Source organism: Dryas octopetala, chromosome 7 (genome assembly GCF_963921425.1).
Source record: "Dryas octopetala chromosome 7, drDryOcto1.1, whole genome shotgun sequence".
In the NCBI taxonomy this organism is placed as follows: Eukaryota; Viridiplantae; Streptophyta; class Magnoliopsida; order Rosales; family Rosaceae; genus Dryas; species Dryas octopetala.
The window spans coordinates 16664421-16736509 of record NC_141372.1 but is presented as its reverse complement, the minus strand read 5'-3'; the positions used below and the strand labels follow the sequence as shown (position 1 = coordinate 16736509).

General features: G+C 34.5%; 4 protein-coding genes, 1 long non-coding RNA gene and 1 pseudogene across 8 annotated transcripts; 5 read left to right on the top strand and 1 right to left on the bottom strand.

Moving 5' to 3' along the window:
- The first annotated feature begins 8767 nt into the window (after window positions 1-8767).
- On the top strand, window positions 8768-11573 carry WRKY9 (WRKY DNA-binding protein 9). Its single transcript, XM_086252136.1, is given in 6 exon segments — window positions 8768-9010; window positions 9136-9273; window positions 9392-9775; window positions 9913-10026; window positions 10798-11547; window positions 11550-11573. Coding segments are annotated over 6 exon segments (1653 nt in total).
- Window positions 11574-24138: 12565 nt separating this feature from the next.
- On the top strand, window positions 24139-26890 carry LOC147280138 (uncharacterized; annotated as a pseudogene).
- Window positions 26891-29121: 2231 nt separating this feature from the next.
- Window positions 29122-34430, top strand: LOC147280137 (protein-protein interaction regulator family protein). The gene is made up of 10 exons (XM_086249987.1): window positions 29122-29261; window positions 29354-29464; window positions 29642-29707; window positions 30049-30210; window positions 30297-30410; window positions 31186-31257; window positions 32620-32703; window positions 32822-32922; window positions 33268-33352; window positions 33730-34430. Exons 1-10 carry the CDS (start codon window positions 29184-29186, stop codon window positions 34114-34116), a joined length of 1260 nt encoding a protein of 419 aa, XP_086106113.1. The 5' UTR covers window positions 29122-29183; the 3' UTR covers window positions 34117-34430.
- Window positions 34431-44624: 10194 nt separating this feature from the next.
- Window positions 44625-46764, top strand: LOC147280136 (F-box protein CPR1-like). The gene has a single exon (XM_086252579.1). The coding sequence runs from the start codon at window positions 44759-44761 to the stop codon at window positions 46313-46315; it is 1557 nt and encodes a 518-aa protein (XP_086108705.1). The 5' UTR covers window positions 44625-44758; the 3' UTR covers window positions 46316-46764.
- A 572-nt stretch (window positions 46765-47336) lies between these two features.
- LOC147280135 (uncharacterized) lies at window positions 47337-53445 on the top strand. 3 transcript variants are annotated; one of them, XR_015123609.1, is made up of 10 exons: window positions 47337-47422; window positions 47572-47691; window positions 47789-47970; window positions 48058-48178; window positions 48519-48616; window positions 49935-49987; window positions 50116-50161; window positions 51164-51196; window positions 52215-52254; window positions 52838-53445. It is a non-coding gene; the product is annotated as an uncharacterized LOC147280135 (long non-coding RNA). The 3 variants fall into 3 exon arrangements; XR_015123610.1 differs by having other exon boundaries at window positions 47345-47970; window positions 48519-49709; XR_015123611.1 differs by lacking the exon at window positions 48519-48616 and having other exon boundaries at window positions 47345-47970.
- Window positions 53446-59842: 6397 nt separating this feature from the next.
- Window positions 59843-61874, bottom strand: LOC147280134 (DNA-directed RNA polymerase II subunit RPB1-like). 2 transcript variants are annotated; one of them, XM_086252295.1, is made up of 5 exons: window positions 61442-61874; window positions 61059-61171; window positions 60499-60941; window positions 60363-60422; window positions 59843-60150 (listed from the first exon to the last, which is right to left on the bottom strand). In XM_086252295.1, exons 1-2 carry the CDS (start codon window positions 61770-61772, stop codon window positions 61116-61118), a joined length of 387 nt encoding a protein of 128 aa, XP_086108421.1. In that variant the 5' UTR covers window positions 61773-61874; the 3' UTR covers window positions 59843-60150; window positions 60363-60422; window positions 60499-60941; window positions 61059-61115. The 2 variants fall into 2 exon arrangements, with proteins under 2 accessions (XP_086108421.1, XP_086108422.1); XM_086252296.1 differs by having other exon boundaries at window positions 60499-60551.
- Window positions 61875-72089: the final 10215 nt, after the last annotated feature.

The window sequence follows — 72089 nt, the reverse complement described above, 5'->3', positions numbered from 1 at the left end:
ACATAAAAAAAGTCTCTAAATATAGTAAATATATTATTAAATCTTTAAAAAAAAATTTAAAATAAATATAGATGATATGGACCATATGGTAATTAAAAAAATTTAAAAATCTAATTTATTTCTTGCACTTATCAAGTTTTTCATATTCGAAAAATTATTTTGTATAATCATAACATTGTCATATAGTGTAGCCAATCCATATGTTATATACGAGTGGACATATATTACTAATACAAAATCATTTTTCCCCTTTTCACATGCATCACATGTAAGTAACTTTATAGACTCAGTGAGTTTTGATTTTGAGTTTTAAAACCCTTAACTTGAAATTATTAAAATATCTCTCAAAAATAAAAAGTCCGTAACTTTTAAATCATGGCTCCGATTCACGAACGGTTCGCGTGTATGCGTTCGTGAGATCGAGACCTTTCCAACTGCACCAAAATTACGATTAATAACTCACTAAGTAAAATAGTCAACTTTTGGGTCAAACCAAATTATAAACATTAATTAAAAAAAAAAAACTATAACTCTCCAACAATTCCATGTAAAACAAGGTAAATTATAAAGGAAAATTTGAATTTTTTGGGATATTACAACAAACCCAGATTCAACCCCACCACCCAAGACCCACCCCAACCCAGAACCCTCCCCTCCGTAGCTCTCAGCCACCCACCTCGCCGCCGACCCCACCACCGACGACCCAACATCAAAATCACCATCCTCTGCAGCTTCATTACCATCAAAGGATCCTCGCCGAGATATGATTTGGCAGCGACCCCAACAACTCAACGACCCCAAAAATTATTGTCTATGATGATAACATCGATCATGTTGTATGTCAACGTAATATTACAAATTCATTCAAATTATAACACGCGTATAAATTATTAAGGGTAAAAGTTTTAGGGTTTAGGTTTTATGATTAAGATATTTATCTACATGTTATAATTTAAGCAAATTTAACACTACATCAGCATGATAACTTGACACTACTGTCACATGAAATAAATTCTCAGGATGCACTTGCCTGTTATGTAGAAAGGTGTAACCTTTACTCATCCAATAAAAAAAAATAAAAAAAATAAAAAAATAAAAAAGAAGAAGAACAAAGGTTACACTTCAAGTCTAAAAGGACAGATCTCCATCTTCGCCTTTGACAAACAAATTGACTTTAGTTACGGTAGGCACGTAAGGGTGGTCTATCAATCGAAACTCTCCCAAGCACTCTCTATTATCTAAAGGCCATTCCATCACAGCAACTCTTGAACTTGGATAAGCGAAATTGAAAGCAAGAGGAGGAACTCTTAACACCATTTCTTCTATTATGTACATATGAATGAATTTGGATCGATTTTATTGCTATATTCAGTTTTGCTTGTTAATTTCAATCCTAACCACATATACTAAAAAGGTATTATGACTTTGTGCCTTCGTTTGTTCATACTGATCTTTTAGATTTTATAATATGTGACTACAATTACTAATCAAGTAAAAAAGGGTTTAGCAGATGATCGAGGACTCGCCCGGATCTTATACGCATCTACACACATGTTAAAGTGTATATGCATGTGAATTTTTAAGATGCTTTCATGTTAATGCAACCTTAATTAGATAATTAATTACTTTAAGAAGAAAAACAAAAAACAAAAACAGTGCCAGTTGATACAGTTTTGTGCTTAGAAAAAAGGGAAAGAAAATAACACAAACCGTGAATTGTGGTATATTTAAGTGTTCATAGTTAACGTGGGAGGTGGTGGATAATATAATTAAAAGAAACCTATTTATAAACATACGAGTCTATCGGGACAAGTGTAGAGGTCTTCCAGTTGACATATTCAAGATCTGATCCCAAGGTTTCTCTTGTTATTGGATTTCGTACAGGGCTCATATTCCACAGGGGAAGATGATGTCAGGACATTTTTATTACATTATTTTTACAATAAAAAAATATCATATTGGATCTGGTTTTAATTAGATGGGTTAAATACAAAAATAGTTTTAGCCTTCCATTTGTCTTTCCAATATGAATTCTTTATACTAAATTCAAAATCTAAAACGCGCAGTTAATCTGTCAACCCTAAACCCTTATATGGCGATGTAGTTTTGGTGAGTATATAAGACCATTACAAACAATTAGTCGAGAATCTTATTTTTATTTAAATATGTAGGCACTTCATTCTACGTACCAGGGACGGATTCAGGAATTGAAATTGGGGGGTGCTAGTTAGGTAAAGCTTGGCACCGTGAAGCAGCAGAGAAATTTTTTAGGAACCGGGCAGGTGACCGGCTAAGGCAAGTCGCCAAGACTGGGTTTCGATTGCAGAGGCAAAACCAAGTTTAATACGCAACTCTAATGAGCTTTTTGATCTCAACAGCTGCATTCTCTACAAGTGGATTGATCTTGTCTTTAAATTTCTCATAGAAAACAGGAACAATGTGGAGCAAAACAAACATTGTTTTCTAAAATGAGGAAGTTATTTAATTATTGGCTTGATATAAAATAATAAAATTGAACACAAACCTATTTTGGTCAATTAATATATTAGGACTAGGCTAGCATGTAAAGCATTGGGGGGTTAATAGGATATTTAATTTAAGCAAAAAAAAAAAAAATAAATAAGGGGGTGCTTTAGCCCTCCTAGCCCACAACGTGGGTCCGTGCCTGCTACGTACATTAACATACTATGATTTCTTGCGAGCGCGCGCACACACACACATACATATATATATATGGAGCTTTAAGTGTGGGATCCCACATTTAGTGTTAAATGTGAGATGGGGCGGATGGATCCACTCCATATAATTTTTCAACAATCCAAACCGTCTATTTTTTAGGTCTTTATTTATGGATCATCCTTGCAAAAAATTAGCCAAATCGGAAATCATTTGCCTATCTAAGTTTGATTAAACAAATAAACTGTTTTATCGAAAATATTTGGTTCGTCTAATTGTTTGATCAAAGTTAGTTAGGCAAATGATTTTCGATTTGGCTAATTTTTTGTAAGAATGATCTATGAATAGAGGCCTAAAAAATATACGGTTCGGATTGTTGAAAAACTACATAGAGTGGGCTCATCCGCCCTATCACACATTTAATACTAAATGTAGGATCTCACACCTGATCGAAGGGGCCTGTGTGTGTGTATATATATATATATATCTCTCTCTCTATCTCTCTCGTAAGTCAGAATGAGGGTTTTGATGTTACAATCTTCACTAAAAATAAAATTTCCTAAATAGGTACCCTTTCATAATACAATTTTTTAATAAAAATAATATTCTAAGGATAAAACTATATATAAAATAAAATATGGAGACTTGCATTTAGGTCCTTTAAAATCTCATAATTAAAACCTAACATGTAGCCTCCACAAATCTTATTCTATATAAAAGCATGAAGTGAACTCGTACTCTATACTCTAAAAAAATAAAAAAAATAATTACATATTTATTTGACAAGGCAATGGTCAAAGGGTTTTATTTAGAAAAAATAAGCGCTTTATTTGAAAAAAAAAAAAAAAAAAAAAAAAGCCATAAGATTTAATTTTTTTCAAATAAGAAATATTAGAAGGAATAAACTCTAATTTTTGCAATTTTTTTCAATAAAATAATGGGATAAAAAAAATAATAATAACCAGTTATCATGGAACCCCCTCTCCTCTATATAGCTACTCTCTATCTCTATCATACACGGTATGAAAACTAATTGACACTCCGCAGAAATACGCCTCTAGGGCTAATATATGAGATATGAGAAGGAAAAAAAAGGTTTGTAAAGCAGAAACAAACTTAGTTTAAGGATTTAAGTAAATCATTTTTCTTACATAATACAGTGGATATAAATGGATGGCTTGTACTTATAAATAATATTATTCTCTGGGTGGAATTTTCACTTCCAATCAATTGTTGGAAGCACCCTTGCTTAGTTTGGTAGCCATTTGGTGTCATTTTTTAATTGTTCGATCTTATTCATAGAGTTTTTTATTTTAAGGAGTAGCATATATCGTTTTTTTGTTAATGCTTATATTTTAAGTGAACTTTAATTGATAAACAGGTGATCATCGATCCGTGGGAGACATAATTTACACAAACTAGTCAATCCTCGTCTGCATTCAAAGACAAAATTAGATATAAATTAACATTCGTTAACTGGGCAGCGATTATGTAGTTTTCTTTTTTCAAAATTTTCTAGAATATTGTAAATATTTTTTAAAATTTTTTCTTTTTTGAGGAAAAGTTTTAAACCTTTTTAGAAAATGCAGAGAGCAACATATATGTTGGTTAGGAGCCATAACCACCTTAAGTCCACAATTGGTAACGCCAAAGTTTATATATTGGGAAAATTTTTCAAAAATAATTTAAACTTTGCCCTTGGTGTCAATTCAAGATATTAATTATGGGTTATACTAATCTGCCCCTCAACTTAATTTACTTTAGATGCTAATATGTCACTTATATAAACTCGGCTGCAAATCTCGTAAAAAATTTATCACGTGCCACGCATGTGATCACCTTTTTAAGGGTAAATTTGTCATTCCACTTGTAATACTATTTGAACCGATATTTTTCCCATTGGCCAAAATATATCCTAGGCTACAATCCAACGGTTGATCGAAATCAGTTTGGACTAGGATCACATGATAGATATCCTTGTGCGGCCTAGATTAACATGTATTTAAGCCGTGATTTCAGGGTCGAGTTCTAGCACTCTGACCGCCACTAAATGTAGGCCATAGCTCGACAACCAAGTAAAGTAAGAGATTGGGCTTTGAGATGGTTTATATCATTATCTTGATTCTAGTTTAGGCCAACATCTATTTCGGCCGGCGCCAAATTAAAAAAGTCAACTAATATTTAGGTTAAATGTTCTTACAGTAATCGACCACATGGACGACCGTATACATACAACAACCTCACCTAATTGATGGTTGTATCCAAGCTTGATTGCGACCAAGTTATTCCAACAAGGAGGTTGGTCTTTAGAGATTATTCAAGAGCATCATGGAAGCCCAATCAATGCCCAAGGACGATGAGCCACGGTCGACGGTGTAATTGTGAACTTCCATGTTCATTTAGTCTTTCACCAAGGCAAGAGTCCACTCAAGTTCAGAATTTGGGGCGAAGAGGTCGTTCTGATTTGAGGGGAATCACATCAATTGGCAAGATCAAGACCGTACTCATAAGAGATTTCCAGATAATTAATGCCAAAGATTTTATCTTCAAACCCAAGTCTACTCCAAGCCTGGCCTCTATGGAAAGAGTTTGGATATTCTTGGAGACCAAGTCGATAGAAGATAAACATCTTATCTTATCAAATCTCTGAGATTGACAAGCTAGGAGTTTTCTTTGAGGCCAAGTAATGGCTGGGCCCATTAGGGTTGCCACTGAACCCTATAAATACAAGCTATATTGGAGAAGCACAAAGGATCCCCAGACTTCGCCCCCAGATTCAAGAATCAATCAACAAAAAAGCCACATATCATTCAAGTTTTTCAAGCTTCCTAATAATCATGATTTAGTTTTTTTCTCTTTTGTAATAGTTTGTTCTTGAGGGATTGGGGTTAATCCCATGATTAATCTCATGAACTTATTAGGGTTTTATTTTTCTTTTGAAGTACGTAGTTTTTAGATCGTTCTTGAGGAAATCTCATGGTCATCCACAAGAACTTAGTGTTTCAGAACATTTGGTTTTTCTTAAGATTTCTTAGTATTAATATGAGTGTGACTTTTAATTTGCATATTGTTAGTTTAAATTTTATTTTCCGCACGTAATTAGGTTTATTGTTTTCGTAGTTCTTAAAATGAATTCCATAAGAGTCAATGACTTTTTAAATACACAGAGACTTTTACGGACTCTTTAAAAGTATTAATTGAATACTACATGACTTTTAGAGACTCCTTAAAATTTTTACTTGAATATATACATAGACTTTTACGAATTTTTTTAAAGCTTTTAAAAGTCTTAATTGAATATCACATGACTTTTAAACTCCACAAAAGTCTTTTAAAATCCAAATACAATACACCCCACTTAGAGTAGTGTTAGATTATGCACTTTACTATTCATACTCGTATTAGTTCTATTAAATTCTAGAGATTAGTTTTGTTTTGATTACACTTTAGTTTTATCGCACTTTTTTGAAATATTTTCCCATATATATATTGGGTAATTTTCTTTTTGTAGATATCTACATCTTATAATATTATCGGACTCCGACACTAAACATGAATTTTTAATCAATTGTCCAAATTTACATTCTAGCAACGCGATATCTCAAGCTGGAGCAATGGTTTCATTTTCCCCCAATAAGGGCATCATATTTTCTTAGGCCATAAATTGATTTCGATCCCTTCCTTGTACTTACGTACCAAACGTGAAAATGTAATTGATTTCTCATTCCAAGATCTCCAAAACTTGAACCAAACATGCCCAGAGCCGTCCCTGAGCAAGGGCACCAGGGGCGACCGCCCAGGGCCCAATTTCAAGGGGGGCCCAAATTTTATTTTATTTTATATATATAGTATATATTATAATATTTAAAATAATAAAATATATATAAAATTGCTGCTGAGTAGCCTGAGTGTGTTGTTATAAAAAAAAACGTTAGTGTGTATATATAATTGCTGGTGGTTAGAAATTATAGTTTTTTTTAAGTGGGGTCTAAAGTTATTGGCCCAAAGGTGCATAATCATTGCACATGCCTTGGGAAAAAAAAAATGAAGTTGAAAGTTGAAATGTTTTTTTTTTTCTTAAACAAATATCTTACTCTCCCTCTCAGTCTCTCTTTCTCTCTCTCTCTCTCTCTCTCTCTCTCTCTCTCTCTCTCTCTCTCAGGCTTTCAGCTCGCCCAGACTAATCCAGTTTCCCAGTCGCTCTCTTCCTCAATTCTCAATTAATTGATTCAATTAAATTGAAGACTTGAAGTTAATCCATTCGATTCTCAAGCCTTTAGCCTTTAGCTCCCCTCTTCAATCTTCTCTCGAGTCTTAATCTCTTTCTTAGCCCTGTCTTCAGGCATTTTCATTAACTGTTTTGGTCTTTATCTTATTGTAATTGTGTTTTTTAGGTGGTGCATTTGATCACATAGTTGCTCAAAGTTTAATTTCTTTTTGTTCAAAGTTTGTATGTTCAAAGGCCCTATAACTTTAATTATTTCTCGTCCAAAGTTTTTTATTCAAAATTTGTATAAAGTGTGATATCATTTTATTATTTTCTTTTGAATTTTCAAGTAAAAATAAATGAAAAACATGTCTATAGAATTATATATATATATTGTACAAAGGGTCCATTTCAGATTTTCGCCCCGGGCCTCTAAAATGTCAGGAACGGCACTGAACATGCCCTAACAAAAAAACTTTTCTCTCTCTCTCTCTCTCTCTCTCTCTCTCTCTCTCTCTCTCTCTCTCTCATCTCTATATATATATATATATATATAAAATGTAAATAATAAACGTACAGCTAATTAAACGCTTGCATGTATGCATAATAATGAGGGTTTGTAAATGTTGTATTATGTACAAATGCGTGCATGGGCACAATGGCCGGCGTAATCCAACTACATATGAGGCGGCTGCTTAAGTAGAAGTGTAAACGCCGCTTTCCCAAGCTATCTTTTTCATTTATCAGTCTCTTGTAGCTTGCTAGCTAGCACTTCACTTTTAAACTTGCGCAGGAGAGTTATAATTTAATTACAAGCCCTAATACATCTACAGTAACAACCACCCATGCTACGCTCGCTTTGTCATCAATGAAGAGGGTAAATGACCTTTTTTTTTTTTTTAATTTATTTTTTTATGAGAGTACATGACCCATTTTATAGAGAAATTTTCAATATGTAATTTAACTAGGAATACGTACTACATTACACTTAAAGGAAATTGTTGGGGTATCCTAATTGGAAGGCCGTAAAACTTTTCTCTCTACATAGAAGTTTGATACCTCTTTCTTCCGAATACAAAAAAAAAAAAAAGAACAAATTACACTTAGGCGCCCTCATATTATTGTTCCATGATCCAAACATTCATTAATTTTAAGGTATTTCTTTAGAAATCATCATATATATACATAAATTACACACTTTAGACATCTATTAGTGATCTAACTAAAATAAATAGAAGAATATAGTGGCTTTGATGAAATTACTAAAATGATCATAAAATCACAATAATAATCAATTTTGATTTTTTTGATCATAAAATTGGAAACCATTCATCAAAATCGGAAACATACACTTAAAATGGCCACCATTTAATTAAATTGTTAAATGATTTTTTATTTATCTAATTTTTTTTTAATAAAGATGATCCTTTAATATTAAAGAAGACCTAAAATACAATATTGTTAAGTGGGTTCCATAAGAAATGCCTTATATAAGATTCCTTGACTTAATAAAAACAAAAGATGGAGTATATAGTTGGAACTTAGATGGGGAACCAGGGGTTGAATCGACTTTGCGCCTTAATCCTTACCTTAATGAGCGCCTATTAAATATATAATTCACATTTTATAATATGGAGTGTCCAAGTCAGTAGTGTTATTAAAGTGCAATGGGCCGGATTCTTGTAGTCTTTAATTAATGGAAGTGAATTAAGGGCCTAATTAAAGTCAAAGCTTAGATGCGTCCTTGTGTGTCTAATAATAATACGTCCTTGAGACGAGAGAATTGACTTCGGTGCCTCAAAAGCAGCATTAAAACAGAGAGACAGAGAGAGAAAAAAAACAAAAGAGAAATTCGGAGAGATTCTGCAACTTTGTCTTACTTCAATGGAGAGAGAAAAGGATCACAAAGACTTGGAAAATATTGATCTTTCACTCAAAATTGAAGCCAAACAAGAAAAACAAGAAGATGAAGATGAACAAGCAGAAGCAGAAGATCAAGAAGAAAAGGAGGAGGAGGAGGACGATGAGCAGGAACCAACAGCACTACAACTGCATGTACAGAATAACAGCCAAAAGGCTTCTGTTGATGAAGCAGTGGATCAAGATGAGGCTTCTGTTGAGGAGGAGGTATAGTATACTGTGTGTGCACCTATATACATTAATTAAAGAAATTCATTTTTAGTTTAGATTTAAATTATAATTGTTTGTGATGATTATATATATATGATCATGATGCTTGCGTTATTATATAGTTATGTGTTTTACAAATGGAGATGAGCCGAATGAAAGAAGAAAACAAGGTTTTGAGGAAGGTCGTAGAGCAAACCATGAAAGATTATTACCATCTTCAAATGAAATATACGGCTGTCCACCAAAATACCCAAAATAAGGTACTTAATTAATAATTAATTAAATTCTACTTTATATATGTTAACCCTTATTTTTGTGTATTAATCCTATGGCTTTTTGTAAATAATTAATTAATTGATTTGATTTGATTTGATTTAGGATCCTCAAACCTTTCTATCGCTTCATGGTAAGGATGATGGCAATATTGTTATTCCCAAGATCTTGGATATTGGCCATAGATCTCCATCCCCAGCACGTGATCATCATGATAGGATTAAAGAGAGTCAACTAGGGTTGTCACTGAGGCTACAAACCAACACCACCAATACTCAGTCAAGGGATCATGAAAGAGAAGAAGAACATAAACAAGAGAAGGAAGAATACTTGACAAGTAGTAGTAGAAGCCTTACATCATCACTACTGCAAAACAAGCTACAACGGACTGAATCGGCCGCCGCCGCCGCCGGAATTACAAGCCACGTCGCCTCCCAACCAAATAGAAAAGCTAGGGTTTCGGTTAGAGCAAGATGTGAAGCAGCCACAGTGAGTTCCATATATATATATATACATGTTGATCAGCTAATTTATATATAAAACGTAATATATGGGCAGAAAATTAAGCTTTATATATATATATATAAGAATTAAGGATAATTAAAATCTTTTAAGTTATATTTCAGATGAATGATGGTTGCCAATGGAGGAAATATGGGCAGAAAATCGCAAAAGGAAACCCTTGCCCACGAGCCTATTACCGCTGCACAGTTGCTCCTGGATGCCCGGTCAGGAAACAGGTATGCATATATATATATATATATTGATAATCTATAATGTAGGGATCCTCAAAATTTGTGTATCAAATTTGAAACTCAAATGAGTGTCAATATACATGTCAACATTTACTTATTGTAGATAAATAAATGAACCCATATATGAATTAAATTTGATACACAAATTTGACGTCTCTAATAGTATTCATATATTTTATGCTATTTTCATCAATTACTAAAACTTTTAAAAGAAATTTAAATATATTTTAGTCATATTTTTAGTGCTTAATTTTGTTAAGAATAATGCTATACTTACTACGTTCTTATACCATATTTTTATACCATCTCACGTGTCATTACTTTATTGGACATAATTTTTCTTTTTATTTTTTAATGTCTAATGTATGAATGCCATGTAAGTTTCTACATAAGATGGTATAAAATTGTAGTATGAAAATGTGGGATATCTAACACTACTGTTTTGTTAAAAACTGTGTCTTATTAAGTTTGAAGGTTAAACATATATTTAAAGTCTAAATAATTTAAATATATGTTTGAGTGTAGAGTTTAGTTTTATGTTGAAAATAATTTATAGTAAAGTCTAAAAATGAGTTTAGACTCAATAAATTGATATATATATATATATAGAGAGAGAGAGAGGATTCAGAACTCCATCTTTTTTAATACATTTTGTTTTTGAAAGCAAGTCTTTGTTAATACTAAAATTAATGCTTTCATTGTACTTTTTAATTAAATGGCATACAAATAAATAGTTTGAATGGTATACTACTGCAGGTCCAAAGATGCCTAGAGGACATGTCCATACTCATAACAACTTATGAAGGAACACATAACCATCCACTTCCTGTGGGTGCAACAGCCATGGCTTCAACAGCTTCTGCAGCAGCTTCCTTCATGTTATTAGATTCAAGTAATCATCATCTAATATCAGATGGCATCCCCTCTAATTTCACCCAAGCATCCCTCCCTGTCCCTAATTACTATAATGCCGCCCCTCATCATATGATGATAAACCACCCCTCATCTCATCAATATTCCTCATCCTCGAACTTTAGAAGCAATATATATCCTCATCATCATGACCCTTCCAAAGGACTTGTTCTTGACCTCACAAACAACTTTAGTAGTGACACTAGTATACAACAAATCCCTATGGCTGCTACCTCCTCACATTCATCTGCACCACCACCAGGTTTTAACAATTGGATGAGTAGTAGTAGCAAATCTGCAAATTATCATAGCAGCAGTGCTAGATCAGGAGTACTGGGAAGAGTGGAAGATCAGAGAGGTTGGAAAGGGGAAGAAAATATGACATCATTGGCTGAAAATGTGACTGCCATTGCTTCGGACCCTAAATTTAGGGTTGCTGTGGCAGCTGCTATCACATCCCTCATTAATAAAGACAATCATACTACCCATCATCCTGTTCCTGTAGGGACTCCTTTTGGTCCAAGGGATGGAGAGAATGGTAGCTCTACTACCAAGCATTGGGCCCTTGAGTCTCTCTCGGCAAATGGTAAGCCCAAATTCACAAAAACACCTTAGAATAATCTCAATAATATACCCTTTAAAAAAAACAATGTATTCTTAATAATACCTTGTGCAAAGAGAAATTTAAGGGTATACAAAGACTAAATATGTACCATTATATATCTTTCTACATTTGGTCCTCTAGCTACTTAATAAAATTAATTAATACTATGTAATTGATTTATTTTATTTTATTTCTCTCTTCGTTTCTTTTTTAATTTAGGTAAGTATTCTCAAGTTTCTTCTTTATGGTAATTCCAAGAATATGTATGAAATTAATGTGATAAATTTTAATTTTATATACGTACATATAGGATAATGTTTTTGTTACCAGAAACTATAGTATGTTACGTTGTCTAACTATTATTTTAAATATTAATCATGTGAGTTGTTATCTTAGTGTGTTGTGGCAGATTAACATGCATGTGACAACATATAACATGTTAGATATCTCTTATTTCTTCAATTTTACTTATTTCAATTCAACCCTAACTGTGTAATAAATAATGTCTAAGATTAAAAGTTAAGCACAAAAGCAAATAAAAAACAAGTAAAAGATTTGGATCTGAAAAACAACATTCCTCTACATATAGGGGCGAAGCCAGAAAAATATACCTGTGGGGGCACTAGCTATATATCGTATGCTGATTAAGGTTCACTTTAAGGCTCACCTGATTACTTCAAAACCTTTAAATCAAAGAAAAAGAGATAAACCATCAATCACTACGCCAAAATTGAGCTTTCACGGCGTGTGTTGCACGCCATAAATTGATATTTACAGCGTGTAGTTGTATGTCGTTGAAGCGCATGCAGTGATAAGATTAATCTTAAGAGAAACTGCAACTCGATTGATAACTAAGAAACAAATATGGCTAATTACAAATAAATCAATAAAACTTTTCACAATTAGATATTAATCAATGCACTTTTTCATAATTTCATTTTAGTCATTATTGACCAAAATGATAAATTACAATAGATTAATAAACATACATTAATATTCAGATTTAGATTTGACTTAAGTTTGTATTTGACTGCTACACAGCAAAACGACTTAAGGTTTAGCTCTCGGGTTTTGGGCTCTCCATAAGCTCCAGAATCTTACTTTTAAACATCATTTATATATATATACCATGCATCTCATTTCGATCTATACCCTAAATCTCATTTCGATCTATACCTTAAATCACATTTCTATACCTTAAACTAAATTAAGGATAACGTTATAATTTTACTTCCATAAGTAATGAAAAAAAGGAATGGGTTAAATTAGTATTTTTCAATGCACCAAAATACATGACATCATCAAGTGGATTAAGCTTAGTGACTAAAATAGAATATAATTTCAAAACTCATTGACCTTTATGGGAAAAGAAAATTTACATTGACCATTATGTAATATTGAAATATTTTATTGATTTAAATGTAATTTTCTAACAAAATATCATGTAAGATCATAACAAATAAACATAACAGGGAGAAAAACATAGCAAAATCATATCTTAGGCACTGTAATTACTAAAATTTTCTTTAAGATGAGTCTTTCAAAATGAGCCTTATAAGATGCATATAATTATACTATGCATTATGGTCACATATGAAGTGAGGCTTTGAAAAATTCAATATCTAAGTAGCACAAAATATTGATAAAATTATGTTCATTATAATTACAATTGTCCCCTACGAGTTCTCATATTTTAAAATTGTTGCATAATAAATTCATTATCAAGACAGAGAAAAATTTCTTTCTCAATATATGCTATCATACAATCATTCATCCATTGATACCCCATTCGATTGCATAATCGATTCTTCACAATCACTACAAGAAAAAACACTTTGGGCGACGAACCTAGTTCCTCTCCCAAAGTTGATTTTCGTCGCCCAAAACTTTGGGCGACGGAATGTGTTCGTCGAGTATTTGGTCGCCCAAACCTTGACGCCCAAGAGTTTGGGCGACGAACTTATCAATTTGGTCGCCCAAAGCTACCTAAGGGAGACGAATTTAGTTCGTCTCCTAAGGCATGTGGTTTGTCGCCCAAAGCATGTTTAGGCGACGAATTATTTCGTCGCCTAAACATACTTTGGGCGACGAATTAGTAGTTCCTCTCCCAAAGTATATTTAAGCGACGGAATTATTCGTCGCCTAAACATTCTTTGGGCGACGAATTAGTAGTTCCTCTCCCAAAGTATATTTAGGCGACGGAATTATTCGTCACCTAAATATGCTTTGGGCGACGAATTAGTAGTTCCTCTCCCAAAGTATATTTAGGCGACGAAATTATTCCGTCGCCTAAACCTATTTTATTTAAAAAAAATTAATTTTTTTTAAATTTAATATTTTATATATCCAAAATATATATAACACAAAATTAATAAATTTATACAAAACCTATTTTATTTAAATTTTTTTTTAATTTAATATTTTTTATATCCAAATTGTATATAACACAAAAATTAATAAATTTATACAAAATGTATTAATAAATTTATTGACCCGCTTCGACTTCAGTCCTCCGAATTGCGTAGATACGAAAGCCACACCGGATGACGCAGGAGCCGAGGTGCCTATAACTTGACTGTAGTGGTGAGCCGAAGAGGGTTGGACGTACTATAGCATCGGGAGCCGAAAAGGGAGTAGCCTAGACTGCTGCATCAGGAACGGGTGAGGGAGTGGCTTGGACTGCGGCATCAAGAGCGGGTGAGGTATCGGGATCGGGAGTGCATGCCAGCTCGGTGGTCCTAGATGCATGCATTCGCCTTCCACCTTATAATCAAAAAAATTAAATATAACAATTTAACAATTAAACTAAATTCAACAATTTAACAAATTAACTAAATTTTATAATTACTCTAAATCACATATTTTACACACGGTGTTGTGCTGCCATCTAAGAGTACATTTTCAAGCTTAAGGTCTCTATGGCAGATTTGCTGCCACAAATGAATTAATTCCTTACTACAATCAACACTACCAAAGATCATAAGGAAAAATAGCAGTATAACAACACATTAACAGAAGAGTTCCAATTTACAGTGGTTCTACAACCAATTAACAGCAAAAGAAAAGGTTGGTTAGTTCTACATTAGTAATCTACATAGAAGAGTAGCATTTATGGATATACACATAATTCATTAGTAACCTCTTTGAATTGAATAATATTTGGATGCTTCAATGACCTGTGGTTCATGATCTCCCTTTGCACATGTTCGACTATCTACAACACCAAAGAAATGAAAAACAAAAAAACCCAATTCCCAGAAAAATTCAAACATCAAAAACAAAGGAAAAACAAAGTGAGAGAATTGACACAAAAAAAAAAAAAAAAAGGAAGATAAGAGGTGAAGGAGATGAAACAGTCCTTCTGGCCTCTCTGGTCCACTTGTCTCCGACCAGCCTTGCAACCCCAAAATTTCCAGACCCTATATCCTTCACAATCTCATAAATAAAACCATAAATAAAAAATAAAAAAAAAACAGAAAAACCCACAATTTAAAAAAACAAATTAGAAAACCCACAATCGGGTGGGTTTGCTGCAGGTGGGTTCCGGTTGGGTTGCTGGCCAGGGTGGGGTGGGGGCTGATGATGGGGATAAGTTGCTGGTGGGGAATCAAGGGAGGCGGAAGGGAAAGGGGAGAGAGAAAGAGGAGGCCGAGGAAGGTTTGATAGGGGTGGGGATTGGTTTCGTGGAGAGAGAAAGAGGAGGGGGTGGGTATGGGTTTCGGGGAGAGAGAAAGAGGAGGGGGTGGGTTGGGTTTCGGTGGGGAGGGCGGCGGTCACGGAGGGAGAGGGGAGAGAGAAAGAGGAGGGGGCGGGGATGTGTTTCTGGGAGAGAGAAATAGGAGGAGCTGGGTTGGGTTTCGGTGGGGAGGGCGGCGATCACGGAGGGAGATAAGTGGTCGGGGAGGGAGAGAATGAGAGGTGGTCTGCGTTGAAGCAGGGGAGAGGAAGAAGACATTAGCAGGGGAGAGAAGGAAAAAAATAAATAAAGAAGAAGAAATACCAGATCTGGGGAGGGTTAATCGAAAAGACTTTAAGCGAGGAAACTAATTTTGTCGCCCAAAGAGAGTTTGGGCGACGGAATGTTCTATTTCGTCGCCTAAAATCTCTTTAGGCGACAAAATTAGTTTCCTCGCCTCAGTTTGTGAAATTTTTTGCGCGAGTTCACCCCGCCAATTTTTTAAGTAAAATTCAGAAAAAATGAATGAACTGGAGTTTGGGCGAGGAATATATATATTCGTCGCCCAAAGTGACTTTAGGCGAGGAATAGATAAATTCGTCGCCCAAAGTATGGCCCTAATGCCATTTTTTACAAATTTATAATTTATATTTAGTATTTAAAATTTATATATAATAAATCATTATAATAAAATTGTATACTTAATTATATACAATAGGATTCTAAAGTTTAACTTAATCAGTAAATTATATTTATAATTTTACATATTACAAATATAAAAAAATTTCATCGTTATTTAACTTCTACATCTCTGATTAAGCTAATTTTTGCATGTATGATCTTTGAGTGTGAAACTAAAAATGAACGTTTCAGGTCATTGAAAACACATCGAGATGTGATCATCTACATATAAATGAACGGTTTCGACAATTGAAGAGTATAATTTTATCAATTCTTTCATTGAAACCTTGTCATTTCAATAATTGTGAAGAACAATCAGAGCTGTTCATTTTCTATGTTCATACTCAAAGATCATCTCTGCAAAAAATCAGCCAAATCGGAATTCAGCTAGTCGTTGAATTATCATTATAAAACTCACGATCGTTCTTTAATTTGACCACTGTTACCTCATTTCTACATCTTCAATTGACCTAAATTTTTGCAGGGATGATCTTTGAGTAGGGTACTAAAAAATGAACGATTCTGATCGTTGTAAACACGATCAAGATATGTCCATCTACATATAAATGAACGGTTTCAACACTTGATTAGTATAATTCTATTAATTATTACGTTGAAACCTTGTCGTTTCAATAATTGTGAAGACCACAATGTGATTTCAATGATCAGAGCTGTTCATTTTCTATGTTCATACTCAAAGATCATCTCTGCAAAAAATCAGCCAAATCGGAATTCAGCTAGTCGTTGAATTATCATTATAAAACCCACGATCGTTCTTTAATTTGACCACTGTTACCTCATTTCTATATCTTCAATTGAGCTAAATTTTTGCAGGAATGATCTTTGAGTAGGGAACTAAAAAATGAACGGTTCTGATCGTTGTAAACACGATCAAGATATGCCCATCTACATATAAATAAACGGTTTCAACACTTGATTAGTATAATTCTATTAATTCTTTCGTTGAAACCTTGTCGTTTCAATAATTTTGAAGACCACAATGTGATTTCAATGATCAGAGCCGTTTCATTTTCTATGTTCATACTCAAAGATCATCCCTGCAAAAAATCAGCCAAATCGGAATTCAGCTAGTTGTTGAATTATTATTATTAAACCCACGATCGTTCATTAATTTGAGCACCGATACCTAACTTCTACATCTTCAATTGAGCTAAATTTTAATAAGGATGATCATTGAGTAGGGAACAAAAAAATGAACGGTTCAGATCGTTGAAAATACGATCACATCGTATTCTTATACCTAAATATAAATGCACATAAAAAATAAATTGGACTTTGGGCGAGGAATCTATAAATTCGTCTCCCAAAGTGACTTTGGGCGAGGAATACATGAATTCGTCTCCCAAAGTGACTTTGGGCGACGAAATATAGATTCGTCTCCCAAAGTCACTTTGGGCGACGAATTCATGTATTCCTCGCCCAAAGTCACTTTGGGGGACGAATATATCTTCGTCGCCCAAAGTATAGGCCTAATTAATACCATTTTTTGCTAATTTATAATTTATATTTTAGTATTTAAATATATATAATAAATTATTATAATAAGATTGTATACTTAACAATATATAATAGGATTCTAAATTTTAACTTAATTACTAAATAATATTTATAATTTTAAATATATACAAATATAAAATAATTTCACCATTACTTAACTTTTACATCTCCGATTAAGCTAAATTTTTGCATGAATGATCTTTGAGTAGTGAACTAAAAAATGAACGGTTCGGATCGTTGAAAACACGATCAAGATATGTTCATCTACATATAAATGAACGGTTTCAATACTTAAAGAATATAATTTTATTAACTCTTTCGTTGAAACTTTGTCGTTTCAATAATTGTGAAAACCACAATGTGATTTCAACAATCAGAGCTGTTCATTTTCTATGTTCATACTCAAAGATCATCTCTGCAAAAAATTAGCTAAATCAGAATTCAGCTAGCCATTGAATTATCATTAGAAAACCCACGATCGTTCATCAATTCGACCACCGTTACCTAACTTCTACATCTTTGATTGAGCTAAATTTTTGCAGGGATGATCTTTGAGTAGGGAACTAAAAAATAAACGGTTCAGATAGTTGAAAACACGTTCGCATTGTATTTTTATACCTAAATATAAATGCACATAAAAAATAAACTGGACTTTGGGCGAGGAATCTATAGATTCGTCTCCCAAAGTGACTTTGGGCGAGGAATTAATATATTCGTCACCCAAAGTCACTTTAGGCGAGGAATATATATTCGTCGCCCAAAGTCACTTTAGGCGAGGAATAATTTCGTCGCCCAAACTCTATTTGGGCGACGAATAACATATCCGTCGCCCAAAGTATGGTCTAAGAGTATTTTGGGGCGTAATTTGAGGCGACGAATACAATATTCGTCTCTCAAAAGTGCTTTAAGCGACGAACACTGTATTCGTCGCCCAAAGTCACTTTGGGCGACGAAATTATTCCTCGCCCAAACCTTTATTGGTTTCGGCGACAAATGTTTGAATTCGTCGCCCAAAACCTCTTTGGGTGACCAATTTGAGTTCGTCGCCCAAAGTTTCGTCGCCCAAATATTTTTTCTTGTAGTGAATTGTCATAGCAAAGTACACTCTTTCTACACTTGCATGCAGTTGCAACTGGTAGGGTAAACTTGATTTTTTTCGTTTTAACCATTTTTTTGTGCACATTCAGTAATCCCTTTTTAATTATGAAAATCCAATGTATGTTAGAAGCACATGTCCATGATATAATTCTGACGCAATGAGAAACTAAAACCAAGGTCTAGATCGACAAGCATATAAACCCAAAACAAAAGCACTGGAATCCACCAGATTGAGAAATAGACTAAAAGATGATGAAATATATAGAAACTATGCCTTTATATAGGCATCAAACCTTACTTCTACTAGGAAAAATAAAAGGGAAAGCCTAGCAAAGGAAACTAATTCAAACCCTCTTCCTATTAGGAAACATAAAAGAGAAACTTCTCCTATTCCTAATAGAAAACAAAAAAAAAAAAAAAAAAAAAAAAAAAAAAAAAAAAAACCTCCTAATTAAAAAAAAAAAACAGAAAAGGAAACCAATACTAATCCTAATTGAAAGGAAACCCAAAAATTAGAAATAACCCAAAACTAATAAAGAGACTAACAAATAAATTTTATTTTCACCTAAGTTGTCCTACATCAGTCCCCTTCACTTGTAAAGAACTCGACCTTGAGTTATCTTTAAGATACAACGGCTTAACATTAGCATGGAACTCATGTATGTCTACTACGTTGAAAGTTCTTGAAATGCCTATTGAGCCTGTAAGGTCGACGACATAAGCATTGTCATTGTTTTTCTAGTGTAGGGTCCACACTTTCACAATTTGAGCTTATTTTAGGTTTAGACAAATTATCATTCTTTCCTCATAAAACCATTCATTGAACACCTTTGCTCTTATATGTGAATCTGCAGCATCTTTGTACTTGGCATCTATGCTTTCCAATTCTTGACCTTCTCTTGCACTTCATTCACTCTTTTTGCTAAGGCTTTTGTTGCCACACTAAATTCTCGACCTTTAGGAAGCTTCACCAAATCCACAACATGTTTGGGGACAGAAACATAAATAATTGTACGGGAATTTCACTTGTGGCAAGGAAAAATCCCACTGTTTTGGCTTAACTCCACAGTTGCTTCGAATCATTCCCAAAGTCCGATTTGTAACTTCAGTTTGGCCATCGGTTTGTGGATGCGTAGTATTGCTCCTGTATTTGATCAAAATGGAATTAAGTTGAGTTTGGCCGATCATAATTCCTATTCTTGATCGGAATTGTAGTACCATAGTGTTGGAACCAAGTCTCCAGCATTTGGCCGGCTTGCAAAGATCAAAACTTGGTTTTAAAAATGAGTTGGCCGGTCTGCTATTACAAGGTGAAATCAACACGTGTTGTGGTTAGGCAATGTAAGTGGTAAATAAGGCTAATTTGTTTGAATATTGGTTAAGATGAAATAAGGCTAATTTGATTAAAAAAGTGTGGTAAATTTGTATTAATTTGGTTGGAGCATTTTTGCAAAGAAGTTAGTCCACCAAACTTCTTTCAAATTTGTTCACCTAAGTTCCTTCTAATTTGTTCACCCAAGTTCGATCTTCTAAAATGGTTTCGCCCTACCTTGTTCATTTTGCATCGACCAAATGTTGCCTATTTAATTAGTTCACCCAACTTTTCATACATATATGGTGTCGCCCAACTAAACTAACCCAGTCAATGTTTGCTTATTTTGATCAATGAATTTAATTTCGATATCGACGGAAATTTCTGTGGTAAAAAAATACGAAAATTTTGAGAGAAATTTTGAGAAAATATTGATATCGGTAAAAATTAGACAAAAACGGTGGAAATTGTGAGAAAAATAAGGAAATTTTGAATGAAACTTTAAGAAATATTTGTTTAATTAATTATCTACTATTTTGACAAAAATATTTGAAAAAACTTAATGACATGGTGGACTTAATGTGATTTAGGATGAACATAATACGTGCAGCTGACAGACACTATTACTTAGAAACTGTTTGTTAATTACTTAAATTTAATTGAACACACCTCAATTATATATATAACAACCTTTTAAACTTTATGCATTGCTTCTTAAACATATATCAAGCATGTCAGGCCCTAAACTGGGGTCCTAGCAGTGGCACCCGCCCCAAAAATCCCAGAATATGATAACATACTTTAGCATCACTATTTCAAGTTAATTAAGACGAGTTAAGCCTTTTATGATGGAAAACGAGTTGAATCAGAGAATAAAGTATACAACGAACATCACATAAACATACTTCGAAATGTATTTAAAATAAGCCAACCCAGTAGAGGATTTAAATTTTTACAAAATAACCCTTAGCACAACATGATATCAGTAAAGATCATGTTTGTGAAACAAAACCCAAAACGAGATACCAACTAACTACTAGAAAGATGTTCTTGAATAATTACAAACTGGAATGAATGATAGGTAATAAAACAGGTAGAAGATCCAATAAAACAACATGCTAAACATGAAGAAGACCTGAGGATGCCCAGCAAGATATATGAGTGCCTCGCCCAACTAATTAGTCAAGATCGTCAACCGGAACATGATCTGCAATCACAAGTAAAAGCAAAACAAACAACGTAGGGGGTAAGCATCACATACGATCATAGCTTCCCCTCGGGAGACCCTAGTTGGGTTTGAAAATAGTAAGTAAAATACTTAATAACTATAGCCAGTGATAAAACAGTTCATAAATATTCACCAACAAGCCAATATCAAAGTTTAATCGTTGAAATCCATGAAATCTTTGATGATGAGCATGCAACTTCTTTAAAACGTTTATGGGATCCCAAAATATCATTACCTGATGATCGATCACTAACGGCCAACTACACTTACCGCATCCACACTCGGTAATATAGCGAGATTACCCTTTACCATGGTAGTACTCCTCGAACCTAGCCTCCCTTCAAGGACAAATCGACTAGCTCGTTCGTACTTACTTCTTCTGGAAGTTTAGGGGTTCGAAACCCAAGCTCATCGTTTTTCGTGACCATTTACTCTCATATCATCATTAAAAATAACAACAAATCCATGCAACAATACATACAAAAAGCGATGCATAGTTTACAAGCAACATATTTATTATCATACATACATGTATAAAAACAGTCCCAATAGTCAGGGTGTGAGAATCCCTCTACCTGGTGTCCAAGTTTAACCTTTATGCACTTTCACAGCACCAATGTCCTTAAATCTTTTTCTGGGAAACTGGAAATCCAAATCCGACAGAATACCGACTTTAGTCAAACGGTAATTTCGACAGAGGTTTGGCATGACCTTTCCTTTCGATCATGTCTTACTAGAAACTAGTCTGCTAAGACTAAGTTTTTGTATTTTCGGGACTTAAGGTTTCTATTTACAGTATGATTTTATTTATAAGTTTGGAAGTTAACCAATTAAAGTCTAACAACATGATTAGGTCAATACGGGGGAGATTGGGGGATCAGTCCCAGTATCCTTAAGCCGACAGAACAACAGCAATCGATATTGACCTTGACATCATGTGTACGGTTACTTTAATAGTGTGACCTCAATCTATTATTAGATTGATTAATTAATGAGTAACCAGTCATGCAAGCAAAGTAATTTAATCTAATTAATGATTAATTAAGAAGAAGCTGCGGGTTAGGGTTAGTTTTAGGGTTTCAAAGGTCTTTGTAATCTCTAAATCTAATTCTATAGTACATTGATTTCTCTCAAAGAGAGGTCACAAGACTCACAACTAGAGTAGGCAAAAGTTTTGTCGAACCAGTATAAATCCTTGGTGTTCTCGTGTGTTTTTACTTTTGCTGTTTTCTTTTTGTTGCTTGTACCTATTGCCAAAATTGCTATAAACCTAAATACATCAAAGAACAAGGTCACAAAGGGGTTTAATTCACTATAAGAAGGTCATGCAGCACAAGTAAGGTCTGCAAACAAGAGTAAGGCAGGACGAATAGTGAGTGTAACTGTAAGTTTTTGGTATTTTTGGTCATATCTACTGATTATCTATAATGTGGTAGAAGTCATTTGCTTCAGTAATCTATAGTTGGCTCTTTTCAGTTACTAGTTTGTAGTTGTGCAAAGTCAATAGAATACATGCACTTGTGGTACGTTTTGGCAGAATGTTTAATATAAGTTAACACCATATGTTTGAAAATATGGCGTAGTAGTTTTTACATTATACTTTATCATTGCATGTTCCTACTAAGTCTCTTTGAACAGGAATCTACGATCTCTTAGAGAACAAATTGAACCCTTATGAGAATGATATGTCTTCCACTTGTGGCATAATAAGATTTACGGAATGCTCTGTTTGCAAAATAGTTATGCATCTTTGTCAAATGTTGCATGTGAACATGTCTGGATTACATATGACGTAGTGTCATAGATATGCAGTCATAGATATAGGAAAATAAATGTATTGCATATACACGTACCATGTTGATTACTTTAAAACCCATATGAAGTAGTGTCAGACCCATAAGAATCATCCACAATAAAGTCCTCTGGCCTTGGTGAATGACTAGCTAGCATTCCTGCTTTGAGCATGATAGTTATGATGATTGTTAAAATCTGCAATTTTTTTACCACTTACGTGATCACAAGCCGCATAATCATCTAATTGCTTGTATTTCTTAGTGCAATTCGGTTTGTTCGCATCATTCTTGTAGTCAGGGCTTAATTGCCAATTGATAGCATTGCATATCTCCACGATATTATTTAGCTCTGAAGCATGGATACGCCATTTTGGTCCCGTATCCCGTGTCGGGTACAGATACGCATCAGATACGGACCGATACGCCTTGGATACGTATCCAAGTCAACGGATACGTATTTGACTTGTTGGATACGTGTATCCTTTGCTCTAGACACGGGTATCAGATTTTTTGGATACGTTTAACAGCAATTGAAGAAAACGAAGAGAATTTAATTTGGATGAAGGATACGAAGAGTCTCTACATTGAAATCATGAAAACGATCGAGGACTCTGCGTGTCTGCCACAGTGCCACTTCATCATCTTCAGCCACTTCTTCAGTTCTTCACTTATTCTTGCAAACCCAAATTGGAAACCCAAATTGGAGCGCAAAAACCCACTCCAAACGATCGACCTGCACCGCACTGCCGACGATCGACCTGCGCCACACCCAGTTCTTCAGTTCTGCAGCCACTTCATCTACTGGTAAGTGCATACTGGACCTACTGGTGTTTGACTATTTGTTTGTGTCTTTGACTCTTTGTGAACTACTGAACTTTGTGCGTGGTATACTGGTAATATACTAGTTGAGAACTAGAATTGACTAATTGAGATTAAGGAAAGTCGTATAGTGTATACTGGTTGTTTGGTTGATATATAATAATATTGATTATTTCATTATTTGATTGTAATATAATATAATATAAATTATATTATTAATAGCTTGTCACTTTGTCGGCTTGTATATTTGTTTCTTACTTTCTGGACCAGTACAATGTGTATAATATATGTTAATAATATAATGTGTAATATTAGTTAATATATATGTTACCCAGTACCATGTCTAATATTAGTTAATAATATATATGTTTTGCTTGTAATATGTTTCCAAATGAGTTATGCAATATATATTTTTTTATGTTGCTTATATTGTATAAATTATTCATGTTCAGGAAAATGAGTCATTGGGATAATAATGCAAATACTAATGCGAATCCTACTGAGAATATTGAAAGTTTGGTAGATGATCATGCTCCACTGTGGAAGTATGTTAAGAGGCTTGGAAAAATGGGAAACGGAGGAGGCAACACTATGTTTGAATGTAATTTTTGCCAGAAAACTTACAGAGGATCCTACTCTAGAGTCAAGTTTCATTTGTTGAAAATGTCGGGAAATGGGATTGCAAGTTGCAGCAAGGTTAATGATGAAGTTTATGCAGAAATGAAAAAACTTGTGAGAGAGTGTGAGTATAGGTTGAAAAGTGCAGCTCCAAAACAAGTTTCTTTGCCCATAACTGGTTCTTTGGGTTATTCTGTGTCTGTCCATGTTCAGCAAAAGAAGAGACAAGCAATGAATGAGCCCCTTGAAAAAGCTTTTCAGAAGGAGGCTAGAGAAGAATGTGATGCAGAAGTTGCAAGGATGTTTTATACAGGTGGGTTGTCCTTTCACCTTGCACGGAATCCACACTATCGAAACTCATATCTTCGTGCTTCTACACTTCCAGGATATCTTCCACCAGATTACAATGCATTGAGAACTACTCTTTTGCAACAAGAGAAGAGCCACATTGAGCGGTGCTTACAACCAATTAAAAGTACATGGAGCACTAAAGGTGTAAGTGTTTGTAGTGATGGGTGGACAGATTCGCAAAGAAGACCACTTATCAATGTTATTGCAATTTGTGAAAGCGAGCCTATGTTCTTGAAGGCAATTAATTGTGAAGGAGAGTATAAGGACAAACAGTGTATTGCCAACTTCCTTATCGAATCCATTAAGGAAATTGGTTATCAAAATGTGGTTCAAGTAATCACTGACAATGCACCCGTTTGTAGAGCTGCTGGATTACTTGTTGAGGCCAAATATCCTAACATCTTTTGGACACCATGTGTGGTTCACACCCTTAATCTTGGTTTGAAGAGCATATGCTCACCAAAACTAAATGATGATTGGCATGATGAATGTAGTTGGATTTCAGAAAAAGCTGATGATGGTTGGTTCATAAATTTTTTTATTATGAACCATAGTATGAGATTGGCTATGTATAAGGACCACTGCAAATTGAAGTTACTCTCCATTGCTAAAACAAGGTTTGTTTCTAACTTTCTAAGCTCATCCGTGTAATAATATAATGATATATGTTAATAATATATATGTTACCCACTTACCCAGTATAATGTATATAATATATGTTAATAATACAATGTGTAATATTAGTTAATAACTTAATATATATGTTACGCAGTACCATGTCTAATATTAGTTAATAATATATATGTTTCACTTGTCTTCCTTTATTCAATTTGCTCATAATTGTCTTCCTTTAATCAAATAAATTCTTTTTTCCTGAATATTTCATATGCCATGATTTCATATGCCCATGATGTCACTGTGGGCATTTATTTTATATGCCCATGATTTCACTGTGGGCAATTATTTTATATGCCCATGATTTTATATGCCAATTATTTTATATGCCATGATTTCACCTCACGTCAGCCCCCTTTATTTTAATACAATGATATTTTGACTATATGTATCTATTTCAGGTTTGCTTCAACACTTGTGATGATTAGAAGATTTAAGGAAGTAAAGGAAGGTCTACAACAAATGGTGATTAGTCCAAATTGGTCTTTATATAAAGAGGATGATCCGGGCAAAGCAAGAGCAGTGAAGCAAAAGATATTGGATGAATACTTTTGGGATGAGATTGATTATATACTTTCCTTTACAGCTCCTATATATGAGATGATTAGGATGGCTGACACAGATAAACCATGTCTTCACTTAGTTTATGAGTGGTGGGATACCATGATAGAGAAGGTGAAGACAGCTATCTATAGGAATGAGCAAAGGCAACTACATGAACATAGCGACTTCTTTGATGTGGTGCATATCATTTTAGTGGAGCGATGGACTAAGAGTAGCACATCACTACATTGTTTGGCTCATTCTTTAAATCCTAGGTAAGTATTATGTGCTTCTTTCTTTTTAAAGTCTTTAAAATTTACTTTTACTTTTTTTATTATAATTTTATAAAATGATATCATTCTTTACTTATAGATATTATAGTCCAGAATGGCTTCAAGAAGATCCTAGCCGTGTTGCTCCACACCAAGATGTCGAGATTACAAGGGAAAGAAAAAAGTGTTTTGAGAAATACTTTTCGGATTAGCAAGTTAGAAGAAATATCAATGTGGAGTATGCCTCTTTTTCAATGTGCTTGGGTGACTTTGGAGCTATTGATGCTATGAATGATAGGTTTCTCATGGAACCAATGGTGTGGTGGATTGTCCATGGAGCTTCCACACCAACTCTCCAATCCATAGCTTTGAAGCTACTTGGACAACCTTGTTCCTCCTCGTGTTGTGAAAGGAATTGGAGTACATATAGTTTCATTCACTCTTTAAGAAGAAACAAATTAACACCACAAAGAGCTGAAGATTTGGTATTTGTGCATAATAACCTTCGTCTTTTATCAAGGAAGAGCCCAAGCTACAAAGAAGGTGTTACTCAAATGTGGGATGTTGGAGGAGATATATTTGATAACTTGGGTGAAGAAGGTATTGGGATGCTTGAAATTGCTAGCCTTTCTCTTGATGAACCATCATTGGAGGCTACTTTATTTACCGGGGAAGACATTATGAATATTGAAGTTGATTGAGACTTATTTTTTTGTAATTTTCTAGAGTTTGGATATTTTAAATTTGGATGATCTTTTTAAGTCTTTAGAGTTTGAGTGAAATGAATTTGAATTTTTATGTTATTTAAAGTATGTTTTAAATTATTCATATGTTTATTATTATATATTAATATATATTTTTATTTGCCGTATCCATGACGTATCGTATCCTAATTTTTAGAAATTTGCCGTATCGCCGTGCCGTGTCGTGTCGTATCGTATCGCCGTATCCGTATCCGTATCGGTGCTTCATAGTTATTCAGATATGGATCTCCTTCATTGTAGTCGGAAATAACCTTATGTGAATGTTGTGAAGGCTCACATCATGGAGTGCTGCAGCTGTTATCATCTTTAATAATAGCAGAGTTAGACTCCAAAAGGGTCAGATTGTTGTTGGCCATTACAGGAGGATTCAGAAGGCTCCATATCCACATTAAGATTGTTGTACCATGGACAAAAAATAAGCATGATCGGGTTTGGCACGGAAATTGGCATATTAGGAATATTAGAGCCAATAGAATATGGGCGAGGAGAGAGGTAAGTTGGTTGAATCCTTGGGATCTAAAGGAGGCACATTCCCTAATGGTAACAAAGAGTCAAAGTAGCAATCATCGGCTTGTGGCATCATGTTGCCAACAAGATAATCATTCAACGAGAGTGGTTCAATGGGAGGAATGAGATGATCATTGATGGGAAGTGGTTCAATGGAGGGATTAAGATGATGATTAATGGGAAGTGGTTCCACTGGTAGATCGATAACAGGTTTAGGTGGAGCAAATGGACCAAAATTGAATTTTGGTTTAGGTAATTGCTGCACATTGAATGATTTTGCAATGTGAAGGTTGTGAAGGTTCCATTGTGTACAATGTAGTTACTAACCTTTGTTTCATTCTGCAGCAATTACCTAAAACAATGTGCACATTGACTTTTGATTTATCTTAGAAGGCTGTGAAGGTTCCATTGTTTACAATGGATAAAGTAACTACAACAATTGGTTGCAACAAGCTTATAAAAAGATAGAGTAAAGTGAAGTGGAAAGATATTGAAAGTGAAAACAACAAGTGTTCTTATAAGTTCTAAACTGAAGTGGAGCAACAAGTGTCTTAAATTTAATTGTAGGAGGGGTGTTGAAGTACAATTTATGACCAATATTCCAAATACAAAGACAACCAAGTATTTTTTGATTTCTACATATCAACTAGTGGTACCGAAGATATTAAATAGAACTGATGGATCTTAAAAAGGGTTAAGAATAAGATATTAGTAATGAGCATTGCCTGTTGAGGGCAGGCATAGGGACCTGCGCGGGTCCCATCAAGCAATTTCCTACCTGACAAATGCCTAATAAATATAATTGTTTACATTTAATAAAAGGAAATTAAATTGTTTATTTCATGTAATATCATAAGAGACAAATGACAATTATACACAACTTATAATAAAATTAAGGCTCAATTACAATTTACCCCTACGAACTATGAGGATGATTTCAGGATGATCCACAAACAAAAAAATCTTTCAAGCTGGGTATTGATGATTTGTTACCAATGGGCCCAAAAGTACTAGATGGTCCAATCAGTTTCATGAACAAAACTATTACCGAATGAGGTGGACTAGTATCCACAAAAACAGTATCAAAACCCAATTTTTCTTATAGTGCACTTTACAGGTGTTAAACATCATATAAGTTGTGCACATCATACGTGGGTTTACATAATTAAATATAAATAAACAAATGCAAACATATGAATAAAATCAAACTCTAATATCAAGAGTATTGGACATCAGCAACTTGGTTGCTCCATATGACTCTTAGATCTAAAAGAGTTAGAGAAGAAAAAAATATAGAGAGACTATCGTGTTGATAACGTGTTATAAAACTAAAGAAAATAATGAGAGAACATAGAAGAGAATTAGGGAGATACCTATTTATAGGCTTACAATGATAGGATTCTTTAACCACCCATAAATTTGTAAGTCACAAATCATTAATTACTATCATTAGTTCATAGATTACAAAACTATCATTATGACATAAGTTACACAATATTCAATTATAGTAATGATGGTGATCCACACGTTTAAACGTTAAACCTTATGATTTACAACAAAGTTTAAGAAAAAGAAGTCATAAAAACAATTTCTACCTAAAAAGGGTGACTGAGGTAATTTACTCTTTTTTTTTTTTTTTTTTTTTTTTTTTTTTTTTTTATCAACATCCAAACAGTACTAGAAGCTCGAAAACATACATCTTTCCAGTAAACAAAGCAAGACACAACTCGAGGGTTTTTGGTGAACACAAACTCTTCTTCTTCTTCGACTCATGGGAAACGCCGCAGTTGAGAAAACAGAGGAGGAGCTCCGCAAGGAGATCGATGAGCTCCAACGCCAACAGCGCGAGGTTTGCTCTTCTCTCTATCTCTATCTTTCTCTACGATTTTTTATATTTGTGTTTCAACTTAGATTGCCATGTGCGTCTTTGAAATTCTTCAGATTACGGAACGGCTTCGAGACCCTAGAGGACTCCGAAAGGGAGGCGTGTCGGGCGCCGGTCCTCGCAATTTTGCCGCCAATGGTGCTCGTCAGCGAGGCTTTACTCGACCCGTAATATATCCAATTCCTTATTCAAAATTTCATTTCATTTTATTCTCTGTTTCTTTTCTTTTTTCCACTGGAACTAGTTACTATGGAATTTCTCGGGTAAATTTTGCATTTTCTGTCAAAATAAAGGTAGGTCTTAACTGGGCTTTGTATTTTTAATTATTTAAATTGAATTAACAGGCAGATAGGACTGATGTGGAGGACCAACCTCCTGCAAAACGCCGGCTTTCGTCAGCTGTTGTCAAGGTAAGAGCCCTTGCATTTTGATCAATCTAATTATGCTCTTGTTTTGTTTTGTTTTGTTTTGTTTTTGTTTTTTTTTTTTTTTTTTTTCTCTTGGTAGCTGTGAATAAGCTGTGTAGTACCTGAAGCCCAGAATAAGCAATCCGTTAATCTTGAGCTAATCTTCTTGAAAGAACAAAACAGTAATAGTTGTATGAAATTAATGATATTTTTCCCCAAATAAGAAAAGAAGCATATCATTTTGTACTGTTTAGGACGGTTTTTATTTGCTCTTTTGCTCTTCTTTCCAACAAAGTTTAAAATCTGTAATTCCTGTTTTTTTTTTATTTTTTTTTATTAATAAGGTGGAGGATGGAGAAATCACTGAAAATGCTGAAGGGGCCAAGGATGAGAAAAAGAAGGATTCAACTGGGGAGGCGACAGATGATCAGAGCGATAGGAAGCTGTCCAATTCCCAACAAAGTGGCTGGTCAAGGAGGGATGGCAATCATGGAGCAACAAGGAAGGTAACTTTCAAGTCTTGTCTTCGCAAGGAGTGCTGCTCTGGGACCATAAATCTTTATTAACTTCTGAATTGTTGTTTTGTGGTTAGGATTTTGAAATTCCAGCAGCGGATCATGTTCCAAGGGTTTTGCCAAAGCAAGAGGACCCCAGTTTGGTTAATAGGAATAAAAGAATGCTAGGGCAACTTTTGGGGACTTTAGAGGTATGTGTAGAGTAGGTTATTGGTTTTAATTAGCAACAAAGGATTGAACTGATTGTTTAGTTTTTTTAGTCAGAATGCAAACTTTTAATATAGATGATTGGTTAGAACATTTTTATTTTGTTTTCTTTGTTCTTAAAAGTTCTTGTTCAGTGGCTGCTTACCAATGCTGTCTGCAGTTCGTGTATATATTTGAGAATCTACATCTACAAAATCAGTGTTGTACTTAGTGCATAAAACAACTATAGTCAATTAATAGTTCTGGAGCATAGTTAACTTTTTGAGTAAGTTAGACCAATTCAGTTAATCTTACATACATTTGGAAATTGGGTTCTACATCATTTTGTTTACTTTTTTTTATTGTTTTTCTCTCTATTTTCCTTTTTATATTGTTTTTGTTATTATAGTCCTTTTGTCATTCTTGAAGTCCCATAGGACTGATCCCTTAGAATCTGATTCATTTTCTCATTAAGAGAAAGGTATAAAATAAATCAATTTTCAAATAAAAGTACTATACGAGATCTTTGGGTTTTTTATAAATTTTTACAATATTTCTTTTAATGAGAAACAATGCTTTTATTGAACCAACACAAGCACCATATATGGAACGGAGGAAATAGCCATTTGGTCTTCTTAAGGTTTAAAAACCATCAGTTTTTCCTGAAATTTGTTTCCGTAACCGGATTATCTGCATTTATTTTTTTGAAAGTTCAGTTTTGTTTGGCTTTTATTGTTAATCCATATGCTTATGTATTCTCCATGGGTGTGAAACTTCCAGAAATTCAGGAAAGAAGACATGAAACTTTCAGGAACTGAAGCATTCATGCGGAGATCAAATTCATTACAAAGAGTGAGTATAGAAATGACTTGTAGAATAATCAGTCTATTTGACTGTGTGTGTGTGTGTAGTATATCCATGATTTGTAAAATAAATTCAAATTACTTCAAATCATGAGTATACAAATGAATTGTAGAATGCTTATTCTGTTTGAGTATATACCCCTGATCTGTAAATTAATTTTCCTATATGAAGAATATGGTAAGATGGACGTTTTAGGATGAAAATCTATTCATCCACCAGTACCTGACACTCATTTTCATACTTTCAAAAGATTTATCCTCTCTTTTCTTTTGGCCAATTAGTAATGGTGGCCTTTATTATTGTGGGTAGCCTTCCCCCTTCTCATGTTGGTTTAGTACAAGGCCTCCCTCTTACTAAAGAGGAAGAGATACAACTAAGGCTATAGCTAGTAGGAAATTCACTTTCTCCTCTCAAAAATATAAGAGAAAGAAAAATCTGGTTAGCCTTCATTTATTTTTCTAAAAGAATTATGAGTTGTTGTGCATTTTAATTATTTTATATTCAGGTTTCTTTTGTTTTCATTGTTGTTATGCTATATGAAAGTCTGAATGAGTGCATACACTCCTGTAGGTTCTCAACACTTAAATCAATGTGTACATTTAATACCACAAATATACGAAGACCATATATCTAGCTTGATTCTCATCTCCTGCATTTTTTGGCAGTTTCCAAGTCAAGAACCCTGTATAGATTAAAAAAAGGTGCTTTTACAATTGTGGAATTTTATAAGCATGAAATAAATGTTATGAAATAGAAAAATAGTTTGTGCTTTCTGGTCCTAGAGCAGTAATAGAGTTAGTGGGGACTGTAGAATTTGCTGGCGCACGATTCCCTTGTGTATATGGTGTTTTGAGAACACGGAGTTCCCAATTGGGGTACTTAAGGATTACTCACCCTGTCTTTTTGGATTACAAGGAGCCTTTCTTTTGATCCTGTTGGAGTTTCTGAGCAGTCTTGGAGTTCAATTGCATAGGACATTCTGCTGTTCTGATCTCTTTGGAACTTAGCCTCTACTTTTGTTATTTGTTTGTTCTTCTTTTGCTTTTGTGAATACAACTGACTTTAAAGTTTGTACTTTCTTTTGTGAGTAAAACTGACTTAAAAAAAAATAAATAAATAAATAAAAAGAAAGTTTGTACTTCTATAGCTTAATTTCATATTGTATGGATTTTACGATGGATGTTGTTCATTTATATAGAAGTACATACATCTCTAAAGCCTAAACACTAATTTGTGCCACATTCTCAAAACAATTTTTTTTAATTTCTTTCTTTCTTTTCCTTTTATCCGTGAAATATTTTGAGTTCAATGGTGAACCTTTGTAATACCTTCTTGTCTTATTATATCTAGGCTGAGCAAAAAGCACGTGAAGAAAGTGAAAGACTTAGGCAACAGGAGCGTGAACAAATTGCGGAAAAGCGGAGGAGAGATCTGGTTTGTTGTTAATTACCCAATAATATTAACACTTTGACCTCTTAGTGAAGCATCAGAATGAACGTTTGAGGAACAGGATGATCCTTATTCAGTAATGCATGTACTTGTTTTTTGTTAGACTCTACGGGCACGTGTTTCTGCCAAGACGGAAGAAAAGAAATTGGAACTGCTTTTTCTTCAGTGGAGTGAACATCATAAAAAACTTTGCAATTTTATAAGGTACAAGGTTTCCAACTATCAATTTACTTTACTGGTATCCTGTAATAGTAAATTTGTTTTCTTGCTACCATTTTCGACAATTGAGAGTTCTCATGTAATTGTCTCACTACTCTTTTTTTTCCTCCTTTTTGCAGGTTATTTTTAATTTTGGTCCAAAAAAGTGTCCATATTCACATTTTATTGGGACGAAGATAAGTTTCTATTCATATGAGTAGTAGTGTTGAAGCAACTTGATGAGTGGATTTTCCTGCATTATTGTGGGGTTTTAGGTAGAATTTGATTAGAATTTTCCTCTGATAATTTTTTACACATTCATGATTGGTTGTGGGATGTGTTCATTTTCAGGACCAAGACAGAGCCCCCAATATATTATCTGCCCAAGAAACCATTGGATGAGGACACTATCTTGGCTGAGCAGCGAAAAGAAAAGGTGAGTTCCTTGTGACTTGCATAATGCAGGGTCGTCTTTTGAACATTGTGAGACTCTGGGCTTAGTTTTTCGGTAGAAGGCAACTTTTCCTGATTTCACACATGGAAACTGAAAATTTGAGAAGCAGAAAATTAAATATACTTGCGAATCTTGTTACAGTCTGGTATGCTATGTTGCTAGATTGTGAATCAGTACCATTGATTAGGTGAAATTACGTCTGAATATGTGGTCTTGTTTACAGTTTGGCTATTAACATGCCAGATATCTTGCACAAGATCATTCCTCTCTCTTATCTCCTTCTCCCTCTCTCTCTCTATCTCTTTGTGTGTGTGTGTATAATTTTCTTAAGATTCATCTCATACAAACTTGTATGTCAGGAGTTTCTGGAATGGAAAGCTGCAAGAAGGGAGGAACTGACTGAGTATCAGAAGCAGATTGGGGAGCAATATGTTGCAAATGTTGAAAAGGATTTGGAGAGATGGCAAAATGCAAGGAAAGCGAGGAAAGCGAACAATGATATGATGAACTTACAGGAAACAATGGACAAAGAATTGGACACACATAGACTTGAGCATGGTCCCAAGAAAAGAAAGATCCCTGACGGGAGCAACAATGAAGATGAGGATGATGTGGAAGATATCAATGTAGCGGAGGACTACATGATGGATGATGTGCTGGATGTTGATGATAACAGTCGGAGGGGTGATGAAACAGCTAAATCAGATGCAGGCAATACCAGTCCAATTGCGGACAATGTTGATTAGTGGTGATTAAAGCCACCTATCACACCCTTTCTTTCAGGTGAGTCTGTTACTAGGAATATTTGTATTTCTGTAGTTGATTACTCGCTTTCTGTCAGGCAGGTTTCCTCTTGGTTTGTTTACCTGTGTCTTTATTTATTGTGCTCTAGTGTGAACTTATTTTTCATTCTGCCTTCCAAGTGGCATGTGTAACACTGAAAGGGGAAGATTCAGTCTTATAGATATAGCGTAGTTGTTTCTGGTGACAAATTATTTGTTATTTCATATTTGACATAAGAATGAAGCCTACACGGCATTTTTGCCTAATTTAAATTTAATTTAGATATGTTCAAATTCTCTTTTCTTTTTGGGAGGTGATTTTCGCACTTTACTTTTTTTCATTTGAACTCTTTTTATTTTTTAAAAATATTTTATTATATTTTGTTACTTATATTTCCAAATTTATCCTTATGGCTTTGACCTGCAAAATAATTTTTTTTTAAATTTTATCATTTCTCTTTTTAACACATTTAAGTCTTCTTTTAACACGTTTAGATTTAGCCATGTACACCTCTCTTTGTTTTTTTCTATGAACTATACGCCCCTCTTTGAATTATACAACTTAGTAATAATACTTACCATGATGAATAGCTATTCAATAGCTACTAACGAGTTAACGTAGGATGACTAAACTAGAAAATTCTGAAATTTTTTTCATATCATCTTTGTATACCATATCTAAAATTTTTTGCAATTCGGGGTCCATGGTGTGTTGCTCATCCATTTTTAATCATTTACCATCAATCATAGAGGATGAAAATATTGTTTGTAATTAGAGAAAAAGAATTGAAGTGTAAAATGGATTAGGTATGAAAGTAGACACTAGGAATATAGAAAGAGGCAGAGAGAAGGTTTGACGACCATAGAAGACTAACATGTTAGAAGAACAAATAATAAAAATGTCTTCAATGAAAATTAAAAAAAAAAAATTGCAAGTTAAAAACTATAAGGGTAGATTTGGAAATATAAATAATAAAATATAATAAAAACATTTTGAAAAAAATAAAAGGAGTGCAAATGGAGAAATGTAGAGTGTGAAAATCGCCTCCCTTCTTTTCTTGTTTAGCTATTTTAAGCTTGAGTGTTTATATTTTTACCCCTCTGTTTATTTTCCCACCCATATTATTTTTACATGTCTCCTATTAAATTTAAAAAAATATTAAATCACTCACTCACCGCATCCCATTAATCCTAGGACATGAGTACAGCCAGCTTAGCTCCAAAAGAAGGTTGCCGTCACGAACCACCAGAAAAGGGAGTGCCGTCGCAAGAAGAGCCACGACAACATTAGTTAACCAATGACCATACCAATAGGAAAAAACATGGAGAAATCCCAAAAAATCAAAATACTCAGTCAATTCCAAGAACCTCCTCCCCATATCCAAGGACCCAAATAAGGTTAGGGAAATTGAACTCAATGGCCCCTTAGATGGAAGAAATTGTTTTTATAACCTTTTTTTTTTCAAACTTACATTCATAATCCTTTTTGCCCATGAAAAGTCCACAATATCCTTCATATATATATATATATATATATATATATATATAAGGAGTGCTCTAAAACTAACTGATTAGCAAGTTAATACGAAGATAACCATACTTTTGGGACTACCACATAACTAATCTCATAATCCGAACCGTCAATTATTTAGGTCATACTTCAAAGATTATCATTGCAAAAAATCAACTAAATCGGAAATCATTTAGTCATCTAATTGAGATCAATAAATAGACGATCAGTGTTTTCGATAAAAGCATATAAATAGTCGTTGTTATAATCAAATGACTAAATGAACATTCGATTTTGGAGATTTTTTACAGGGATGATCTTTGAACTAGGGCTTAAAAAATAAACGGTTTGGATTTTGAAATTACATTGTGCGGTGGACCTAATAAGGTGGTTAGTTTTATATTAACTTATTAACTAGTTAGTTTTAGAGCATTTTTGTATATATATATATATATATATATATATATAGATTCCATTGTAGGATCCTACAAATAAAATTATTTGTAGGATACTTTGTGGGGCCCACTCCTATATATTTTTAACAATGCGAACTGTCTATTTTTTAGATCTCTATTCATAGATCATTTTTGTAAAAAATTAGTCAAATCGGAAATCATTTGCCTATCTAACTTTGATCGAACAAATAAACGAACAAATTTTTTTTGATAAAACCATTCATTTGTTTGATCAAAGTTAGATAGACAATTGATTTCCGATTTGGCTAATTTTTTGCAAAGATAATCTATGAATAGATGTCTAAATAATATACGGTTCGGATTGTTGAAAAACTAAATGAGAGTGGGCCCCATGTATTCTACATTTAGTGTTAAATGTAGAATCCTACAATGGAGCCTTCCTGTATATATATCAAAGGAGTAAAATTTCGGTTTCGAGAAAATTTTCGATGGAAATTTCGACCGAAATTTTCACGGAAATTTCAATTTTGATAAAATTAGACAAAAACGAAAAAAATTGCTATCAAAATACAGAAATTTTGAATGAAACTTGACCATATGTTTATTTAACATATTATCTACTACATTGATAAAAAATATTGCAAAAACCAAATTATATAATAGGGTTCATGTGATATAAGATGAATATAATGTGCGCTGAAAGCAAATATTGTTAAGTAAAATTAGTATAATTAATAAATGAAATTAGTATATTCTATATTTTCTATGCACGAAACTTTATATACTCTATATTATTTAGGATATAGGATATGATATAAGATATTAAGGTTTATGCCCTTTAGAGTATTTTTAATTATTTTTAATATAGGAATATATTAAGGTTTAGGGGTTAAAAACAACTAAACGAAACCTTAAAAGAGCCAAACCAAATCTCAAATGAAACTCCAAATCTTTTTTTTTTTCCATTGCCTAAGGCTCCAAATCCCAATCAACCCTAAAGTCTTTTTTTTTTTTTTGTTCTTTTCCTCCTTTTCTTTTCTTTTTTTTTTTTTCCTTTTCTTTTTTTTTCTTTCCTTCCTTTTCCAGGGAGGACCCGTGACTTTTCTTCCTCTTCCTCTCATTTTTCTCTCCCAACCCTGCGCAGTCTTCTCTCTTCCCTCTCCCTCCACGATCTTTTCCTTCCTCCTTCTCTTCCTCCTCTCTCTCCCCGATCTCCTATCTCCCAACTCTCTTCTCTCTCCTCCCTCCCCAATCACCCTCCGATCTGCCGCCTCCGGCGACAAGACCAGCTCACCTTTCCTCTCCTCTCTCCCTCTGGTCTCTGCTGCTGGGAGTGTTAGACTGTTAGTGAAGAACTGAAGATTGGGCTTTGTGACTTCATGTAAGTCACAGTGAAATTTGGAGAAATTTTACAAAAACACACCTGCTCCATAATCGAAATTTCGGCAAAATTGCTTAATATATCCACATATATACCAATTAAACCAATATGATGGGCCAGATTTACTAGCTTTTGCTGGTGAAGCATCAAAAATGGATCGCTTCAATCCCAAAAAATTATCTTTATAATTATTGCAGTGAGGGTTGATAATAAGGTGTGGGTTCGGTATGGTTACCGAACCGAGAACCCTAAACCGTGTACTGACCGGACCCCCTCCGGTTGGCCACTTTGGTTACCGAGACCGGTACCGGAATGTCGGTAAACCGGCACTCGGTTGGACCGGAATTCTCGGTCGGCTCGGCTCGGCTCGGAATGGGATTTGACCGGAAACAGAGATATCGCAAAGAGAGAGAGAGAGAGAGAGAGAGAGAGAGAGAGAGAGATCGCAGCAAACAGAGGGAGAAGAGAGAGATCACAGCAGAGAGAGAAAGAAGAGGAGCACTTGGGGCAGCAGCTGATCCTTGCAGGTTCTTCTCCAGAAATCAAAGCTGGCCGTGATGCGGAGCTCGGCGATGATGGCAGAGCTTAGAGATGATGGCTTCACAGAGACAGAGAGTGATGAGAAATGGTGTGGACTGTGGAGGCGCACAAATAGGAAATGAAAGTTTGATTCAATTTTTTTTGTTAAGCGAAGGAACCAAACGAGATTGTAAGACTACAAAAACAATTAATGTCAGTAGAATTTTACCTTTATACACCTCACTTAATAATTAATATATAAGAAATAGTAATATTATAATGTGTAAATAAGAAAATAGAAAGGAAGAGCGAAAAGGCTTACTGTGTAGGGTAGGGTGATGATTTGTGGGAATTGAGATTCCATAGGGTAGGGTGTATGGTAAGAATGAAAACAACCAATCAAAGAATGCCACATATTTAAAAAAATAAATAAATAAAAGAAGTCATAAATTCTTAATCATTATATTTTATATTCTTCAAAAAAAAATTAGGGTTGTTTTGTTTAAGTCATGTTTCATTTAATTAATTAATTTAATTTAGACATTAGGGTATTTTGGGGTTTGGAGTTTTTAATTTAATACATTTATATAATACATTTCTATATAATTTATGCAATACATGTCTATATAAAAACTAATTAAAAATACCCTAAACCCTAATAATAATATTATACCATACCCTAAACCCTAATTTATACCATACATTTCTATACATATCTATAATTTATGTAAAACATTTCTATAAACTATAGTTATTAGTTATATACCAACTATGAATTATTCAATTATTATCAATACTAAACATTTCTATAGACTATAGTTATTAGTTATAGACTAAACATTTTTATATACTATAATTATTAGTTATATACCAACTATGAATTATTGAATTATTATCAATTATAGTCTTAGGGTATATGGTATATTGGTATAGAATATAAGCCTTATAAGGTATGAGATTTAAAATTTTTAAAATACACAATAGGGTTTAGGGTATGAGATATAGGAATATAATATAGGGTTTAGAATTTAGTTTATAGTTATATGGCATAAATTGTTTAGGATATGGTATAATATTAGGGTTTAGGGTATTTTTAATTTGTTTTTATATATTAATGTATTATATAAATTAAAAAACATATAAATTATTAATTATAGGGTTTAGGATTTATAAATTTATATATTTTTTTATATAAATTATAGAAATGTATATAAATGTATTATAGAAAGGTATTTTAGGGTATAGAAATGTATAAATATGTAATATATACTCGGTCCGGTTCGGTAAACCGGCGGTTCTAAGATCTGAGAATCGGAACCGGAACCGAACATACCGATTTAGTTGGCAAATCGATATCTCGGTACGGTTCCTTTCCAGTACGGTTATTTTTGGCATCGGTTGGAACAGTTTCGGGTACGGTCTCGGTTTCAGATACGGTCTCGATTTTTCGATCAAACCAACCCAGCCCTAGTTGATATTCAGTGGGGGCTGCAATTTATTTCAATTTATAATCCAAAATCCTCATTTTTATCTATCCAGATCTTTGCTCACCAACTCCTTAATTCAAATTTAAATGAAAGAATTAACCCGGTAGCAAATTAGGTGTAAACCATTAAAAAAAGTACCATGTAATATGTATGCAAACAATCAATCATAGAGGTAATTGTTGCTAACATCAAGGTTCTGCTCACAATTCGTCATCTTTTGGGAAGAAGATAAGAGTGAAAAGATCTTGGAATTGATTTTTGTCGATCATAATATATTGGTCTTTGTTGACCAGCCATAATTTAGTCTTTGTCAACCATAATATATTAGTATTTGTTGACTGGCCATAATTTAGTTTTTGTCAACCATAATATATTGGTATTTGTCGATCATGGATTCATAATATATTGTCGACCGTCCATATAGAGTCGACGTTAGGGCAAATTTAGAGGTATTGGGACCACCATCAGTGAACTAGCAAGAAGCTTTTGTGGAACTTCAGTTAACCATTTGGTTTTGAGTTCAATCATCTAAATTCAAGAGAACCCAAATTCTTATTCATAGTTGAAGCTTTATATATCTACACTTTTATAAATCATATATGAACTCTGCAATGCTTAATAAGTAAGAATCAAAGAGTTAAATTACTTTCCTTTTTTTTTGGCCAAGAAAGAGTTAAATTACTTTCAATTAGTAAGAATCAAAGAGCTTACTGTTGAAGAGGATTTGGAGCTCAAATCAGTAAAAATCAAAGAGCGCTCAATTACTTCTACCGCTTCCATTAATGATGTGGCAGCTGAAGAAATTAAGAACAAAAATGGATATCACCGAACCACCATGCCAATTTGGCTTCAAAGTATTTTTGGGCTAAATTTGATTAATCAACCAATTTGAATCCAAGAAAATCCAGATTGCAATGAGAGAGAGAGAGAGAGAGAGAGAGAAAGAGAGAGAGAGAGAGAGAGAGAGAGAGAGAGAGAGAGAGAGAGAGAAAGAGAGAGAACTAAGGCCAACCATGGTTACTGAGGCCCATCATATTACTTCAGTTCATACACACCATAGAGAGATGTATTTTGGTAATGAACTCAGTCAAAACCACACTGAGTTATAGGATCCCAATTTTTGCTTAAGTGTTGACTCAGAGATTAATCAAACAATCATAAATCTGAACCTCATATTGACTCTCGAAACAAACTCACAAATCTTGCATCCAACTTAAATCAAACACATACAAAAATCAAGTGACAGCCTAAGCATTCAAATGATCCATCTTTGTAGTCATCCCAGTGCTAGCAACAACTAAAGTGATGTGTAATTGTTTTGCAAAGTTCATTCACTTTTCAAGAATTTAAGTTATCATGCTCAAATGTGAAGTGAGTGTTCTTTGTGTTTATATTTCAGATTAAAGAACAACTCAGAGAAGATAGAGACACAACTTTGGTACCCGGAAAAACCACTAAAGGGTTAAAAAATCGGAGGTCTTTTTGGGTTAACCAGGCAATTCACTATTCAAGAGTTTCAATACAAGGGAATCACACAAACAAGCTCATTCACTTAAATTCTAAATCTAAGTGGCAGCTTCTCTAGGGATGGGCACGGTGCGGTTCGGCTCAGTTCACCCCGAGAACCATGCACCGCGCCCAAAGTGTTCTCTCGGTGCGGTTCGATGCTGTGAACCGGACAAAATGGGGAAAAACCAAACCAAACCAGACCATTGCAGGGACGGTTTGGTTTGGTGTAACATGCACGGTTTTGGACCTAAAGTTTTAGGCCTAAGCACAATTATTTTGTTGGTACTCACATTTGGTTTTTGAACTTTTTGACATAATTGGGTTTTTGAACTACAATTCTACCAATTAAACAAACACAAATACAAATACAACTTTAAACTTTGAACTTTGTTTAACCTACTTAGTACTTAAAATTTTAAAATAAATACAACCTGCTTAAGTTATAAGTTATAACTATATATAAGATTGAATAATGCTATACTTACCACATTTTTATACCATCTCACGTGTCATTACTTTATTCGACAGAGTTTTTCTTTTTCTTTTTGGGTTTTTTATTTTATTTTTTAGTATCCAATGTATGAATGCCATGTAAGTTGCCACATAAGATGGTATGAAATTATGGTATAAAAATGTGGTATATCTAGCACTACTGTATAAGATTATATATAACTAATATAGAGTAATGAGTATAGTATATATATAACTATATACTACTATATACTAGTATACTACTATAACTATATATTACTTATATAGTTATATATAACTACTGTAGTATGTATACAACTATATACTAAGTTATTAACTATATAGTTATATACTAAGTTTATATATAACTATATACATAAAACATTATTATATAGACTATAAACTATAGACTATATAGAAATAGAATATACTAATTTTATTATATAAGATATAACTAAAATTATATACTGAAACATTATTATATATATATAGAATATTAAACTCATAGGGTTATATAAAATATATTTTGAGGGTCTAAAATAAAAATGTATAAAATGTATATAAAAATGTATAAAATGTGTACAAAAATGTATAAAATGTGCATAAAAATATATAATTATATTTTTTAAAAATTATACGATGCGGTTCGGGCAAAGTGAGCATGAAACCGGAATCGGAACCATCCATATACGGTTTGGTTCGGTTTTCTTTACGGTGTTGATTTTTTTTTTTTGTCAACTCAGTCTATTTTCGGTTTTTATTCGGTTGGTTTGGTTCGGTGCGCCGGTTATTATGCCCACCCCTATTTTTCTCACTGGTATAACTTGAACCGTCTTTGATCTCAAACCAAAACAATGAAAAATTCAAAAATGAAAGAGTTACAAAAAGAGAGATGACACTCTCAGTTTTGTCCAAAACTCATTCTCACCTAATCAAGACACTTGGAGGATTCTAACTCGTTTGAGCTAAGGACAAATGACAACAAGAAAAGGAATGTCCAAGAAAAGAATCCAAAGTTGGTTTGTTGATGATAATGATGATGTAGATTGAGATAAAAGAGGAAGAGAATATTTCCAGTTAAGGAATATCCACATGGTGTGTGTGTGTGTGTGAGTGAGTTGAGGAAGATAATAAACAGTGCACATGTGTGTGAGTGTGAAATACAAGTTGAGGAAAATGATCTCATGTGCACGACACATTTTTCTTTTATTAATGAAAGCATTTTTAAACATGTAAGGAACTAACTCACTACACATAAAAAAATTATGCATGAGATGCATTTTACCTTAATCCACTTGCTTTGATTCTTCCAATCTTGATCTCTTTGTCCCAAAACAAACTTTAATAAGCTAATTATAAATTTTATCCTAAAACTTGTTGAATGTGGCAAATGTAAAATAATTACAATAGCTTGAAAGGGAAGAGAGGGAGAGAGAGAAAAAAAAAAGTCAGCTAAATGAGATTTAATTTAGTATATATGTGAATATTTATAGGAAGGGTATTGTGGACTTTTCATGTGCAAAAAAGGTTAGGAATGTAGGTTTGAAAAAAAGATGTTATAAAAACAATTTCTTCAATTTAAGGTGTCATTGAGTTCAATTTCCCAATAAGGTACCCAAAGCTAAACCCGTAAACCTGCAAGTAGAACAACACAGAGCCAGGTACAGGTCGTGACAAGAGCACCCATGTCGATCAAGATGGCTTGCCAAATCCAATAATCTAGTGTAAACACAAATATGGTAGAAGTTTGCATATAAAATTTGGGTGACTCATTGAGATCATGGCCGTTTAGAGGCCAATATTATATAGGAAGGAACTAAGGTGAAAGAAAGGAAGATTTGATGGGAAAGAGAGGTGGTTATTGAGTTGTAGAAAATTAGGGTCCGTTTTGATTCTTAATTTGGATTTGGATTTGGATTTCAAATCTATACATTTGAAATCCTTGTATTTGAAATTATGTTGTTTTGATAAAAATTTTAAATGTGAGGATTTTTTTTAGAGTTTAGGAATTTAAACATATGATTAAATATAAAATATGGAATATGATTTTTATTTTCCAATATTTAACAATATATGATAAATATATAAAAATAGACAATTAAACACCAACATAAGTTTGATTTAGTTGGTTGAGTATTTTACTTGTGTGTATAAGGTTGGGGGTAAACTCTACCAACCACACTTTGTCTTTATCTTTTATAAAAATAAATCAAGGAGAATGCACACTGACAATTGTCGAGCACTCAGTGAATAGTATCGAGCGTTTGGTATTGTTCACCTAGCGGTGAGTTTCGTGTCGTGTGCATTTTATTAAAGTGGACCGAACCGGTAGCGCATTGGACCCAAGATTTGATCCGGCTGTGGGCTAGCCTTATTTTTCAATTGGACTTTAAAAAATTTAACCCTTTAATTTTAAACCACTTAATTTTCGGCAATTTGTTTGAAGTCATTAGAATATGTTTGTAATTTATTTTGGCAGAAATTAGAAATTTCCCTCTCTTTTTTTTTTTTTTTTTTTTTCACTTGAGTTAAAGGGAATTACCAGTTTACCACAACTTTTTAAGTCCTGACCACTTGGACCCAAGATCTGCGCCGCCTAAGGAGTCCATGCTGCACTAGGATTACCAATTTCATTAGGAAAAGTCATTGGCAAATTAAGACCGACTTAGTTGCCTATATAAAAGCTAGTTTAAATTTGTAATCATTGGACCTAGTGAGTTCGTGTCTTGTGTTCTAAGAGTTTAGAATAGAATTTATTTATGGCCAATGCTATTCAGACCGCCCTAAATTGTTAAGTTGACCACTATATTTTAAATTTTTAACTTTACCCTTAAAACAAAAAAATTTCAATTTTGTTCATTGGGTTATTCGACAGTTATCTACCGAAATATTTATGGTTATTCGACAGTTATCTGCTGAATATTGATGGATTATTCGGTGGATAACTACCGAATGGAAATGAAAAAGGCATTCGACAGTTATCTGTCGAAATATTTGCATTTATTCGACACTTATCTGCCGAACATTGGTGGATATTTCGGTAGATGACCACCGAATGGATCTGGGTGATTTTATCATATTTTTGCAATAAAGGGTAAAATAGAAAAAAAGTTAAAAAAAATTTATTAAGGTGGTCAACTCAGCACAAAAGGGTGGTTTGCATAGCCTCCCTCTTTATTTATTTTTGGTGGAAATAATAGAATAGAATTTAGGAATTGAACAAACACTTGTCTCTTCAAACGCGAAACACAGGTCCAGAACTATCATATCTCTGTCTCTCATTCCCCGCCGCCTACTCGAAACACGAGATCAGATGGACTCCTCCAGATGGGGATATGATCATCCCAGACCGGCGGACCCAAGTGATCATCGGCGGCATCATGGGTCCCACCGGAAAACGATGAAATCTTCTTACCGGCGACGACATAAACAGAGTCGTTGTCATAAAGGAGAAGGAGGTGAAATCCCCAAATCCTTAAATTCTTGTGTAATAGCGCAGCAGCAAAAATGTTGGGAGTTGGGTTTTCATCGAAGCAGCAAAAAAGCAAGTTTTCCTGAAGAAATCATAGGCGAAATTCTGGTGAGGTTGCCGTCAGTCAAATCTGTAATCAAGTGCAGCGCAGTGTCCAAGTCATGGAGATGTCTGATCAAAAGCTCTACCTTCGTTCACGCCCATCTCAGCCGGAACCAAAACAAAAACAATGATGATGATATGGGTAGTCTCCTTCTACTAAGGCAGCATTTCAGTGGTGTATTCTTGTTGTATTGCGATAAGCCTGCTGCATCTGCATTTGGGTTTCGATTTGGTGGTGAGAATACCATTTTCAATAATATCAATACCCAGTTCATAAGTCCTTTCATTTACGAATCTCCTTACATTAGAGTTGACATATTTGACATAGTTACTTCTTCATGTCCGTGTTTCAATCTAGTCGGAACTTGTAACGGCCTCATATGCCTTGCTAATGACTATTCCCACCTCCCACTCCCCACAATAATTTGGAACCCTTCAGTTAGAAAGTTTGTGACTTTGCCTAGCCCTAGTATTATTGGTGATGCTGTTATTGGTAATGATAGGCTTATACGCAGTTCTGCCTTTGGTTACGATTCGCAGACCGATGACTATAAGGTTTTGAGGATTTTGAGTAATGTTTCTGCTGGTGGTTATGCTGGGGACACCCCATTTGGGGTTGAGGTTTACTCCTTAGCCAGGGGCTGCTGGAGGACTCTTAGTCCAGCTGCTGCTGCTTTTCCTGGTTGCTTTCATATTGCTGAAGAAGCCCCTATTCCTCCTAGACATGTTTTTGTCAATGATGCTCTACATTGGCTTCTACCCCGTCACAGAAACTTCGAGGAATGTCTCATTGTGTCCTTTGATATGGTCACTGAATCATTCGGTGAGATAAAGATGCCTGAAGCTTTGAGAAAGCCACCATTTGGTTTCCCCACTCTTTCAATATATGAGGAGTCCCTTGCCTTGATTGACGTTGAGGTTGTGGTTGACCCAATACTAGCAACAAGAAGTTATGATCTCCACTTATGGATCATGAAACAGTATGGTGTGGTGGAATCATGGACTAAATTATATAGTGTAACCTTGCACGACCAAGAGGACTGTCCCATCCTTTTTTCTTTTAAAAACAGTGGCGAACAAGTGTTCAAAATGCTAACTAATAGTGGTGAGCACCTGCTAATGGTGGACTTTAAAACCAAACAAGTTAAATATTCTGGAGTTAATGATGGATCTGACTACCGGTCAATGAATTCTTTTGTGGAAAGCCTTGTCTTACTTGACCATCCCAATGCTACTTCTTACGAAGTAGCAGCGATCATGAAGCAACAGCGGGGCTTCTGTATTTTTGAATTTTAGCACTTTCTTTTCATTTATATATGTGTATGTTCTATTCCATCAAATGTATGAACTTCAATTTATTAATCAATAGCCACTTGACACATGTGCGTGTCAATTGGATTGACATCTTCTACTGTTTATTTACAGTCTTTTACTCTGTCCATTGGATTTACTCTTCTATTGTATATTTAGAGTCAATGTTGCTATATATATAAAAATCTAGTGTTGGTTAATGACTTGCTGGAGTGTATCTTTTCTTTTTTATCTTCTGCCTTGCCAGGCACCTTCCCAGTGGGTCAAGGTGCTTGGTTACTTTCTATGCCTTGCCTCCTTGCTTCTTTTGCTTTCTTATAGTTATTCACTGTAGTTTTTTCAAAAATTGAAAGCGTACAGGTTTCAATGCCACAAAGAATTTGACAAAAAAGAAGAAGAAAAGAAATGAACAAAACAGTGAACATAAATTCAATCCTAAGTATAGTTTGTGCGCATGTGTTGTGTTAATATAGATTTTTACCTGTATATGATCATTGCTCTTTTGGTATAAATATATTTGTAATCATCTCTATTTACATACTGGTATGTCGAATTCTAACTGCTTTACCTTCTCTTATATGGTTGTGCTTACTGGCAGTCATCCTTCCTCTGTGTGTGTGTTGGGGTGGGGGAGGAGGGGGGAGGGTGGGGGGTGAATTAGATGAATGCCTCTATCTATTTATGTTTTTATTTACAGAACTAACTAGTGCATTGGATTTACTGTATTTGTATTCCTCATAGTACATCATTATTTCTTTTTTGTTGGATCTGTTTTTCTCTTTCAAATATCAGAATAAAATTTATTAGTAATTAATGAATTTAGTGTTTTTTTATTGGTCTGGATATAAGTTTATAAGTTATTAATAAATTTTTTTATTTATGCTTGGTGAACTCTTTGTTCAAGTTATGAAGTATATAATTATATATAACAAAGCTTCTACCGCGCCGTGCGATCATACAACTACTCCACGTGGGCCTTTATCTGCGCATACGAAGAGCTAAGAACATGTTTTCAAAGACCTCATTTTGGCTCAGCTTCAACCTCGTGAGAGGTGATTGCACCAGTAGCAAGAGAGATCTCAGGATAAAGAGGTACCCTATCATATGTGTAATGAGAACGGACATGACACAGGAAGTTTTAATTTTGGTGTTTTGTACTGGTTTTTTGTTCTTTCTGGGAGATGCACTTATGTTGCATATGAGGGTATTTGAGTCGGTCATCCATCTGTTGCTCTGTACAGGTGCAAGGACAGATAAGTCTTTTGCATGATAGGGTCTTAAGCTTTGGACTTCAACATTATGCTTCATCAAAATTTGAGATATTGGCTGAAGAATTGTTAATGAGCAACTGTGTAATCAAGGTAAGTGGCAACTTTTGTGGATTTCCTTGCTTGCAGTTCCTTGTTCTATTAGATACAATTTTTTTGACTATTTTTTCAGTTGCTGTCAACTATTAAGGTGACAGTTCAACTCACGGCTTAATAATATTACTGAGAATATCATATATCTGCTTAATATCAAATGTGCGGAGGCATTTGAATTTTGGTGCTTCTGATTTTGAACTTGAAATGATACTTGGTGGTGGGGAAGAATCTGTTGAAACATCTTTACTTGAGGCTAGTAACTTAATTGTTCTCAAGGTAAATTGCCTACTTTCTATTTGCATTTGGTGAAGTTTATTGCTCATGATACATTCATATATGACAAGTAATCTTTCTTCATAATAGGAATCATCTGTACACTAATGCAAATCTTGGAGTTCATGGACAAGGATTAATGAACTTATCAGGATCAAGAGATTGGATTCAAGCACAGCATCTGGTTCTATCACCATTCTACAGTATTCATGTGAGTGACTTTGCTTGAGATTTTTTGCTATCCTTGATGTCTAAACTTTTGTTTACGTGTACCTTGTTTAACTGCTTATTATTATGTTTTGGAAACTGATCAGTAAGTTTAGAGATTTTAGTTGTGGCATTTGGTTGTTATGCAAATTTTTGCTTTGGTTTGATGGATTATTCTTCTGATTGATTTTTTGCTCGGTAGCGGTAGAATACTTTCCTCTCAATTTTGTTTGTTGTTAACTTAGCACTTAGTTAACAACAAACAAAATTTCTTTTGTTAGGGCATGTAGATTACTTGATTTCTTTTGCTTTTTTTGGTGATAAAAGTTATGTGTATTGCTTAGGGCTTCCTATGGCATATACTTGTCCATACCGGATCATTTCTTTGTTGAAATGGGCTACGTTTCTCATTTATTCAGCAGTAACAAAAGCAAAGTCAAAGGTATTATTCTCTTTTAGAGCAGTTGTTTGAAGAAAATAAAGAAATTAAGAGCCAAATTTCCAAGATAACTAATTCTCTTGCTGTTATTGAAAAAGAAAAATTTCCTTCTCAAACTGTACCAAAATATCAATTGCCTCCGCACAAGGTGAAATCAAGCCCTGTCAATGGCATCGACCTTTGACATTAAGCAGATATATGATATTCTCAGTAATATTATTAAGCTATGAGTTGAACTGTCACGTTAATAGTAGACAGCAACAGAAAAAATTGTCAAAAAAATTGTATCTAATTGAACAAGGAACTGTAAGCAAGGAAATCCACAAAAGTTTCCACTTACCTTGATTACAACGTTGCTCATTAACAATTCTTCAGCCAATAACTCAAATTTTGATGAAGCATAATGTTGAAGTCCAAAGCTTAACACCCCATCACCCGAAAGACTTATGGTGTCCTTGCAACTATACAGAGCATCAGGTGGATGACTGACTCAAATACCCTCATATGCAACATAAGTGCATCTCCCATAAAGAACAAAAAACAAGTACAGAACACCAAAAATTAAGAAATATTACATTATTATATATATAAATATTTAATTATATTCTATCTTCTATCTATATATATAATGGGAGAAGGGGGAGTAAGGTTAAACTTTCAAAATGCCCAAAACTACCCCCATTTTTTAAAAAAGTTACTAAAGAATAATCTTATATAATAAAACATTATTAACAGATTTAAAACAATTAAAAATAAAAACACATTTTGGTTTTTGGAAATTCAAAAAGTAAGCCCTCCCCACTTACAAAAGCTCAGTGTATTTTTGAAGACTTGGAATGAAAAAAAAAAATGAAAAACAAAAGGGAGACTACCCACATTTGAGATATCCAAGCGCACTCCCCTAATCAGCACAACATTAGCAGAAAAACAAAATTGTTATAAGAAAAAAAAGGAAGAACAATGGAGACATGGGGAGGCGGTGCGGCACCAACGTAGGTTTCCCAGAGGATCTTCTCCATTCCCACATTTTAATTGCTATTCAGTTGCTCACATTTCCAAAATCAAACAAGCCCCAGATTGAAGGCAAGCTTGTAAGGTATTCTCTGTTTTCTTCCCTCCCCAAACTTCTTTTCAATTGTGTAATGCCAAGATCTTTTCCCTCACCCAAATACGCCTCAATTTCTCTTATACATGTTGAGTATTCAATAATTTTTCCATTTTCTGTCTCTCCCTCTATACCAATGTAAAGAAAGTGTTGGTCAATGTCTGAGTTGTTTTTGTGATATAAATTTTAAACAGCTTCATACATTGGTTATGGCAGGATTCAAAAAACAAGTTAATATGTATAAATAGTTCCATTGGTCCACTCGGCGGGTGAGTATTATTTTCACAATGCCTTTTTGTTTCTTCTCTCTCTCTCTCTCTCTCTCTCTATATATATATATATATATAACGTAAGCAACTTCCCTTTTTGCTAATTTGGGTTGGTTTTATGATATTAGTTTAGGGTTTGAAAGGAATGGGTCACATGGAGGCTATGGATGTCAGGTGATCACTTAATTTCTTGACGATTTCACAGCTTCTTTCTGACAATTGTAGTCTTTTTCTTTTCCATATTATCTATGTCTGGGTATTTTTTGTTAGCCTATATTTTATTAGGATAACGGTTTTCTAGAATGTTTTCATGCTATCTATGGAATTGTTAATGCTCATTCTATATTCCCAGTGAAGGCAGTTTATAATTGTTGATATTTAATTTACTTTGACCAAATAAAAAGGAAAATTAAATGTTTCTACATCTTCGTTGGTTATGAAGTTGGATTAGTGTACCCATGTTAATTAGTTGGCATCTTTGTATGAAGCTAAGAACATATGATCAAATAGTATGAGAAATGAAAATGACTTTCTTCATTGACACAAACATAGAATCAATTAGATTAAAGTATCCATGTTAATTTTTTTGTATGCATCTTTGTATGAAGCTAAGAACGTATGATCAAATAGTATGAGAAATGAAAATGACTTTCTTGATTGACACAAACATAGAATCAATTAGTATAGATTAACATACTCATGGTAATATCTGCAGTTTCTAGCTTTGTATGAAAATGTTGCAGTCACTCTAATTATGAGTTTTAATACTTTAATTTTTATGCATAGTAAGAATTTATAATATAACTTGATCAATTGCTTTGTTTATGAAAACTAAAATCTTATAATTAATATTCGATGCCATGTCCGTTAAATGAATTTATAGGTTCCATATTGCCTAATTGTTGCTTGGATGATGGGACAAAACATGGATCTTAATGCCTTTGTCTGCAACTTGATTTCTTAAATTTTTCTGATTTTAGTCAAAAACACTATTCATATGGTTTTTTTCTGACATAAATACCAAAAGAACAAGGAAAAAGCTAAGTTTAGTGATTTGCAGTTCCATCCTAATGAATTAGAGTTAGGTCCCTCTTCCTCTTTCTCTCATTCATTTTGTGTTGGTGTTTTTTATTCCTCATATTCATACTAATTTTTTATATGTATATTCTCTTTTAGATAGCGGATGAGCCACTAAAGACAGCATTTCAGGTTTGCAGTTTCTCTTACATTCCTCTCTCCAGTCTGTTATTTTTATTTGGTATTAATTGAGTGTTTTGGAAATTGAACTTTGATGATTTTGACTGATTTTTTGTGTAGTACTTGTTTTGAATATTTTGTTATAAGGTAGTGTGCTCTTAAAGTCTTAAGTTTACAATATAGTCATTGATGAGTATCATTTTTTCCTTTTAAGTTTACAGATTTCATAACATGCTTATAGTAATCTGTATACATTTAGGATATATTCTCTCTATCAAGTTTTGCAATCTACTTTCACCAAATACTTTTGTAGTTGATCATGTTTTTATTTTATGATGAGTTTTGTCTGATTGGCTTCTACCCTTAATATTTATAGCAGAACAGCATTTACAGTATTCTTCATAAATAAAAAAATGCAAAGCTTTATCAACTTTGACATGATCACCTCAACGTTATTTCCTCATTGAAAGAAAAATCTGATAACCTTTACAGTTTTACAGATAGCATTATCTATATATATATATATATATATAAAGGGAGAAGGGACGGGAGAGTAAGGTTAAACATTTGAAAACTCCAAAACTACGCCCTCTTAAAATAAAGTTATGGATAACATTATTTATTAGCAACTAAGGAATTTAATAAACAAAAAAAAAAAAAAAAAAAAACAGAAAAAACACGATCATAACCCACTATCTTATACTGTTCTATATCTTCATTCACCGGCCATCCAACCTCCTCCCAACATCTTTTTTTTTTTTTTTTTTTTTTTCATCTTAAAACTCTTCAAAACTGTTGGCAAGGCGTCTGCCATCTTAAAACTCTTCAAAATTGTTGGCAAGGCGTCTGCTTTCGGAAAGGAGGAATGCAAACTGTTCACTCTTCTTCGCCTATTTCACACAGTGTACACTCAATTCCTTAATTATTTGATTGTGTCTGATAGTTTATATTGAATGCAAACTGTTTAATAAAATGACTATTTTAATTATTTAAATGTTGTTAATGATTCCTTCATTTTCTCACCCAACAGAGTCTTTTGTAGTCCGTTCACAGTTTTCATCCACATCCAGGTTAGTTCCTCTTCATCTTTTGTTATGATCCAAGTTCGTATAATATTAAGGAAATTCATGAATCTATGATTTTGTATCTTTATAATTCTGTTTCTGTGTTGTATGTTTAAACTAATTTCTTTTGCCTATTTCTTGATTGAAGCCCAAATATACCCATCCAGATTTCTATATAAAATTGATGTTGGCAGGTTTACCAACTCATATAAATTGTTTGATGCCAAAATTTCCATGTCAAATTTTGCTGCACTCATAAAATATTTAGTTAATAGATAACATTCGAGAGGTTTTTAGAAAAGTCCATGTGCACAATACAAAAAGCCTCTTGAAGATGTATCTACACAGTTTAAGATTCTCATGCTTGGTGAGTGTGTCAATTTGTTAATGACTGAGAGAAAACAATTTGGTGAAACTGTTCCCTCAAGTTCAGTGATCTGTTCTCCCCCACTAGGCACTTTAACCTATCTCTGCAGCTGCACTTCTCTCTCCCTCCCTCTTTCTCTCTATGTCTTACTTTTTTCTTTTCATGGTTCTCTTTGTAAATTGATTATATTTTGATTTTCCTGTGGATTTGTTTGTTTTCCAGGTTCTTTGTGTGAGTTTGTGATTGGGTTTAGATAGATTGGTAAAGGATTTCAAGTTTCTTGGTTCAGGAATGTATGTGCTGCATTGAGGAAACCGTTTCAACAATGCCTGTCCTTTATTCAGGAAAACATATAGGTGCAGATAAATCATGGAATCTTTAAGCATGAATTTCAGATAAATTATTTGGTTCTCATTCTTTATTTGAAGTCCTTTTCATGGGTTTCCTCTTTATTAGGTTCTTTTAACACCAATCCTTCTTCTTAAAAGTACAGTCAGTATATATGAAGCTTCAAGAAAGGGGCCAGAAAGGCTTTTATTGTGGTATGTATGCTTGGTTAAAAATCAGAGTGCCAAACTGAGTTGTCTATCTGTTTCTATATATTGATGGTTGTAAACAACAAATGAAAAGAATGTTGTTTATTGTTTATCTTTTTTTTTTAATGTTTTTCCTTTCTTTGTTACTGTTTTCTCAATGTTAAAAGCCACATTCAACAAGAAGGAATAAAAAATAAATCATAAATCACAAAACCGAACAGAGAATACGTGGGATTCTATTTGACATAAAAAACTGTGGGCTGCTATTATTAAATAATAAAAAAAGATAAAATAAACGAACCAAACAATCATAGGATGAATGAGGACAAGCAATCAAACTCAGAAAACCAAAGAGAGCAGAATGCGGGATGAAAAAATCCCAACAAAAAAAAAATAAAGATAACCATAGAAGAAAAAGAACTAGAAAAGAAAAATGCCTAGAGTAGGTATGGGTTTTGTTTTGTTTGAACCACTTTGAAGAAATCCGAGTTTCTTTTGTTTTCACTTTTTCTTTGATTGATAGTCTTACAAATTGTAAAATTTTCTGTTGCCTATTTAAGCTGAAAACTGCACATGTGCTATGGATTTATGATCTGTTTCTTACACGTTACTTTGTCTTGATACATTCCAATAATTGAATTGTAAGGGTGAGAAAAATGACTTATACACCTTCACAGTTTGGACATCCTTTATGCACTGATTTTAATGAAATGGAAGGAATCAAATGAAGAAGAGACAAATGTTTGGAATTATAAAGCTGCTAAAAAAATGGAAGCATATAAAGGAGGAAATAGAGGAATAATTAACAAAACTGTTGCTGCAAGAGTGAAATGCTGCAACTCTCTCTCTCTCTCTCTCTCTCTCTCTCTCTCTCTCTCTCTCTCTCTCTCTCTCTCTCAATCTCTGTTGATGCTCAAGTGAATGGTCATTGGCACTTATTTCTCTTATTGGATTGTCTAAAGAGAAGTTTGCAATTCGTATTGGGATTTGAGGACACTTGGAGGCAAAAACTAAAGGATGTTAAGGTTTTTTAATAAACATATATGTTTTTTTTTGTTTAGCGCAACTGCATATTTTTGGTTTGGCTCATAAAAAGTCTGTTATAAAAAGTTGCATATATTTGGGTTGATTTTCTTATGACCTTTTCATTTATTGTTCGGCTCATATAAAGTTTGCATTATATTTGGTGTTGTGTAATGCATATATAATTTTTTGTAATTCTAATCCCAGCATGTCATAAGTTTTGGCAATATTTTTTTGGTTGTGTTGAATAGGCTAAGCCTTAAAATGATGATCAACTTTTTTTTTTATTTTTTATTTTTTATTTTTTATTTTTTTTATGCTTATACGCACCGATGCCCCTGAAAGTATGACTTTTTCTCACTATGACTTCTTAAATTGTAATTTTCTTATTTTGTCCCCTGAACTTTACATATTCTTTCAGTTCACCCTATTATGTCAAGTTCGTCAATAACTCCGTTAAAAAGCTGATGTGACAGCCTAAGTGGCATGAATAGGCCCTTTTAATATTATTTAAGATGTCATGTGGATAAATAATTAATAAAAATATGTAGATTCCCATTTTACCCATGAGTTAAATTATTATTTTTTTTAAAAAATTGTTTTTAAGTATTTTACACTTTTCATTAAAAAAACAAAAATTTAAAAAGAGAAGAAATACTTTCTAAAAAAAAAAAGGAAATACAAAAACCCCACCCCACCCACTAATCTGCTGGTGTTGCACGTCGAACCCCAGACATGCGGTAGAGGCATCTTTCTTGAACTTTTCGAGAAATTAACACCAATAATTTAGTATTAATTTCCCAAAAAACTCAAGTTGGATTAAATCTTTTTAATTTAAATTGGCTGAGTTGGATTAGAGTATTAACCAACCCGCTAGGGTAGAATAGTTTAATCAACACCTCAGAAAGGGAATTACAAAAATATAGTGTAACACAAATAAGTTTACAAATTGAATAAAACATTGTTCGGACTTATCTTAAATGAGAATAATATAGAGAAAGTCAATGAAAGACATAAATAGCTGCAAGACAAAAGACATGAGCAATGAAAAATGAGCAATGAGACCTCAAGACATCGGACAAGACTTCAACGTTGTGCACCCATTCAATCAAGATCGTCTCCAAGAGGCAAGTCTAAGTAAGAGAAAAGAACACAAAACAAAGAAAATAGGGGGTAAGCATCACATACGATCATTCTTTCACCTCAGGAGATCCTGCTAGGTTTGAAAACCTTTAAAACCTTTACCAGTGAGAGATGGTTTTCCACAAATTTTTTTGAACACCTCAGCTACAGCAATATATGGTAAACATGCATAAAAATCCATAGATAACGATAACTTAGATGGTCGATACATGTTAGGTACAACTATGACCAGCTATTTAAAAAAATAGCATCCATAGCGAGAGTGCCATGGTAAACAGAAACAGGAACTCGCAATTGAGATACGATAACACTGCCACCTGATCAATCATGGGTCCCCGCTTTGCACAAGCACACATAGTCACATGTTGGCTTGGATAAATTCTTTATAATGTACTGATCAATTCTTCTAGAAGGTTTAGGGATTTTGTGAGACCCAAAATTTTTTAAATTTATTTTGGGATTTTTCCTTAATTTCTAGAATTTTTCTAGAAATTGTTTGGCGGAAAATCATATTTTTCACCTTGAGCTGTAATTGTTTGACCAACTTTGACTAGGGTTTTGACCTAAGTTTAAAAGGTAGTACTTTTACTCACAAACCCAACGGTGCAAGTCTCGTATTATTCCGAGTCCGGGAGATTATTTTATGAATTTCTCAAAATTTTTTTAAAAAAGCATTTTATCTTAGTTTGTGGAGCTTGAAATTTCTGAAATTTTTCTAAGGGCAAATTGGTAATTTGACCTCATAGTTAATTAGTACTAGTCGATACGAGTCTGTAGTATTTTTCAGGGTATTTTTCTGAGTCCCGAGCTATTTTTAATTAATTTTTGAAGTTGAGAAAAATAAGAAAAATAAAATAAAATAGGAAACACCAGACGTGTCATGTGGCACGATCTGGGCCGCTGGATCTCACATGGCCCATCTGATCCGACGGCTGCATGTGCAACCAGCTGCATGGCCTGCAACACGTGGCAGCATCCCCACATGACACGTGGCGACGGTTGGTGGTGAGTCCACCCACTGAGTCAACGAGTTGACCGAGTTGACTCAATCAAGCTTCCCTATAAATAGTATTGTACCCTCTTGCTGGTCCTTCATTCCTTAACAGCGCACGCTGTCTAAGAGAGAGCTTCTCTCTCCTCTCTCCTCATTTCTCTCTCTTCTTAAATATTGTTTTGAGTTTATCTTGAGTTCTGGAACTCCGATCGACGATCCAATTTCGCCTACGCGATCGTGGCGATGAGCTCTTTGATTCTAGTAGTGTGAAGGCTAGGTTTTGGTGAAGTTTTAAAAAAATTATTTCTGAGCTCTATAGGTAATTTCTTAATCCTTGTCGAGGTTCTGATAAAATTTTGTTAAATTAATCTTTTGTTAATTAGGCTCTTTTAATCTTATTACTTAACAAGTCTAGTAATATCGAGACTCTGCCCGTGAGAAGTCTTCAACAGGTATACCCTTAACCCAGCTTATTTTATCTGCTGTTATTTAAGTTGTGGTTATAGACGGAACGCCGTTTAATTGTTGTTATCAAATAAACTTAATAAATATTAAGGCCATATCAGTGGTGACCAAATAACGTGATGACTAAGGTCAGTCTATGAGCATACAAGCGTTGAGTACGGAGCCTGAGCTCCCTCAGTTTCCCCATGTACTGACCTGGTCACATTGTAAGGTTCATATCTGATCAACCTCTTCGACAATAAATTAAAATAAAATTAGAAACCACACGGTCTGACATGACTGTCTGCCTCGGGGAGCAGAGTCATGCCGGATCAAGAATTTAGAGAAGCTTAGTAGTTACGCTAGTGTCAAACCTCTAGATTTTACCTGGTCTTAACAGACAAGGTCGAGAGTACGTTTAGTACGTTCCCAATGGCTGTTGTCGGATTCGGATCTCCAGTTTCCCAACAAGTACAAGTGGGACCTAGACACAGGAAAAAGATCAGACAAGGGACACACTTTGGTAAAACATGTAGGGGGAAGGTACCATATCCCGATTATTGGATTTCCTGCCTATTTTCGTACTATATGTATATGGAAATGTCTTTCACAGAGAATGTGCATGGTTTTTGTATGGCATATCTATGTGATTTTCTCTATGTGATACCTTGGACGATCTAAGAGTAAGGGGCACGTGTTGTAACTTTGGGTTTCAATCCCCTAAACCTCCGGAGGGGTAAGTATGGACTGGTTAGTCGAATATCCTTCTGGGGAGGCTAACCAATGTGGTATTACCAGGTAAATGGATACTCTCACCACAGTATCGAGGTGGTGGTTGAATTTCCGATACTGGCTGTTGGCCTGTATGTGATTAGTCGCAGGTATGTTTCTGAACTATGTCACGTGACAGGAAAGATTTTCACTGAAAAAGATGTATGAGCATGCAAAGGCCTTACTCACTGATTATTGACATAATTATCTTTATCATTACTGGCTTTGGTTACAATATTATTGGTATTGATACCATGTTTTTGGGTGTACATTGTTTTTAACTGTTTCCCTTGAAATCCTATATTTTCGAGTATTGTTTCAAACCTAGCCAGGATTTTCCCCCGAGGGGAAGCGATGAACGTATGTGACGCTTACCCCATACTGTACTCTTATGAGTGTAGATAATCCAGTTGTTGGAGACCAAGACTGAGGTCGTGGGTGTGACACTTGCTGCTTGTCAATTTTAGCCTTGCTATATGGTTAAAAAAATACGGGGTCTCAACAATTTAAAAACATAACACTTTTAACCGATAAGTTTTTAATAGCGTTGATCAATTTCAGTGAAAATACCGAATAAATTCTTAAAACATTTACAAAGTAATTTAGTAAAAATTTTGAAGGTCTTTCAATTTTTTGTTTCCTTATAAAGTCTCTTAAAATAAACAAAGTTTAATAAAAATTTCAAATTTCTAAAGAAATTTGAGTCGGGTCGTTACAACCTTCCCCCCTTACAAAAATTTCGTCCTCGAAATTTAGTATAAACGTAAAAGATAAGTGACCCTCTAATTCAAAATCTTCTATCAAGTTTCGAAGCTGATTCCTCCAATGTATGATCCAACCGAGAGACTTGATCAAAGTTAATCTCTCCTTATATGTAATACCTCGTTTCTCTAATCCAAACAAATTCGAGGTGGGTTGTCGCTATGTCGATATCCAGAGGAGAGCCGCAAGCTCCTGTCTTGAAATTACGGTGATGACGTGTCCAGAAATTCGTTAGGTGATCCATTAAAAGTTTCATCATTGTACCACGGAAGTATACATCACGAATAGGTAACGAGAGAGCGTCTTCGTGTCCATAAAAAAAAATCAAGATGAGACGTCAAGATCGTTATCAGTGCATGATCGTGTATTATGTTGTCTGACCACAACAATATACAATCGAAGTGTTGGCTAAATTACTTGAGTTGATCCGCGAGTCCTCAACTTGCATAACTCATAACTGTAGTCCATAATTCTGTTTTCATATCCGAAGAAAACGCAAAATCTTGGCCAAACTATCTCAATTCATATCGATCTCGCTAATCTCCTTGCTAACAACATGTCAGGGTGATCAGTCTAAGTCTCACCATACTTCCGTTGCGCTACTCTAATTGACTTTGTAAGCTCTAACAATATCCAATACTATTAAAGATAAAATTCGATGACAACCTCAAGCATCGTTATTGTGATTTCATCCATCGAGTAATCATTAACCTCCAGTCGTGAAAGTTTAGTGGGTTACTAAAATTTTCGGGTTCACCCCTAACTTAATTCACCACTTCACATGCTACTGACATACAATGTCACTACAAGAAAAACCTTCATATATATCAGTGATAAACCGATATCTATTTAGGTTTCCAACCGATATAATGCGTGCCGATATCTATTCTCCCATATTACATATCAGTTATTCACTGATGTCTATATTATATTAGATATCGTATTTGTTTGATAATCCGATATGATATACCATCATTGTTATCAGATATTAATGATTTCTGATACCTTAAAAACTACATTCCGATATGTAAGATACTTATGATATCATTAGTAATTTTGAAACCGATATACAAAATGTATTCAATATCGTCTTGGTACTAAAAATCAGATATAAAATGAGTATAGCATATCGGTTTTGTAATTAAAATTGGATATAAATGGTGTATCACATATCGGTTTGGTACTTAAAATCTGATATAAAAAGTGTATACTATATCGGTTTTGTACTTTAAATCTGATATAAAAGGTGTATAACATATCGGTTTTGTACTTAAAATCGGATATAAAAGGTGTACAACATATCGGTTTGGTACTTAAAATCTGATATGTAAGGTTGGTGTGAAATATATATTTTTTTTTTTTGTGCAAAACCTCATATAAATGCCATGGATATGCAAGTAGACAAATGTGTGGCCTAAAATTGGTGCATTTTCAAATTTGCCTTCCATTCAAATATTCCAAGTACAAAAATGCATTTCATTCATCCAAACATTCCAATTAAGTACAAAATAAAAAGATTACAAATTAATCCCACAAAAACAATAGTCGCAGCCATGATCAAATTAAATTCCATAACCCCATCAATTGTTCCAATTCAAAGCTGCCTACACTTTCAAAATATTGGCATGGCAGCAATTTTCTGAACCTTTGACTACATTGTTCTAAAATCTGCATGCACTTGTTCTTCCTTTACAAAAAATTGGCTTGGCCATCTAAATACCACAAAATGGCTAACGTACCCTACTTCATACGTACCGACATGGCTATATATAAGTCAAGATGACAAACTGTCCCCATTCAACCCACACCTCATCAATTTGTGCTTGGGTGTAACTGCTTCGCTTGTGCTTTGGATTAGACCACTGAAAATATATAGCATAGCAAATTACATTATAATAAAACATTTTTCCCAACTTGCATGCTATAAAAGAACCAATCCACATATCAAAAACCATGGAAGAAATTTACATAAAACAAATGAAACATAACCAAGAAATGTAAGAAAGATCAAATAATTGAGAATAAATTAGCAGAGAATAAATTATTGGGAAATGGGATATAAATGGGTACTTACTGCAGAGTGTTGGTTCCTCATGTTTTTTGAAGCACTGCCCAAGTAAGGGAAGCTGAGGGCCTGCAACACGAAGTAGAGGAAAAATGAATAAAATTTATGACTTTCATAACATACAAATGTTTTAAAAAGCACGCACTATTGAGAGGATCATCTTATTGTGGCTTCTAGCAAGACAGAAGCAGTGTCAGTCTGCAAAAGATAAAACATGTTTTAGTAAATCATCTTATTGTGGAAGATGGATTTCAAAAGTTGGAGAAAAGAACCTCTTTATGCTGCTTCAGTTTCTTTAAGGTTACTATTATACAAAAAATAAAATAAAAAAATAAAGAAAGAGGATCACAGCACAAGGGAATAGGTCCTGCATAACCACACAAATGAGAACAAAAAAAATTTAAAAAAACAGGTCATGGAACCCAACTCATCGTCATTGAAGAATCCAACTCATCCAACCTACAGATCCATGCCAATATATGCCAAAATCATAACAGAGAATAACAATACATCATTGCATTTTGAAATAACAAGAATCAATCCATTAGCTTCTTTGGACAAAGAGATCTAGAATATGTGGCATCAATTCTGCAAATGAAAAATGAAACCAACAACCACAAAAATATTAATGCAGAATTTAGGGGCATATGGTGATCATTTGAAACTTTCAAAGCATGATCAACAAATAAAGCAGAATGTGCTAACCTTTGACATAAATGGGTTTGTCAACAATAATCTTATCCACCAGGTAATGTCCACTGACTATTTCCTTCTGTCTTTATGCACATTCCAAGGATAAAACATTTCAAGGCTATCAGCTGCAAACCACTAGAAAATGTGTCAATCCATGAACACTGAATTTTCCCATCAATCAATAAACCATGAACAATTTTGCCACTTTTTTTTTTTTTTTTGCACAAAAGTGGTAAGATTCAGTGTTCTATATTACTAAACATGGGTTCATTCAGCAAAGTTTCTAACTCTTTATAGTTGACCCAAAGTCTCAGATAATGTCCACATATAATCTCTTGAAGAAAAAAATAGAAAGCAAAAGGCAAGGAATAATAGATATAATGTACATTTCATACCTCCTAAATTTCTCCTTCTAGCCACCAATATAATGTACTCAACATTCTGCTGCCCCACACAAGCAGTCATTTGTGATATGTTGATAAAACTTCCTTTTGAACCTGCTGTAACCATGGCCTTAAGATTGTTACTTTCTGGTAAATTCTTTTGGGCACTACTTCCAGCATCATTGTGGACAAAACCAAGTAAACACACCTGATTCACTTTGTTTCCAAATGAAAACATCATAGTTCGTCCAGGTTCAGCCTCCAGGCTCTTGGATTGGGCTTTAGTTATAAAATCTTTCACCTCATTCTTCGCTTTTGAAATTGTCTCATTTATTTTCTCCATGGTCGCTGCATCAGCAATTATATCTCCAATTCCAATGCTAAAAGCATTCTGCAACAGCCAATAATTAACTAGCCACTGGGTATGACCCAGGAACTTGCAGGCTGCATCTGGACCAACCTTTTCCCTGCACAACAGAATAATTCAATCCATAAAGTACTCAATTTGTCTAATTTTCTTTTTATTCAAGCCAATGCAATCAAACATTTTGTCTAATTGGTTACATAGATACTAGACTAGAATGTGAGAATTCGCAGGCAAGTCTCAAGTCAAGTCACTAAGTGGCATAAAAATTGCACAAATTTCAATTAGTACAAATTATTCTATCAAAACAAACAGGTGGAATTCTGTTATGGTATATATTAAAAAGCAGAAAAAGGAAAAACTGCACTTAAGTTTATTAGCGTCGAATGCATAGTTGATTCCTACGATATTGTAGTCCCATTAAATTTTTGAATTGCTAGTTCTAATTCCCAGGGAAAAATTGAAAACAAAAGTTGCCAGTTGATTAAAAAGAGAAAAAAATCCCAAAAACAAAAAGAGTTCAACTTGTTTCCATAATTTGAACATTTATCAATCAGAATAAAGAGTTCAACTTGTTTCCATAACTTGTGTATAACCATTCCGCTTGTTCTTCGGGTTAGTCCACTACAAATATTAAAGACAAGTGCAAAATTAATATTAATAATATTCATGTCAATTTCAATATCTCAACATGCATGTAACTCAATTTCACCAAATCAAAAGAATGCAACAAAATCTGACCAATGTTATAAATAATCCTGCATATATGCCACTGTCACCAAAGTTGACATTTATATATTCTGCCCTTGTACCTAAAGGAATCAATTAATGAAATAAAAAGGCCACTGTAGTTCGAAATCCCCAAACCAGAGCAGTTCCAAGAAAAGTGCACACACACACACACATGCAGTACATAAGCAAACCACACAAGTTGACAAGAAAAGCAGTTCCATGGCAGAGAAGTTTCAAACCCAACTAATGTGATGAATATATAACAAGGCATTTTATTAATTATTGGTTTGAAACACTTCAGTGGGAACTCTTACAAGGTTTTTTAAGTTTAAATCATATAGAATGAAAACAAGAAACAATAACTCCATGCTGGAAAGGACAAGGACATAATCTAGTTTAATAAGTAATGGACACTTTTGTTTCTAGATATTATCTGTATAAAGAAAATAAAGCACAAAGCCCATGTACACACTAGATAATTACTAAGCAGATAGAACAATTTCCTTTGAATGAATATCCTATAATGAGATGTTTCACAGTCTATAACATATGAGCTAAAACTTGTTCTAAGCCTCAAAATATATATGGTTCTTGCACCTACCTCCTTAAAAGCCCAATCATCAGCTTGATCATTACGCTCACAGCTCCTTGGAGACCAAATTAATTAACCCTTCTATGATGCGAGTAAACTTGTTTATCTTATTTCCCAAAACAGCTAACTCTCTCCAATCCCTTTGTCCACTCATCATTTCATCCATTCTGCATAATCAAACTAACACCTTAAACCTAAAAAAAAAAACAAAAAAAAAAAAAGATAATAAGACCATTAACTATAAAGGTAGGCACTAGCCTCTAGTTTTTTTATTGTTAAAAAATTTACACTTTTCTAGTTTGAATTCTTATCACAAGAACAGCCATGTACGGTTTGACAACTACATAGACAAAAAAAAAAAAAAAGGAAAGGTTTATATTTTAAAAAGCCAGCTCTTAGTTAGAGAAAGATTTTGATCTCATGAAAGGAGCTTTCCGACAAGAATTCATCTCTTTTGAATCAAGTGCTGAGGGGGGCATTATAACTGGAAAGACAAAAACCAAACAAGTAATTAAAAAACTATTTAATGTTATCATGTTCTGTGAAAGAATATATACATAGAGGATGACATGGATAGTATAAAATAACTAGTCAGGCAGAGAAACATACTTTTATCACCCTTTTCCAGATGTGGCTGCAAAGATCAAGATTAAGAGGAATTAGTACAAACAATCATGAGGCTAGCCAAAGAATAACATCAATTATAACTATATATATATATATGTATATGTATATATTACATGTAATATAACACTGAGTAATCCCAGAACTCAAATAAAGGGAGATATTTGTCCTCATTTTTGGAGGGCATAGGGGGTGCAAACTTTCAACTTAATTAGTGAAATTCAATATATATTCCAGGTTTGGAACTCAAACCTTGTCATTAAATGAGACTGGGAAACAACGATAACTCTGCTCGAAGTCTGAAATGCGGTAGTCTTCATAAGCCTGTGACATTAAAACACTCAGATTTATGAGCCAAAAAAAAAAAAAGGAAAACGATCAGATTTGCAGCTCAAGTAAAGAAGAGTGGAAAATAAAAAGAAAGATTGCATATTTTATTCATCTCTTATATAGGATCCAGAAACCAGTTGAGGTGAAGATTAATTTTGTTTCCAGTAGACATGGAAGCGATTGCCACATGGCCAAGGTCTAATTACCAGTCAACTAGTAGTAAACCATTCTAGTCATCTAAGAGTATATGAACAAGAAGTACAGTATATAGAGCATAAACTTATTACCAAATTGGGGACCCATGAGATTGAGAATTCTCATATGTCTACACTCTTTCAAAAAGCAACACCAATTCCAATTTCTTTACGAAAGGAGTCATTTGGAACTAATCAAATCCACAGACCAGATAATGAAGTGTAATAATAAAAACATATACTTTATAAAAACAAACAAATAATACAAAGCATAAGATAATTTAAAAGCACATTCAATTACATAAATCTATAATCACAAATTCAAGCTGATCCAGAATCTAAAATCTAACAACAAATCCCAGAAAACAAAAAATCCCCATTCGATCAACAGATAACCACAGGCATCAAAGTAAGGGTTTTCGACCAAGAATCCAAAATCAAACATATCCCAGAAAACAAATTTCTCCAAAAAACTAAACACCTGAACCCACTGGTGATTTATACAGAAGCCAAGATAAAAATCAGAATATCTCTCTCAAAAAAAAGCAGTTCATCAATTCACTTCAGTCGGAAAAATAACAAACAAATCGTTAAAAGCTTTCAGAAATAGACACAGACATCAAACATGCAGAGAGAGCTGAATTAAAGAAAGAGAATGTAACATGTTTTATTAAACAAATAAACAAAATTAAGGTGTGACATTGACAGAGAGATACAAGCCTGAAGAAAAACAAAGAGGGACTGGATGCGATATAGGCAGACTTGAGTGTGAGTGAAGACTCAAGACTCAAGAGCCGGACAGAGGAGGCTGGACAGATGAGGAGCCAAACTCAGGTCGCTAGCGAAGGGGTTGGATAGATTCTCCCTCAAAAACAGACACGGACACCTCGAAGCTGCTAGAAAACTCAGATCGCTAGCGAAGGGGTTGGATAGATTCTCCTTCATGATTGACTTTCCAGACTCAAGGAAGAAACCAAGACGATCAGTGTCGAGAGGACGATGATATCTTGGGTGGTCGGTGTCGCAACTCGTCGGAGAACGCGGATCGCCGTTCCAATGTTGAATTTGTTCATCGTCGATTTCAACGAGCGAAGGGCAGAGAAAGAGAGAGGATGGGGAGATACAGATTTGGGGGCCGACTGAGAATGAGAACGAGAGAGAAGGATCGAGTGAGAGAGACGGACCGAGTGAGTATGAGCGAGGGTGAGAGAGAAGGAGATGTCTGCGGAGCGCGATGGGAATGTGTGTGTTTTGTGAAGGATATCGTGACTGGGGTTGGGAACCTAATTAGCCAAAATTTTTAAGTTGGGGAAAAAATTCTCCGTGTTTTTTTTAGGTGAAGTATAGATATCAGATGGTGTGGCTTACATATCGATTTTAAAAAATTCTTAATCAAAATTGCAAAATTTAGATATCGGAAACAAAAATTGGTGATATGTTAATGAGTTTAGATATCATCTAAAAAATTAACTGATATCTAAAACTCTACAATATCGGTTAATGGAAAAACTGATATTAAAGAAGTGATGTCTATTACAGTTTTTCTTGTAGTGTGTACTTCTTCTCTCCTTTTCTTTTATCAACACCACTAGCATCCATTTCCTTAGGGCTGTCACTTTCCAGATGCTTACTACCTCCTAATTTTTATTATCGTTCATCACCTACAGTCGTGTCACCATACTCAGTTTCCTTAATTTTCCTCCATGAACTTCCGAAACAAAATCAATCCATAACACTTTTAATCATTCTTATGGTATACTTATTCCAATCCATCAGTCGACGTCCCTAGCAGCCCAGCCCCTGTGCGCACAATAACGACGCCAAAGGTATCTTGCTGTCTCGTCGGAGTCTGACCAAGCTCCGGCGCTATCCACCTCGAAAATAGGTGGGTTTTCTTCCCTCTTCTGTGGGTTTTCCTTCTCTCTTAATGGGGTTTCATTCCCCTTTGTTCTGGTTGTTAAAAGTTCAGAATTTGAAACTTTAAATTGTAGGTCTAAGGTTATTTTCGGGTTCCCTTGAATCTCTGAGTTGGGAGGGTTGTTATTGATGTCTTCTTGGACAAATTACATCTCTAGGAACCTCAATTGCTGTTAAGAATTAGAAATTAGAGTAATTTGGAGGATTTTTGAGTTTCTTGGGGAGTGAAATTCAAGGGCTGGAAACACATTTCGGGTTGTCTAGAATTTCTGGGTTGATGGTATTTTTGAGGGTTGTTATGGACATTTTCTATTCGTAGAAACGAACCAAGTTCCGATCCTATAAGAAGTTTTAAGAAAATTTAGAGTTTTGGTTAGTTTTGCCTTCGGAACTACCAAGTTGGACAATGGCAACCGCGATTACAGCCTTTTCGCCGCCAACTCTAATTTCTAGCACCTTTTGAGCATCTAACTTAGTTAGTTGTCGTGTGTATTTAGGGTGAAAGAGTGGGAAATGGTAGGATTGCAATTGGAATGGTGTTTGGGTACCTTCCGAGACCGAACAAGCTCTAGAATAATTGTGGTTTTGGGGGTAGGCTCTACATATTTGATTTTGGATTTATGGCTAGATTACTTTGCGTATTTAACGTTAAATTGAGCCGGGAAGTTTTGGAGCTAAGTAAGGTATTGTAAGTTACAGAGAAGAAGTTTCGAACCGTTGTGTTGAACGAGAGTTAAGTGGGACGTTAGACTTCGTACACACACACACACACACACTTTAAATGCTTGTGTCGAGTCTAAATATATTTTACTGTTCTATGTTATAGGCGAGACGACTGTGGCCCGAGACAATCCGACAGAGGATCGAAGTTAAAATTTTTACTGTGAGTGGACTTTATTTCATATACGTTTTTTTATGGATTCATAAATTAACACATGTTTCGTATCTTGAGTTTTGATTGAGAAACAATAAATTATGAGTTGGACCTTGTTTGAAAGTATTTCTTGAAAATTTATGTTTTTTTTAATTTAGTTCGGTTATCTCGAATTTTGGTTAAAAATAGTGATTACGGGTTGGATATTGTTTTATTGACATGTTTTGCGAATTTCAATAGTTTAAATTACATTCCTTGACATGGGTTTAATTTTGAGTATGAGTTTTTACACTAAACGAAAATGGTTTATATTTATATATACTTATGTCAACTTGTCTTCAAATGAAATTTCAAGAAAGGCCTAGAGCAATATGTTTTGCGGGTTGATTACAACTAATGGAAGTTATATGGATTTATAAGATCGTTTTATCCTCAAGGCACATTTGGAAGGAGGTGATCTTGGATTGTCGGACTATCTTGTTTGGACACGAACGTTTTGATTCTAAAATGAGCAGTTAAAATCATCCCAGTAGTACCCTCTCTTAACATGTATAAATTGCTCTGCACTTGCCTAGAGATGACTCAGCGGTGTATGACCAGCATTACATATTCGCTCTGCACTTGCCTAATTGGCAGTGTATGACCAGCATAGTATATTGCTCTGCACTTGCCTAGGGATGACTCGGCAGTGTATGACCAACATGAGATATTGCTCTGCATCCGCCTCGGGATAACTCGGCGGTGTATGACCAGCATCATAAGCTCTGCATGCATGTATGCCAGCATCATAAGGTTTGCGTGCACGTATGACCAGCAGTTCCCCAGGTACTAGTACGATGTGATTTTATACGGTCATTGAGATCTTACTTTGATTAAGTTTTAAGTTGTGAGATTTAATAATTTGACTATTAGTGTTTTTATTTAAGGATTTAAATGATATTACCATCTAACTTATTTTGTGGGAAACTTTGAAGTCTCTTGTATACTTGAGTTATTTAAATATATGCGTTTGAAGGTTGCATGATGTTTTGGGAAAGGTTTGAAAATTGGTTTTAAAACTGGGGAATTTTAAAGGAAAAATCGAGTTTAGATGTTTACGACAAACTCCACGTTATTAAAACCTTTTATGTCCACTCACCGAGACTTTTCTCGCATGTTTCGTCGATAACCTATAAATTTAGTTGTATTTATCTTTGGAAGGGTCAGAAACTCTTATATGCTTTGTGGTAGAGGTGGCTGAAAGATATAGAAGTGTTTTTCTACAGGTTTTAAAAAGTGGGTTAGTCCAATTTTAGGGGAGGTTCTGTCGTATTTTCCGTAGAATTTTCCTTCACTTTGGATCCCACAGAACCACTCCAGATTTCAGGGTGGAATCCGGAGGCGGTCCTGTCAACTTGGTATCAGAGCATTAGGTTTTAGATTCCTTGATTCTGCACTGAATGTGCATCCCCATTATTGATAAGTTCTTGGTTTTTATATAGGTATTATGCCTCCTCGACTTGGCCGACTGCCGAGGACCCATCTTAGGGTTACAGATGGTGGTGATGTGACGACACAGGGTTTTGAGCAGTCCATCGATAGGCTAGCTGAGGCAGTGACTACTGCTATTCGCACTAGAACATTTCCTGATGGTGAGTGTAGTATTGAGCGCGCCCGTAGACTTGGGGCCTCAAATGTTTCTGGTACTTCAGATACCAGCATGGCCAATGAGTGGATGATACAACTTGAAAGGATCTTTGAGGTTATGGGATGCCCCGATGACCGAAAGTTGGTCTTGGCTACTTTCCTGCTTGGGGGTGATGCTTATCATTGGTGAGACTCCGAGCGTTTGGGACTCACATCAGCTGAGATCACTTGGGACAGGTTCAGGAAAGTCTTTTATGAGAAGTACTATCCTCGAGTTTATTGCGACGAGAAGAGGGCTGAATTCTTGAGGTTGAGACAATGGTCCATGACAGTAACAGAGTATGAGAGGAAGTTTACTGAGCTTTCTAGGTTTTGCCCAGCATTGGTGGCAGATGAGACAGACAGATGCTCGAGGTTTAAGGAGGGTTTGAGAGACTCCATTTGCACAGCGGTTACTGCAGCTAACCACTCCACCTTCTCTTCCCTGAGAGATGTTGTCATGAGGGTCGAGAGATCTTTAGTTGAACGGAGCAGCAGCGGCGAAGGGAGACGTCGCCCTTATCAGAGTGCTACAGTGGGTGGCCCTAGTCAGGGACCATCCAAGAGGGGTAGTTTCAGCTCTAGCTCTTCGGGGAGTGGTAGATTCAGAGGTTTCAAACGTGACTTGGGTGGTAGTGGAGGATTTGGCCCATCTGGGCATAGACAGAGCTCTAGTCATCAGTCCGTGGGAAGTTCGGCGAGAAGTTCAGGAGAGTTCAGTGGGTCCCAGGGTAGTCGAACCCTTAGGACAAATTGTCCGCGATGTAATCTTTGTGAAAAATACCATGATGGGGTGTGTCAGAGAGGAAGCACGGGTTGTTTTCATTGTGGACAAGTAGGGCATTTCATGAAGGATTGTCCGACTTTACACCAGAGGGATAGTAGAGTTTCAAGTTCAGCCCTCCCTCTGGGACAGACTTCTAGGGCCCAGAATCAGGGGCAGAGAGCAGTGCAGACTGCGGGTGCTACGTCTAGTAGTGGTGCCCAGTCCAGCCATGTCAGTAGAGGCGGAGGACAATAGAGAAGCCAACCAGGACGCCCTAGGGCTCAGGGCAGAGTCTTTGCCATGATACAGCAGGATGCTCAAGCTTCACCGGATGTCATTATGGGTACATTATCTAACTTTGAGCATGATACAATATTTTCGATAGACTCCGGGACACACACACACTCTCGCATGTCACAAATTCTTGTTTTTATTGTTGATAAGAGATAAACTTTCTCGATTTGTGGGTTAGACTTGTTTTCAAATGATTTAAAGGTTTTAATTGATTTATTTCATAATGGTCTTATCCATGAAAACTTTACCTAGGGTCTGGTGTTTCTATTAAGCTTTTATTTTTCAGGCTCACTTAATTTATTTAGGTTCGATGTGGAGTGATCTCATTAGTTTAAATATCCTTGGTTTTCTCGAACGGAAGGAAATGCCAAAATTCACGCATATTTTAACTTATGTTTGCTGAAAGGAGGTTTCGTTTGCAGGTTTTACTACGATTTGGATTCTTGTCCTGAAAATTTTTATTACATGAAATTTTTTTTCTTCTTTTTGTTACAAACTGAGTCAAGGAATCAAGTTTAGTCTTGTAAGTAAATTACACATTTGTGGAGACGAATTGGTGATTTGATGGGTGATAAGAAGTTTGCAACTACAATTCACTTAAATTAATGATTTCTACTAAATTTCGAGGACGAAATTTTTGTAAGGGGGGAAGGTTGTAACGACCCGACCCAAATTTCACAGGAAATTTTAAATCCTTAATTCTTATTTATAATGGCTATTTAGAGGCATGGTGAGAAGTTGAATTGTGAGATCCTGTATTTTTTCTTCAAAGATTTATTTTAAACATTCAGAGAATTTATTTTGAAAAATAAAAGATTTTAGATTTATTTTATTTATTTAAGTTTTGAATTGGGTTTGACCAAAAAGGTTGACTTTTTATTTAATGGGTTTTTGATTTCGAATTTGGACTTGTTAGGAAGGTCTCGAGTTCACGAGCACGTAGACACGAACCGTGCGTCAAACGAAGTTTCGGTTTAAGAACTACGGACGACCAAAGTAGAGGGTATTTTAGACTTTTTGATTTTTAGGGACTTTTAAAATTTTTAAAACTCAAAAATCAGGATTTTTTTTCTCTCTCTCTCTAGAATTTTCTACAACCTTCTCTCTCCTCCCTCATTTTTTTCTCTCCCCGCATCCGCACCCTCACTCTCTGGCTTTCTCTCTCTTTCCCGAGCTCGCTCTCACCCCTCTCTTTTCTCTCCAGCGCGGCCAGCTCTGGCCAACTTCCCGGCGACCAGAGGCCGGCGGCGGGTCCCTCTCGTCGTCGCCGACACCCCCCCAGACTCCTTACTTTTGTAACGCCCCGAACCTTGGGCTCATAAATACACTGAAACTTTGCCATTTAAACCTCTTTTCAAAGAATGAGTCATGCCCTTAACATAATAAATAAATACATTTGATAAATCAGAGTGCGAGCCCAAAAACATTTATTCAAAATCACTGTATAAAATCAATCACATAAATCAAAATAAAATGGGTCCCACTGCCTCGTATTCTCCTTTCTGCCTCCTCAGCCTGCTTAACCTGCAAAACACAAACCCTACACCACATCTATGGTGTACCAGGTTATACAATAAACCCGGTAAACTCGAAAGCTCGTATGAGTGAAATGACTTAATTAACTAATCTCAATAATTTACTCAATTTTCATACTCAATAAATAATCCATAATAATAACCAATATTACTCGAACACAAAATAATTTTATCAACAATCATGAAAGTTTGTATTAAGTGATTTATTTACCTAATTAACTTGATTAAATCCACTATCAGTAATCGGACCCTAATTTTTGTTTTATATGATCACTCAGGAACTAATCAAGCAGACACAACTCTGACGACACAGTGGCTAAAATCTGAAGACACAGATTGACTTGTAAAACAAAAAATAACTTTGTTTATATGATCACTCAGGAACTAATCATGCAGACACAACTTTAACGACACAGTGGCTAAAATCTGAAGACACAGATTGACTTGTAAAACAAAAAATAAGTTTTGTAAACAACACAAATCAAACACACCAAAGGATTGAGTGACAACCTATGCACTCAAAGGATCCATCAATGTAGACATCCCAGTGCTATCAACAACTAAAGTGGTGTGTGAGCAGATTATCAAACTTTCATTTAGCATTCAACAGGTTAAGTTAACATGCTAAAGTGAAGTGTGTGATCTTGTGATAGAATTTCCAGATTAAGAATAAGCAACACAATCGAAATAAACAACGAACAAGGCACAAGATTGTTCACCCAGAAAAACCACTAACGGTTAAAAAACTGGGGGTCTTTTTCAGCTGACTAAGC

Coding starts and splice junctions, on each gene's coding strand:
- LOC147280137 (XM_086249987.1), top strand. CDS start 29,184: ATGGGAAACGCCGCAGTTGAGAAAACAGAGGAGGAGCTCCGCAAGGAG. Junction 32,704..32,821: donor AAAAGCGGAGGAGAGATCTG/GTTTGTTGTTAA, acceptor GTTTTTTGTTAG/ACTCTACGGGCACGTGTTTC. Junction 32,923..33,267: donor AAACTTTGCAATTTTATAAG/GTACAAGGTTTC, acceptor GTTCATTTTCAG/GACCAAGACAGAGCCCCCAA.
- LOC147280136 (XM_086252579.1), top strand. CDS start 44,759: ATGGACTCCTCCAGATGGGGATATGATCATCCCAGACCGGCGGACCCA.
- LOC147280134 (XM_086252295.1), bottom strand. CDS start 61,772: ATGGAGAAAATAAATGAGACAATTTCAAAAGCGAAGAATGAGGTGAAA. Junction 61,172..61,441: donor TAGAAGGAGAAATTTAGGAG/GTATGAAATGTA, acceptor AGTGGTTTGCAG/CTGATAGCCTTGAAATGTTT.